The 63,196-nt window shown below is 39.4% G+C and overlaps 3 protein-coding genes across 3 annotated transcripts; 1 reads left to right on the top strand and 2 right to left on the bottom strand.

Moving 5' to 3' along the window:
• Nucleotides 1–1,843: 1,843 nt before the first annotated feature.
• On the bottom strand, nt 1,844–2,828 carry LOC134220486 (probable endochitinase). The gene is made up of 2 exons (XM_062699547.1): nt 2,780–2,828; nt 1,844–2,712 (listed from the first exon to the last, which is right to left on the bottom strand). Exons 1-2 carry the CDS (start codon nt 2,784–2,786, stop codon nt 2,336–2,338), a joined length of 384 nt encoding a protein of 127 aa, XP_062555531.1. The 5' UTR covers nt 2,787–2,828; the 3' UTR covers nt 1,844–2,335.
• A 14,300-nt stretch (nt 2,829–17,128) lies between these two features.
• On the bottom strand, nt 17,129–18,926 carry LOC134220479 (chondroitin proteoglycan 1-like). Its single transcript, XM_062699540.1, has 3 exons — nt 17,643–18,926; nt 17,465–17,576; nt 17,129–17,387 (listed from the first exon to the last, which is right to left on the bottom strand). The coding sequence occupies exons 1-3, from the start codon at nt 18,911–18,913 to the stop codon at nt 17,175–17,177; spliced, it is 1,596 nt and encodes a 531-aa protein (XP_062555524.1). The 5' UTR covers nt 18,914–18,926; the 3' UTR covers nt 17,129–17,174.
• Nucleotides 18,927–39,866: 20,940 nt separating this feature from the next.
• LOC134220481 (peritrophin-44-like) lies at nt 39,867–62,774 on the top strand. Its single transcript, XM_062699542.1, has 2 exons — nt 39,867–40,487; nt 62,452–62,774. The coding sequence occupies exons 1-2, from the start codon at nt 39,882–39,884 to the stop codon at nt 62,692–62,694; spliced, it is 849 nt and encodes a 282-aa protein (XP_062555526.1). The 5' UTR covers nt 39,867–39,881; the 3' UTR covers nt 62,695–62,774.
• The last annotated feature ends 422 nt before the right edge of the window (nt 62,775–63,196 follow it).

Raw genomic sequence — 63,196 nt, 5'->3', positions numbered from 1 at the left:
AATGGGGTCCTGTCCGACCCTATCCGGGTCGTAGCTGGTGTGAGGCAAGGATGTATTCTATCACCGTTACTGTTCCTCATCGTAATCGATGAGATTCTGGTGGATGCGATTGACCATGAACTAAACCGCGGGCTTTTATGGCAGCCTATAACCATGGAGCACCTAAATGACTTCGAATTGGCGGATGATGTTGCACTCCTCGCGCAACGGCGCTCTGATATGCAGAGTAAGCTCAACGACCTTGCCGAGCGCTCCTCTTTGGCAGGTTTAGTCATCAACGTCAACAAAACCAAATCGTTGGATGTAAACACGGTGACTCCTTCCAGTTTCACAGTAGCCGGGCAACCAGTGAAGAATGTTGAAAGCTTCCAATATCTTGGTAGCCAAATGGCGTCAGACGGCGGTACCAAGATCGACATAGGCACACGAATCAAGAAAGCAAGGGCTGCCTTTGCGGGTTTAAGAAATATCTGGAAAAACAGGCAGATAAGTGAACGCACCAAAATACGAATTTTCAACTCTAACGTGAAATTTGTGCTGTTATACGCTAGCGAAACATGGTGTGTATCAGTGGAGAACACTCAACGGCTGCAGGTGTTCATTAACAGATGCCTGTGGTATATAATTCGGGCCTGGTGGCCTCACAACTGGATCTCAAACAACGAGCTCCATCGTCGTTGTCACCAGAGGTCGATAGCAACAGAAATTCGGGATCGGAAGTGGGGCTGGGTCGGCCACACTCTACGTAGGGGCGGAAACGAAATTTGTAAACAAGCATTAGACTGGAACCCAGCGGGACATCGCAGCAGACGCAGACCCAGAGGCTCATGGCGGCGAAGCCTCAATAAAGAAATAAAAGAAGTCGACCGAAATCTAACCTGGCAACAGGTTAAAGCGATAGCCGGGCAACGCTTAGGATGGAGATCTTTCAAGTCGGCCCTTTGCACCACCGGAGGTGTACAGGATCCATAAGTAAGTAAAAAGTATCCAAGCATTCACCGCCGGCATTTACCACGCGGCGAATTTTTATTGGAAAATATCGAAGTAGCTGTTTTTCTGGAGGTATGTTTTTCTTAGTATCTGGAGCGTATTTTTCTTGCGACCAAAAATGAGCGAAAGAGTAAATTTTATTATGAGCAGTACAGTATCAAAACCGGATTAGGAAAAATACGCAATGAATCGCCTGCTTTGAGCGTGCTTACAGCGGCACACTAGGAGTTAACTTTTGGAAATCAGTATGGCGAAAGGCATCTAATGTTTAATATCTCGAAAATTAGCACCTTGATCGAACAAATATTTGGTAGGCGTAGTAGCGGACACCTTCCTACATAACTGGTACCAAATAGCTTTTCGTGAAAAGTTCCAACTGTTGAGAAAATCCGCGTTAGATGTCTTTCGCCATACATACTTCGGATGGTTAACTCATGCTGGTTATTTTCGCATATACGTTAGCGCCTGGTGCTGGCAGCGGCGGGTAGGAAACCAGCCTCTGTATGTGATTCATTACGCAAAAAGTGCTGATTTGAATTTCAACAAAATTTTGCCTATCTTTTACTTTACTTTGGTTTACTTTTTGTCAAATCCCTGTAGAAAACACAGACGTAGTCCCACATCAAAAATACTGAAAAGCAGCTGTCTTTGATGGAAAATGTTAATTAGGAATGAGTGTCTGTTTAATGAAATTAAGGTTGTGAAAATTCATTTTTTTGCAGCAGGGATTAAACATCAATGAATGCAATATTCCTTATTAAAATTTCTTACTTGGCAGCCAACTGCCAGTATAATCTATATCTATATCTATTGTCATCTTTGCTTTGGGCTGAGCACAAATAAAAAAGTATTACTATTCTATTCCTATGCGTTATCTCTTTTTATTGGTTCGGTAGCTACAGTTTTACGATAATCTGTTCATATATTTCCGAAATAGAATCTATTTGAAATGAATCGCCTGCTTTGAGCGTACTTACAGCGGCACAGAAGGAGTTAACTTTCTGAAATCAGTATGGCGAAAGGCATCTACGGTTCGATTACTCGAAATTAAGCACCTTAATCGAAAAAATATTTGGTAGGCGTAGTAGCGGACACCATCCTTCATAACCGGTACCAAATAGTTTTTCATGAATAGTTCCTAGTCTTGAGAAAACCCGCGTTAGATGTCTTTCGCCGTACAAATTTCTGGCGGTTAACTCATGCTGGCTATTTTGCGCATATACTATAGCGCCGGGATGTGATGGCGGCGAGTAGAAAATCAGCCACTGCCAATAATTCATTAAAAACGAAAAAGTGGTAAAACGTGTGTCCACGATATCACCAAACTGAGAATTACACGAGATACTTAACACTTCACATTCCGTTGGAGGTTACACTGTCCATAATCGGAATCGAAGAGTAAACCGGATGGACACTCTCGCTCTTTGGCCACTCCTTGGAAACATTGGATGAACTTGCCGCAAGCCCCGTCCACTGGCAAATTTTTGAAACCGCTAGTCGGACACTTCACACATCCGGCATTGATGGGACGATCACAAACTTTTTGCTGAGCGTTGTAATGCAAACCGGCAGCACAGCTCATTGCAATAGCGTTTCCGTTGCTACATGAATAGTAGCGATTGCATCGGGACAGATCCGGTTGCGTACTGCCGTTGAGCTGACCATTGCAGCTTTGGGCATACGATTGGCTCACTAAAAGCAAACAGGAGGCAACGCATAGTACTGTCGTGGTGGAAGAAAATGGATTACTAAATTTGAATTTTTGGAAAATGTTGTTACCTTAACCCACTTTTCATTTTCGATGCTGTCTACTTCAGATGTGGCCTGGAAGCTATTGGATTCGTTGGACATTGTATCCTTCGTTTTATCTAGCGTGCAAAATATCGTCAGCGGAAATTGTCTCATAGATAAAATGAACTCAATTACATCGCTCGTGACTGGTGTCAACATAACATGCAATTCGTATCGGCGACTAATCAAAGTCCAAGAATCGAAGTGTTATCTCGAAGATACAAAAGACAAAACGTATCAACGCTTACACTACCATGATTAATCATTTGCCCCTACAACGAGCACTAGATACTAATGTCTTATCAGCAACAGAAACGAAATTTCTAACGACGGTTCATATGCTAGGAATTCCCAAGAAGAATACGCAAGGCCGAATCAAGAATAAGACACCAAAGATGGCCCTACGGATATGAGCAATGAGCATATGTAGCGGTGACGTATAGTACCACTCAATAGAAAAGTAAAAAGACACCTTGCTGACATTGCACAGAATTCGGTCAATACTGCATTGTGCTTGATTACTTATATTTGTTTGCAGACAGATTGATTGAATTAGTATTGTTAACGTTTCTGTAAATGTATTGCAAATGATTGTAAATCTGATATAATTTGACTGAACGCCAATAACATCTAACATTTTTCATCGAAACCAGGGGCCTTCGACAGCTCTTTTGTATGATAGTTTGCATGGTTTGGTCGTTGCGAGTCGAGGTGCGCAATGCCACCCCAGACCAAGATTCAGTCGTTAATCATTATTTTCAAAGGAACATATGCGAAAAATGGCACAGCTCAATGTACAACCTCCTGCGGTTGCTTCCTCTTCCCATCCCATGTTTTGCATTCAAATCAAGTTTTGTTTTTTTTATATTTGTTTCCTTCTTCAACATTTTTTTCTTAAATTTTGTTTGTTTATTTTCTGCCTTTCTGTTCCTTAGAGCTCTGGCCATCCGGAAGATGCTCCCAGTCGAACCATTCATCGAGCAAGACGACACGCCATATCGTCCCTGATGCCAAATGGCCGGATGAGAAGGTTAAATATCCTTATACCGAATCATATTGTAAAACATTGTAAACTTAACCTTGAGTTGTAACTTGTCAGCTCACGGAATGGGGAATTAGTACCAATCAGAGGGTCGCAAATGAGCTTGAACCCTCAACGGTTCACCTGTTGTATCCCAGTCTTTGAAAACGAAGCAAAAACGTCAAATATACCTTTCTCAGATCGTACCTGAACCAACACACTCCACAAACCATTGAACTTTGGAAATGGTTTCGATTGAAGGAAATCCGAAAGCACAAATTTATTTGTTCCGTTGAACTCGAAACGAAGGCGAAAACGATAAAGAAGTGGAAAGGCAAATCACCAGGGCTATGCTTCTATGCTGGTGGTGGCTTGCCAGTAATGGAGACTGAGGGCACTTTTTCCGACCAGCTACTGACGGCGAGACGGTGGGATGGTAAACTAGCAGGGGGAATAGCCGCGGCTTTCGACGACGGAATGTGGCTTCTCAACCCCGATTTCACTGCTCTCACTTGGCATTATTGCCATCACCTTCCCCCATTACCACACAAAGTACACCAAAGAACCACCAAATTACCTTTCTTCTGAAGCAAATCAATTCCCACAATTGATATGAATTGGAGAATTAAATCTATTGTATTTTTAACAGCTTATGTCTAAAACAAAGAAACACAAAGGTTATTAACACTTCCACTTCTTCTTTACGAAAATTTACGAGAAACTACTTAAACCAAACGCGCACTACCTTTTACTTTCAAATTACACTTTCAACAGAGATCTGATCCTGGAAAGGATCAGCCTTTTAAAAGTCTCGATGGTTGGTGCAGGAGACGAAACTATCAAAAATCGTTACCGAAGTTTGACAGTTGCTTCTTGCTGACTCGGGTTTCCCCTAGTGGAGGATAATTGAACTACCGCAGGGATATTTCATGTTTAGCCCAGCGATTGTCATTACCTGCATTTTGACCGTGGTTATATAAACAGTGTGAACGCTGAAAGTGGGAAAGAGTTTAGTGGATTTTTTGTATTTGTTTTTCTTTTGTTTTTTTTTATTTTTTTTTTATTTTATTTTTTTTTTTGGGAAAAGAAATTTTATTTGGATTGATGGAGGAGCCAGCAAGGTAAACCTGGAACCCAAAGGTTACAGAGTCACCACGAGTACTTTGAGGCGATTCAAATATGACATCCACTACTTTTTGGGATTTCTAGACCCCACCCCTCTGTCGCGGTATTTAGTATACCTAGTACATGTACTGTCACACAATCTTAGACCCCCTCCCTCCCTAAAACCTGTGACATCATTTTTGAACGACCCCTTTGGCTTCTATCCCTCACTTACTAACTGAATAATTAGATATCCCGGATCCCGGAGCACCGAACAACCAAGACTCGCCTCCGGCATTGCATTATGGTCCAGGATACAGATTTACGCGGAAAGATGCATTTTACGCCAAAACTATGTTTTTTTTAGAAAAAACTGTTGTGCTACAAAATTGTTCGAAATAGTAAGGCCATCATTATGGTTCTACCAAAAAATAGGGTGGCCCATCATATTACAAAAAATTAGAAAATATTTTTTTTATTTCTCGGAATATTGACATGTTATGTTCTACAAAGTTGTAGCGTAGCTTATTCCAATCAATGTTGCTGAAAAAACTTTTTCTATAGCTCTTAAGTTGGCTGATTTAGAACAATTTTACCTAATTGGATTAGGGTGTACCTAAAAAAAACAGTATTTTTTATCTACTTTTTTTGTTTTAGATTTCTCGAAAAGTCGTCTTCAGATGACTTTTAGAGCTCAAAAAAATGCAACTTTTGATGGGTAAATATGTTCAATATCTTTTTCCGATCAAAAGTTATAATCGTTTTTCTGTCAAAATTACATTTTTTTCATAAGTTGATATCTCCGGTTAGGGCAGACTAAAATATATATATTTACACGGCATTTGATAGAGAAATTAATATTCGTTATTATGTCAAAAAATTGGGGACATGTTATTTTTTTATTTCAAGTTTTCTCAATTTTACTAAAATCATGTTTTTTCAAATAAATTAATATAACTCGACAACGGAAGAAGATATAGACGATATTCTTATAGCAAAACACGCGTTTTGAAAAGCCCCAAAAGTCTTCAGAAGATGACATTCGTGAGAAATGAAAAATAAAAAATCTACAGCTTTGACACTTTTTATAAGTTTTATCATTATCATCGTATTGCAAGATTTACCAGAAAAGATGCATTTTCGGTCTGAAGCATACTTTTAAGAAACAAAATTTGTTCTACAAAGTTGTTCTGGACTTGGGCCCTTATTTTAGAGTTACCGAAAAATAAGGTGGGCCATTTTATAAAAATGTGAAATTTTATTTTTTTTATTTTGCGGAATATTGACATAAAATGTTCTACAAAGTTGTAGCGCAGCTTTTTCCAATCAACTTGTATAGAGTAATTTTACTTACCAGGATTAGGGTGTCCCTCAAAAAACAATATTTATGATCTGCTCATTTCATTTTTTATTTTTCACGGATGTCACCTTCTGAAGACTTTTGGGGCTTTTTAAAACGCGTGTTTTTCCATAAGAATATCGTCTGTATCTTCTTCCGTTGTCGAGTTATATTAATTTATTTGAAAAAACATGATTTTAGTAAAATTGATAAAACTTGAAATAAAAAAACAACATGTCCCCAATTTTTTTACATTATAAAGAATATTAATTTCTCTTTCAGATGCCGTGTGAATATATTTTTTTGGTCTGCCCTAACCGGAGATATAAACTTATGAAAAAAATGTAATTTTGTCAGAAAAACGATTATAGCTTTTGATCGGAAAAAGATATTGAACATATTTACCCATCAAAAGTTGCATTTTTTGAGCTCTAAAAGTCATCTGAAGTCGACTTTTTCGAGAAATCTAAAACAAAAAAAGTAGATAAAAAAATACTGTTTTTTTTTAGGTACACCCTAATCCAATTAGGTAAAATTGCTCTAAATCAGCAAACTTAAGAGCTACAGAAAAAGTTTTTTTTTAGCTAAATTGATTGGAATAAGCTGCGCTACAGCTTTGTAGAACATAACATGTATATTCCGAGAAATAAAAAATATTTTCTAATTTTTTTTATATGATGGGCCACCCTATTTTTTGGTAGAACCATAATGATGGCTTTACTTTTTCAAACAATTTTGAAGAACAACAGTTTTTCTGAAAAATATAGTTTTGGCGTAAAATTCATCTTTCCGCGTAAATCTGTATCCTGGACCATAGTGCATTGATTCCGGGAATATGCAGCGCGGTTTTGCCGAATATACAAGATCCTCATCCTCCTACGAACAAATCTTCAACACTCTCGGTTTCTATGCCTCCACTACGACGTCTCTCCACCACATCTCCTCTGACTATTTATTATCGGAATGTTCGTGGGCTAAGGACAAAAACGAATACTTTACTCCTCTCTTTTCTTGCCTGCGATTTTGACGTCGTTGTCCTCACAGAGACTTGGTTACACACTGCAATAGCTTCTTCTGAGTTTTCGCGTAATTACGGCCGTTCTTCGTTCACCAGTAATTTGCGACTAGGCGATTGCGACAGCCTCGAACTGCTGTGCGTATTGTTCTACCGCATTTCTCTTTATTTGTTTGCTGCATCTATATACGTCCGAACAGCTACCCTGAAAATTATTCCAGGCACGTAGAATCCATTACTCAAATTCAAAATCAAGCTAATTGCCGTGACTATCAAATCTAGTGTGGAATTATGTTGAGGATACTACAGGATATCTGCCAATCAACGCCTCAACCGAACAAGAACTTGCCCTGGTAGAACGAATGTTATCAACTGGATTATGCCAAGTAAACGACCTTCTAAATGCGAACGGTAAACTTCTTGACTTGTCCAGACTATTGACAGTCCAGAGCCGACTATGAATGTGGCTGGAAGTGAGCTGACAAGTGAAGAAAGGTGTACTTCACCAAAAATGTTCGATTATTTTACACTCTGCTCTGAAGCCTCTTGAAAAAAGAATTCCGAGCCTCTTAAAGGAAGGCTTCAAGCCTTTTGGAAAAAGGCTTCCGAACCACTCGAAGGGAGGCCAAACATTTTGGAAGAAGCCTTCCGAGCTTTTTAAAGAGAGCATTCCGAGCCATTTAGATGAAAGGATGCGTTCAAACCAAGTTTGTTAACGTTAATCAACGATTAACGACGTTACGTTGGATCGTTGACGTTAACATTAACGTTCAACGGAAACTCCGTTCGTGCGTTGAAGGCCTTGGTTAACGACAACGTAAACGTAACTCGCTAATTGACGTTAACGTCCAGCGTTGATTTTCCCGTTGACCAAAGGGAATCAACCTTTTAGTTGTTTTGCACTACTTCAAATTCATAAATTTCACAACTTTTACCTTGATGATATCTAGCAGCCTATTGTTTACGCTAAAACACTTTCTTGGTAGCGATACTCCCCACAAATTTAGAATAAGTTTAATTTGCCTTATGTGTACCCGTGAAGTTTTCACTTGTTGACAAATCCGTTGGCCATGACAACGCCTCCGATTTTTTTTCACTCCTGAGCGAAAATCAACGATGTGGTCATCGTTGCCGTTGACGTTGATTCAACGCTAGGATAGGATGTGCCAAGTAGTCAGTAAAAATCGTACCGATTTTCTGTCACAATCGTACCGGTTGCTGATTGGTTGAAAATGACAATCGATTACTTCGATTGGTGGCGGCGCGTTTTTCGTAGGGCAGCATGTTGTTAGTTTGGCCGTGTTGCAAGTTTGTAAAGTTGATGTTAAGCAAAATTCGTAAATGTTTGAGTTCCTGTTTTTTGGTAAAAATAAATTTATATTGAACTGCAAACGCCATATAAATTATTATCAAGGGTTGTAAAGGTTTAAAACTGTTCATTTTAAACATTATCATTCTCCTTTCTGTCATTTTCAATCTCAAAATCATATTTTCATTAGCGAAAACTTATCTCTGTTAGTCTTTCACTTCTCTTACATAAACAATGGATGGAACGGAAAGAAAAACATCAAGTTTTGATGCATGATATTTGAAAGATTTTGTACCAAATTACTTTGGCTGCACTGGCGACCACCTCATCAGAGCAATTGACTAAAAAACAACACGGCAGTCTGAATTGAGTTGTCACATCCTATCCTAGATTCAACGATGCTTCGTTTACGTTGACGTTTATTTGCTGAAAATTCAACGCAACGCCGTTGACGTTAGATGCTCATAAAAAACGTTAACGGCGTTAATCGTTGATTAACGTTAACAACCCTGGCCAAACCATTTTAAGGTTTCTGAGCCTCTTTGAAGAAGGCTTTCGAGAGTACGGTTCCAAGCCTCCTGAAAGAAAAATTCCGAGCCTCTTTGAAGAATGGCGTCCAAACCTCTTGAAAGAAGCCTTCCGAGCCTTTTAAAAGAAGGAGAAAATAAAAAAGAAAGTTTTAAGCAAAAAGCTTGGAAGGAAGTTGGCTTCTAAGCCTCTTGAAAGGAGACCCTTTTGAAGGAGGCTTTCGAGCCTCTTGAAAAATGTCTTCGAAGTCCTTTGAAAAGATCCTTCCGACTTTTACAAGAAGCAGAAAAAAAAGTTTATAGAAAAAAGCTTAAAAGAAGGCTTCCGGGGCTCTTGAAAGAAAGTTTCCAAACCTCTTAAAATGAAGCTTACGGGCCTCTTGAAAAAAACACTTCCGAACCTCTTGAAAGGTGTCCTCCAAGCTGTCTGGAAGGAGGCTCCCGAAAAGCGTAGAAAGATGCTTCCAATTACTTTGCAACGAAGCAATTGAGCTTTTCGGGAAAAGGTTTTCATGTCTCTCAAATGGAGGCTTCCGAATCTGTAGACTCTAGATTTTAATCAAGAATCATATTCTTAACACATTATTCAACATTCTGTTTTAATCAGGTAGATTGCACATTTTTTTTTCAAATTTGTTCGTTTGAGGTTTTGTCCTTTTGATCTTTTTTCATGCAGCCCTTCATCCATTGTACTGGTTGTGGAGGGCAGGATTCAATAGGACATGATTTACTATATTATGTACAAGACAAGTTTTGAAATAAAAAAAATACAACATTGTCAAAACTTTAACATTAAGTTTTTATAAAAAATGTAATTCATCCGCCATTACGCAGTTTTGTCCGAGGTACACCTTGGATCTAGTGAAGGTACCGCCAGGGGTACATGTACACCAGGCTGAAAACCGCTGCTCTACACTGCTAAAAAAGTTTACACACAAAAGACTTTGAAGTATGCTTTTTTGACTATAAAGTATTCAATTATGACTTCAAAGTACTCTCTTTCGTGAGAGAATGGGACTACAAATAAAAAGGAATAAATATTATTTACAATTATAACTATCTTTTATTCACAAATGAATAACATTTATGCATAAAACAGGAAAGTGTGTAGAACTTATTCTTTTTATGCGTCAAATTTTACTCCTTTTGTGGGTAGTCCCATTCTCCCGGAAAAGAGTGTATTTCTGCCCAAAAGAGCATACTTTCAGCTGTGCGTGTAGGGCGAACTGTATAAAATGGTTATGGTTATTTTCCGGAAGGTCGTCTGGTGACCATCTGCGTTCGTAGCTTTGTAAGAACATTTCTAATATTTAGAAAAAAAAAATCTGCCCTGCACTTGAAACATTTTTTTCAAAACGACCATTTTTACCGACATTCAAATTTTTTCTTCACTTTATTATAGTGACAGACTGTCAGAAGTCATTTAGAAAAAACGCGTTGCTCTAGGACAGCGGTTCTCAACCTTTTTCACGCGTGGTACCCCTTTAAGCCTTTGCGTTGTTTGAGGTACCCCCAGTTTTTTTTATGGATTTGAAAGCTTCTATGGCTTCTACCAAACCGACCTCCGACGAAACTTCGAAGATTTAATTTATATATCTTCCGCTGAAAGACCACAATGACCGTGTTCGATTCCTGGTCAGGTTTAGAAATATTTCTTACCGTCCCTGTGCAAAAAAGTTTCAACTTGTTAGCCTCAAGATAATATGAATGCAAAAATAAATGTCTTTGAAACATCGCAGTTGATAACATGTTCCTTAGGAACTCTAAGCTGCTACGCGGCAGTGCATCTGTAGAAATGTATGCCAACAAAGAAAAAAAAAACATCCATAATTGAGAGAATATTTCAAAAATCTGATTATGTTTATTAGTTCCAGAAAATATTTTAAGAATCCCGAACGAAACGTTGGAATTCTGAACAGAATTCCAGGTGTACTCAGTGTTCTTTTCTGAAAAGTTGGATTTATTCTTCTCCAAAATATGATAAACGTGTTAAATTTGGATGGACCTATTTAAAATGAAGTATTTTAATTAAGTTTATAACACTGCGATGTTCATCCTAGGCCTTCCACAGCGCAGCGGAAATATGAAATGCTACAAAGCTGATCATGCTGAATGTGACTGGGTTTGAGACGATATCTGTTATTGTCTATTCATGTTTAATGCCTAGTCAATGAAGTCAAGTATGTATAACGATTGTTTATTGTTTTTTTTTTCATTTAAAAAATGGATATGGCTGAAAAGTATATGCCTGATACTGGACTGTAGATAGATTTCTAATCGTTTAAAAATGGCGACACTGGTGTCTGAGTGGTTTGCATGTCTGCTTCTCATTCCAGTGTGGCTGGGCTCAATCTCAGTCGGCACCGTTGATATTTGAAAAGACGGAAAACGTTGGATCATGCCTTCTTTCCAATGATGATGAAGCAACAATAGATCACAACCATATACCATCAGGTGTGGTTCCTTTTTGACCCGGGATTATGTTTCGATGTTTCGATTTTAAAGAAAACTCGCGTTGCACTTCTCTTTAAAGGTTTGGAAAGATTAGCACAAGATTGTCAAAAAAGCACTGTCCAACGTTCACTCCCTTTCCTGAGCAGATCTAATTCACTACAAAGCATAAATTCCGAATGAATAATCAACATGCTTGTTATGTTCAGCAGTTAATTCAAAAGTATGAAATTGCTAGTGTCGCTCCTGTTCGCATGACCAACATGACTTATGCTACCTGTTGATGCTGTTGGTTTGCGTGGGAGTGCTTTCAGATTCGTCAAATCGATGTTTGATACTTTGTTTACAAAAGCAGATAAGTCGCTTTGAAAATTTGGTATTGAATTATTAATAATGACAATTGTGCGTTGCTTCCGTATGAGTGGTGTGCCCTTGAAAACTCGAGTACTTTCTAATTTAGATTGCGTAAGGCTTGTCCGAACGAACACGGATTTCCGGATAAACTGACACGGTTGATCAAAGCGACAATGGATCGGGTGATGTGCGTAGTTCGAGTTTCAGGGGCATTCTCGAGTCCCTTCGAAACGCGCAGAGGGTTACGGCAAGGTGATGGTCTTTCATGTCTGCTATTCAACATCGCTTTGGAAGGGGTAATACGAAGAGCAGGGATTAACACGAGTGGTACAATTTTCAATAAGTCCGTCCAGCTATTTGGCTTCGCCGACGACATAGATATTATGGCACGTAACTTTGAGAAGATGTAGGAAGCCTACATCAGACTGAAGAGGGAAGTCAAGCGAATCGGACTAGTCATTAACACGTCGAAGACAAAGTACATGATAGGAAGAAGTTCAAGAGAAGACAATGTGAGCCACCCACCGCGAGTTTGCATCGGTGGTGACGTAATCGAGATGGTAGAAGAATTTGTGTACTTGGGCTCACTGGTGACTGCCGAAAATGATACCAGCAGAGAAATTCGGAGACGCATAGTGGCTGGAAATCGTACGTACTTTGGACTCCGCAAGACGCTCCGATCGAATAGAGTTCTCCGCCGTACCAAACTGGCAATCTACAAAACGCTCATTAGATCGGTAGTCCTCTACGGGCACGAGACCTGGACGATGCTCGTGGAGGACCAACGCGCACTTGGAGTTTTTGAAAGAAAAGTGCTGCGTACCATCTATGGTGGGATGCAGATGGCGGACGGTACGTGGAGGAGGCGAATGAACCACGAGTAGCATGAGCTGCTGAGAGAACCATCCATCGTTCACTCCACGAAAATCGGACGACTGCGGTGGGCCGGGCTGCCGATCTGCTTAGCTTCCCTCTTTAGTCTGATGTAGACTTCCTCCATCTTCTCAAAGTTACGTGCCATAATGTCTATGTCGTCGGTGAAGCCAAATAGCTGGACGGACTTATTGAAAATTGTACTACTCGTGTTAATCCCTGCTCTTCGTATTACCCCTTCCAAAGCGATGTTGAATAGCAGACACGAAAGACCATCACCTCGCCATAACCCTCTGCGCGTTTCGAAGGGACTCGAGAATGCCCCTGAAACTCGAACTACGCACATCACCCGATCCATCGTCGCCTTAATGAACCGTATCAGTTTATCCGGAAATCCGTGTTTGTGCATTAGCTGCCATAGCTGGTCCCGATCGATTGTATCATATGCGGCTTTAAAGTCGATGAATAGATGATGTGTGGGCACATTGTTTTCGCGGCATTTCTGCAGTACTTGACGAATGGCGAACACCTGGTCCGTGGTGGAGCGTTCGCCCATAAAACCTGCTTGGTACTGCCCCACGAACTCCCTTGCAATTGGTGTCGACGGCATACCATTTGGGAGAGTACCTTGCAGGCGGCGTTCAGAAATGTGATTGCGCGGTAGTTGCTACAATCCAGCTTATCGCCCTTTTTGTAAATGGGACACACGACATCTTCCATCCACTCCTGCGGCAAAACTTTCCCTTTTTGTGGCACAGACCTGTTGGTCCATATATGCGGCAAAACTTCCTCCTCCCAAATCTTGATAATGACAGTACAGCGCTTTAGCCAGTGCCTCACCACCGTGTTTAAATAGCTCTCCTGGTAGTTGGTCAACCCTAGAGGCTTTGTTGTTCTTCATCTAGCCAATCTCCTCCTGGATTTCCTGGAGATACGGGGCCGGTAAAATTATGTCCTGCGCGCGTTCTCCCAGGTCCAGCGCCATACCGCCATCTTCTTCTGCCACATCCTTTGGATCACCTCACGCTCGTTCGTAAGAAGATTCCCGTTTATTTCCTGACACATATCAGGCTGTGGCACGTGGCCCTTACGTGAACGGTTCAACTTCTCATAGAACTTTCGTGTGTTATTGGCGCGGTACAGTTGCTCCGTTTCTTCACGGTCGATCTTCCTGCTGGCGCTTTTTCCTCCGGAAAACCGAGTTTTGTCTGTTCCGCGCCCGTTTATATCGTGCCTCGTTTGCCCTCGTGCGGTGTTGCAGCAATCTCGCCCATGCTGCATTCTTCTCTTCCACTAACTGCTCATATTCGGCGTTATACCAGTCGTTTCTCTGATTCGGGGGCACCGTGAATATGTACATTATGTGGAAGATTATTATTTAAAAAAAATGGTAACTTCTTTCCTTCGATGGGACTCGAACCCACGACCCTCAGTACGCTAGACTAGTGCTTTTAACCAACTTAACTAAGGAGGACCTCGCAACTTAGTTAGTTGGAGAAAAGCACCAGTCTAGCGTACTGAGAGTCGTGGGTTCGAGTCCCATCGAAGGAAAGTGGTTACCTCTAATCTTCTTCTTCTTATTGGCATTACATCCGCACACTGGGACAGAGCCGCCTCGCAGCTTAGTGTTTATTAAGCACTTCCACAGTTATTAACTGCGAGGTTTCTAAGCCAGGTTACCATTTTTGCCTTCGTATATCATGAGGCTAGCACGATGATACTTTTATGCCCAGGGAAGTCGAGACAATTTCCAATCCGAAAATTGCCTAGACCGGCACCGGGAATCGAATCCAGCCACCCTCAGCATTGTCTTGCTTTGTAGTCGCGTGTCTTACCGTACGGCTAATGAGGGCCCACGGTTACCTCTAATACCTTTTTTCAAATCAAAATCTTGTACATATTCACATCTGAGTTTTCAGAACATTGTAAATTAATGTCCAAGTTGGGTGGCAAATAACTTTGATTGAATTGATGTCGTTTTTACCCACCCACGTTGTCCATTTCCGCACACTTTTTTTTCGGGATTTTTTCAGCTTGATTTTCATTATCATAAAAATTAAAATAAAAGATAATTTTCTTGATTGATGACTTGTGAGGGAAGTCAGATTTTTTCTTTTTTTGAAAAAGATGTTTAATTTTGATACACATAGTTAAGTTTGCCATTTTAGGATTTTTAAGGAAAAATTGCGAAAAAAAATTCGGCTGCCGGTGGGACTTGAACCCACACTTTTCCATTTAGTACACGGACGTATTACCAATTATACAACAGCTGGCCTTGCGAGAAGTTGTTCCAGAACCAGCTAATACCGATGGGATATCAGTCAATTCCCCGTATCTATCGAATCTGCTTTGGAAACATTTCACACCCTGTTCTCTCTACCCAACTATGTGTATCAGAATTGAACAACAGTCGGTTGCGTTTGATTCACAAACATGTGCTTCTATTTGTCGTATTGAGACGGGTTTACTTCTGCAACGACAATAGACAATAGGACGCTCGGTGACAATAGAGGCAGCTGGTCGGACGCTGTCAAGTCCCACCGGCAGCCGAATCTTTTTTCGCAATATCTCATAAAAACACCATAAAATGGCAAACTTAACTATGTGTATCAAATTTTCCTCTGAATTGGATTCAAGTCATTGTAGTGCTTGAGTATAAAATTCACGTAAGTGGTTTAAGCCCCTAATATTGAAACATTGTCCATGTCAAAATAACGCGATTCCTTAAGTCATTAGAGACGTATAATAAGTACTAATAATACATTAATAATGAATACAGCATTTCGATGCCGTTTCTCATTCGAATTGGTGTTTGTAATCAATAAATCATCAACGTGGAGACTAGCTGAGCTATATTCCGTCGTGAACACTGAAACATCGAAGCCAACAACAAGTTTGTAAGCGTAAAATATTCATTAACAATTCATCCGCTAAGAAGTCTTATCGTTATATTGGAATGCTGAGACCATATCATTTGTTTTGATAAGTATTAACTCCTTCGAAAGCTCTGGTTGTTGATTTTTTACTGCTGGTTTTTCTTTACCTTTAATTTGTCTGTGCGCATTCCTTAACTCAAATGTATATGACTGTACTGATCCATCAATAAACTATATCAGTCGAAGGAAATTAAATCGCAATCCTCCGTTGATAATATTCATAAACAAGTGACACCATTCGTTTTGATTAGATACAAACGAATTGGAAGCCGCATGGCTCAATTTTATTGCACTTTGTGTAAACATTTGAAATCTCCGGAAGCGATAAATAAATATAGAAGATGACCAAAATACTTTGATTACTTACTTCCTTGAAAAACACATTCAATGAAGAAAGAAGCAGAGTTCAGGGGGAATCTTTATTCGTATTCGGAGTATACTTGATACCTCGATTTACCTTCTACGCAACTTTTCGAGCACATGATATTCAGTGCTATCAATCTATACTTAATATTGTCGGCTTAGCACCAAATTAAAATTCGGAAGTAGGGACTACCGAACCGAACTTTCTTCCGAAGTTTTATCTGTCAAACTAAATGATGCGTTATTTAGCGCATCTTATGGCTTCCATAATGGCTATGGCTTATGGCAATCCAGCCCTCTACTTTGGATAATTTGCCTCTATCTCGAGAAAAATCCATCATCAAAAATCCATTCGTGAAATTAGCATACACCCAGTTCTTGTTTTACACGATTAAGACCTTTAGCCACGATTAGACCTTTACACGATTAAGACCTGAAACTATGAGTTAACCCCACAAAAAATCACAAAAAAATCAAAGGTAATTTAGGTGGTATATAAAAAGCTGTGAAAGATCAGGTTAAGCAAGAAATTAATGAATACCACCCGTGTGAAAAAATATTGAGTGCAAACAATATTTAAGAATTTTCATATCCTGTGCATATATTTTCAAAAAATTCCATCCAAACACCAAGCTCAAAATATGTGCTTAAGATTAGGTGTAAAATTTCAATCGTCTGAGATATTCCTGTTCCGGAAACGATCCAGCTACGCGTTCTCACTAACTACGATGATAACGATGAACCTTCGTGACGTTAGCAGCCAACAATGGCGCGTCATCCCCGTCGCAAAATAATCGAATTGAAGTGGACGTCATTCATTTCCAAAGTTCATGAGCAAAGATGGTGCAAACGGACATTTTCCAAGCAAGATAAAAAGACAAAAGAACCAACAGAGGAACCAAATCAGATAAAGGAACATGATCAGCGGATTATTGAATATTGCTATAGATGATTAGAACGGTCGAGTATTCGAATAATTATTTAAAAAATGAAAATAATAAATAATACTTCTGTATAAAAATATTCGGTGAAGAAATGAATGTATTGTATTGATCTATGGGAAAATAAAGAAAAAAGCTTTATTAATTTAGAGATGTATCCTTATTGAACATCACATTCAACATTTGTTTCTAAATTGCAAGCTCCCAGTGAGGAATCGAACAGCAACCCTTCCAGGCATCTACGAGGCGATAATTTTCCCTTCACACAACGGTAAAATACGTCGCAACGTGTGGGATGCGGAATAAGTTGGTCTGCCACGTATTGCGTGCAGAGAATGTATACTTCTTGGGGAGCGGCAGGAATGTCATCAACCTATTTCGAAAAGTACGATTAGTGTGAAAAAAAAAAATCTTTTAGTTGGAAGAACATTCCAACGTATAGACACTTACCGCACATGTGCCACTGTCATCCGCTGGAACACAAGTCAATGATGTAGCATCGAACATCATGTCAGCTTCACAAGACTGAAGTGTTGCTTCGGAATCCGTGCATCCATAGTAACTAAGAAACGTATTAATAATAAATAAGTTATTATATGTCCTACTAACTTTTATGATAACCACTCACTGTCTACAATTATTCACACTTGGTATCAATGTACCCGCTTGATTGGAGCAAACTTCCAGCAAGCACTCAGCCCGTTCCGGTAAATCACATACCGACCAATGGTGGTTGAAATACAATCCTGAAGGACAAAATAGGGTGGCGCCGGTGCATTTATCTATGCAGCTAATAAATCGGTCACAGTGTTCAGGATCTGCTATTTCACTTTCTTGACCAGCACATAAAGGTTCACAGTATGCTTCCGTAGCCGGAGCAGTAGTATCTGTAGCATCTGTGGATTCCGATTCATTTGTTGGTTGCCCTTCTGTAGAAATTTGTTCTGTTTCAGTTTCAAAGGAGGTTTCTACCGTTGTAGTGGGTACTTCTTCTGTTAAAATTTCGTCTGTTACAGTGGGCTCAGTTACTTCAGAAGAAGCATCTGTTGTTGAACTTTCATTCGTTGTTACTTCAGTAGGAGCATCAGATGTAACAATTTCCTCTGTAGCATCTTCCGTTATAATTTCGTCTGTTACAGTGGACTCAGTTACTTCCGAAGAAGCATCCGATGTTGTACTACCGTTCGTTACAGTGGACTCAGTCCCGTCTGTGGTTTCCTGTTCATTCGTTGTTACTTCAGTAGGAGCATCAGATGTAGCAATTTCTTCTGTTACAGTGGGCTCAGTTACTTCAGAGGAAGCATCTGTTGTTGAACTTTCGTTCGTTACAGTGGTCTCAGTCCCGTCTGTGGTTTCCTGTTCATTCGTTGTTACTTCCGTAGGAGCATCAGATGTAACTATTTCTTCTGTTACAGTGGGCTCAGTTACTTCAGAAGAAACATCTGGAGTTGTACTGCCATCCGTTCCAGTAGAGGCAGTCACTTCTGTGGTTTCCTCTTCACCTGTTGTGGTTGATTCGGTAGAAGTTTCTTCAGTCGTAATCTCTCCCGTTGTAGAATTCTCTTCGCCAGTACTCTCAGTTGTCGACAATTCTGGTTCCGTTGTTGGCGTGATGCTCTCGCAATTGACATTTCCCGGTAAATCACAATGATGCAAATCTGGATCAAAGTAGAAGCCGTCTGGGCATTGCCTTATGATGCCAACGCCATTCATACAGGAAATAAACCACTGGCAGTTGTACTCATGAGGCAGCTGTTCCCAAATGTTTACACCCGAACTAACGCACTCCACAATTTCTACAATATCATAAGTGTTGAATTGGTGCGAATCTATTCTGAATGTTTCTATATTAACGCTAAGGGCACACACTATAAGCCCAACTTTTAGAAAGATGTCCATTTCAGCTAGTAAACTGTTTTCTACTGACGTACTTGTCAGTCAATGAAGAACATCAAATTCATTGGATGTTGGGCTAATCTAATCATTCGATTTATGGTTCTATCCGAGCGAGTAGTGATAGTGATGCAGTTAGCTATTAACTGCCTAATGGCCCCCGTTTACAACACCCACACGGTTCCACCGTGATGCTACAATATAGACCAATCGTATATTTATAATATGAAGCTTCCTTCCTTTATTTTCTTTCAATAGCCTAGCCGCAATTAATCTACCCGAGTAGCACAATTTAGACCGATGTGGTTGCAACAACTCATATATGACCGGATTTTGTCATACATAAGTTACAGCAACTCGTTTATGTCAAGTGTGCTGCTTGGGTAAGTATCTAAGTATCAGATCTAAGGGACAGAGAAATAAAAGTAAGAAAAAATAAACGACATGTAAAATAGTATCTGATGTAAAAATAAACTATATTTTTTATGTAAATTTAAATTTATATTTTTTTAAAATTTCAATTAAATCTGCTTTATATTTTCACACGATTATGCAATTTAAATTGATTTTTATTTAAAATCAACTATATGTACCCGGTTTTGCTCGGAGTTGCAAGTTTGATTCGCAGTTTTTTCACCATCCGAAAATGAATAAACCAATTGGTTAACAAGATAATTGTGTTTTCTTATTGATACTTCATCATTTGATTAAAAGAAATTGTAATACATATCAAGGGCAGAAGCTATGAACAGAATAACAAAACATGATATGGACTTGATTGATATAAGAGATAAAAGAACAGGCCACAATATCAAAAATTTGCACCGACATATCATTTAAATATCAAGATATGCTATGGATAAGAACAAACTAATGGCACTTGATATTGATCACTTATTACAAATAACATATCTTGATATGTTGATATTTCATGATATTTCAGTGCAAAATATTGATATTGTCGCCTGATCTTTTATCTCTTATATCAATCATGTCCATATCTCATTTTGCTATCTTATCAACATTTGATATTATTGAGCTATTTTCGTCTACTCGGGATCACATCAGATTTGATGCACATCATCGCCGACGTAATATGTTCAACGTACAGACAAAAACGACGTAATAACCAGCCAGCAGAAACCTCGCTTTTGGCAGCTGGGTTAGGTGTGTTCGGGAATTTTCTTTCATGCTTCCAAAATACATTTCAAAAAAATGTCAAGCTTCATTTTATTTCTCATAATTTTGTACTTCAATTTACAATATAATAACAAATTATGGTTTTTCGTTTCAATTACTGTGGTATTTGGACACAACGATTTTAGGTAAAAATGTAAAAAATGGCAATACTGTATTTTTAGTCATCGATTTAAGACTTTTATTCTTAATTTATCAGTTTTCAAGCTTAACGGTTAGGTTTGGTATTTTTTTATGGCGATGGAATGGGACGACAAAGCATTATACATTGAACTTTTTGTCAATGTTTGATTCACTGCACTTAATGAAAAAGTCCTGCTTACGTAAATTCTTTCGGCAACTTCTTGCGGAACTAGTTGAGACATTCTTTCAGCAATTTTTCCGGAAACTTATGTATCAGTTCCTCCCGTAATTCCTCCAGGAGTTCCTCTGAAAATTCCTCCAAAAGCTTCTTCGAATATTCTTCCAGGAGTTTCTTCGGAAATTCTTCCAGAAATTCCTCCAGAAATGCATTCAGCAGTTCTTTCGGAAGTTCGTCCTAGAATTCCTCTGGAAAGTTCTCGAAGCGTTCCCACGGGAGCTGTTTCAGAAGTTTCTCACGAAATTTCTCCAAAAATTCCTAAACCGCCAGCATTTCTTTCGGAAACTCCTCCAAAAGTTCTTCAAAATGTATCCAGGAATTTATCCTGAAAATACTCCAAGAGTTCCTACGGATAGTCTGCCAGGATTATCTCCAGAAATTCCTCACAATTTTTTTCCGGAAATTACTACATAAACTGTTTCATAAATACCTCCGCAAATTCCTCAAGGTTTATCCGCCAATTACTCCAAGAGTTCTTCCGAAAATTCATTAAAAAATTCCTTCGGAAATTCATACAACAATTTCTCCGGAAATTCGTACAAGAATTACTCCGGAAAAGCTGCACGGAATTCCTCCGAAAATTCCTCCTGATATTCCTTCAGGAGTTTCTCCTCTCGAAATTCGCTAGGTTTTTTTTCACAAATTCCTCCAGAAGTTCCTTCAGAAGTTACTTCAAAAACTGCTTCCGAAATACCTCCGCAAGTTCCTCCAGAAGTTTCTTCGCAAATTTTTCCAGGATTTCTTCAGGAAAATAGCGTTAGCGTTAGCGTTGTTACGGTATACTTCGTAGATTGGACACTAGTGATACTCATGTTTCTTATGGAATCCTTAACCAGATTGCTATCGGAAATCAAGGTGGGGAATTACCCTTGATTCCAATCTAAGATAAAAATGGCATAAGCATGAGGATTACTACTCCCGGCCACGCCCATCTTTACCGTAACTAGGGATAGGAAAGGAAATGTTGATGTAGAACTTACTTAACGAGAGGCCCCCGACTTGGCGACGCCCTCATAAGTTCTACGGAGTTGGTGGTTGGGTAGGGTAAGGTAGGTCATGGAGGTTTGCCTCAAGCTGGCAATTCGACCCACAGACTATGTTGTTTACCTGTTTTTATTTAAACTCTTGCCAGCCGGCTGTCGAAAGAGTGTGCTAATATCGATTCTATTTACAGTTTATTCTTTAAGTAATTTACAGGCGATTTCTTAACCTCAATCTATCAACAACTATCCGTTGAACGAATTAAAATTTACCAAATTTGTACTTTCTGCTCAGTGAGCAAAACGATTCTTCTAGGTTCATCGAATACAAAAATCAAACCATGCCTTTTAAAGATAATTATAATAAACATTTTACAAAGTTTTATTTGAAGTATTTCTGCGATTTCTGATATAATATTCAACAGCTCTGTGACGTAAACGGCCTAAATGCACCACCACCAGAAAATATTCATCAAGCGCTGATCTACCTAAACACATATCACACATAGTAATAGTATGGTACTTCCTTTTGCGTTGTACAAATATGTTATTTCACAAAAAAGCATGACGCTTCTCTTTTCTCCATTCCATCAAACGTTTCACTCAAATTTCAATGATTCACTTCAATTTCAATAAAACACGTCACCGGATGAATAAAATAAAATAAATAAATAAATGAATAAATCAATAAATAAATAAATAAATACCACAATCACTCGCGAGCGCGTTACTTGTTTGGGATTTGTAAATCACTTGGATAGTGGATCCAAAAGCTCTAGAACTGAACACTCACATTAAAAAAAGCCCAATCAAAAATAAAAGTTGCCAAAACAATACCACGAGCATGGCCCAGAATCAGTGCCAGCTCCAATGTGCGACTTCATTATAAGAAACTTTGGTCCGGAATGCACTGGTTAGTCCATGCAGCATAATATAATTTAGCGGGTACCAGTACAGGTTCATAAGGTACCAGTCATGGTGTATCTGCGAAACAATGTTTCTAGATATTTGGCTTATTTGGTCCCATTTGCTGAGCAGGATTTCGTCGACGTGTATGATCGAGTTTGGAAATATCTGGAGTTGTTGGCCCAAGAAGGGTTTTGGGGCGGTGAAGACTGTATATCCGTTGCGTGTGATCTCTATAATGTTAGCATTACCGTCTGGGATGAACGCACGGCGCGCATTATAGAATATCCCAACAAGTCTCTTTCCGCCAGAAAGATTGCCATGTATTACACCGGTGCACATTACGACAGTGTTTTGTTCTTCGCTCGCATTGATCGTCAAAAGCCTGAAAGATCAGTTGACATTCCGAGAGCAGGGCATGGGCTTAAGGTCGTGCCATTTTATGGACAGCATGCCATATATCAATCATTTCTACATCAAATTGGTGTTCCCCCAGATGACTCAGCGGTTTCCGCCTTAATAGCCGTTATTGGGAAATTCTCCAGTCTCACCTCAGACTCACATTCTGGTGAGTACATGGGTAGTAATCTTGATTATATTAATAATTTTTTATTTTATTGTAGCTCCAGGTATTGTTGGCCGATTTGATTTTGAAGAAGTTGATTCTAAAGTTTTCTTTTCGCTCGCCGAAGTATTCGGCTTAAGTATTATAGTATACATCGGATATACAGATGAGCAACTTATACTACCCCGCACTCCGGGTAACTTATCTCCGATAAAAATTTACGTGGGTAACAGTAACAGCGGTTTCATCAATGGCAGCGTTCTTTCAGTCCAACCTGTTCATGCTTTGTCGCCTCCGGCAAAGAAAACAAGATCAGGCAACCTTTTGGAGGATACATCTTGTGGTGGTGTATGCAACGTGACTGTTACCGAGAATAACATCACTCCTGTCAAATCTCTTTCATCTACGTTACCAACTTCTGCAGTATCTCCTGTACTGACTGGTGTAAACATTCCCACTATCATCTCGCCTGTTCATTCAACTCCGCCTTCCAGTGTCTCGGACGCGCCACATGCATCCCTGCCGTCAATTGGTGTAGTTGTATCCTGCACTCCTTTAGGGCAGCCCGATTCAGTTAATAATACTGATTGCTTTCTCAAGATGGTCTCTTGGAACGTGTCAGGATATCGGACACGCAAGAAGCGGAGTGATATCGACTATTGTCTGCATCAGAATGGAGTTGCAATTGCTTTTCTACAGGAAGCGAACATCGATGCTGCAAGGTCCAATACAAGCAATTTCGTTTGGCATACTGGAAGCACTCGCATAAACCGAAAGCGTAATTTGGCTATTCTCGTTTCCAAATGGCATAATATCCGCGTAAGTGATGTTAATTCCCTAGGATCGTACATCTTGACGGCGAATGTTTGCTACACCATTGGTCTTTCAACCCATCGTGTGATAGTTGTAAACGTCCATGCACCTAACAAGGCCAACTCGACATATTTGGGTCAGCTGGGAGGTTTTTATGAAAGCTGCTCCGACAAAGAACTAGTGATACTGGTTGGGGATTTCAATAGTCATCTTGCGTACAGCGATTCCACAGATCGAGAGAGAAATTGTCTCGGCAGGATCACGTGTCACGATAGAAGCAACGAAACCGGAGTACAGTTGCGTTATTTTTTGTTACAGCATAATATGGTGGTTCGTACCATGAGAGCCAGCAACTCAATGATGTGGACGTGGACCAACGGCTTGACGTGTTCACAGTTGGATCATGTCATCACTCCTCTTCAATCCAAACATTACTTACGTGACCTCTGAGCGAAGATGTCGATTAGTGTTAAAGCGGATCATAAGATGATAATCTGGTCTATTGTGCCAAATAGGAAGTCAACTGCTCTTTCCAGGGTTAAATGTAACCAACAACTGAGGTACTTCAGGTCACCTCACTTTCTACCGTTAGGTGAACCGTCCATCTTACAGCATGCAGAAACCCAAAAGATTTTCCACGAAGAGCTCCAGAAAACTCATTCTGACCAACGGTTGCCTCCTCAAGATGCGTGGAAGGCTTTGATGCAGAGAACAAAATATGCAGCAGAAAAGGCTCTTCAATCTCGAGGTCGCCTACCGTTCGATCGTGACTGTCGAAAATTAGTGGCCTTGGTCTGCAAATATAGGTTCTGGATGTCGTGGAAGCCATCGGTGAAAATTTCTACGAAGCTGTCTGCTGTTATTTCTCGTCTGAGATTGAAGTTACAGCAGTACGACGAAAGGAAGTGTGAAGTATCCGTATGGGGTTCGTATTAACCGTACTCATAAGTACCTGAAGAAGCATCGCAAGTGTAGGGATGTACAGTTCTCGTCCATTCCAATCAGCAGTTGGAGCGCAGCAAGTGATGGGCTAAATATCGGGTTGCCCGGGCATATTCCAGAGACTCAGTGGCGTAGCCACGGGGGTGGTTTTGGGGTTGAAACCCCCCCCAGAGACAAAATTTTTGAAAGAGATTTTTTTTTTCAAAAAAAAAATGTTCAGAAAACCCCCCCCAGACCAATTTTCTGGCTACGCCACTGGAGACTGATGGTCATGAATTACCAGCAGGACCTACCCTTTGCGACGTACGACGAATCTTAGACTCGATGGCAAATGGAAAAGCTACTGGCCAGGATCGCCTACCTGTTGAATACCTGAAGTATGCGGATTCTTCTGTCTTGTTGGAGTTGAAAGACCTATTAGAAGCTGTGTGGGTCAAAAACAAACTTCCAGATGAATGGAAAAACACTATTGTTATTCTGATACCGAAGGTACGGAAACCAACGTCCCCATCGCAATATCGTCGAATTTGTTTAGCAAGCACTGGTTACAAAATATATACGATGTGGGTTTTGGAGACGCTCCGGCGATATGTCGGCAATGTGGGATATCACCAAGCTGCATTTTTAAACGACAGGTCAACCACTGATCACCTTTATGTAGTGCAACGTATTCTCCAAGAACGGTGGAATGGAGGAATTCCCGTGGCTATAATGTCGCTAGATATCGAAAAAGCGTTCGATACGGTCAATCTCACATGTCTTCCGGCCATTCTTAAAGGTACTCACATGTCTAATTACAATATTAAATTATTTCATTTGTGTGCATATTTCACAACAAAGGGAGTGCCATGCTGCATTATTAACCGTGTTGTGGAGTGTTTGGTAGGTGACATAGAGCAAACCCTTTGGCAAGGGGAAGTTTCGCATCCTACTCCGCGTCGCATTGGCATAAAACAAGGTTGTCCGTTAAGCCCCTTTGTTTTTAACTTGGTCATGGAGGCGGTGCTAGAAAGTGCAGAGGAGGATTGCGGCTTGTTTCGATTGAACCAGGAAGGCTCGATTACTCTGCCGATCGTGCTGGCATACGCCGATGATATAATTATCATAGTTGAGAACCCGGATCAACTGGAATTAATTGTGACCACGATCAAAGAGTACCTATCAAGCGTTGGGCTGAAGATAAACGAAGAGAAGTGTCAGCTCCTTGTCCGTGATCCAAATGGTCCTACTAAAGATCGTATGGAGATTCTGGGGAAGAGTTACGAGGTTCTCAGATCTTTGAAATACTTGGGATGCTTCCTAACTCCTAAGTTGGATAGGCCATTAACCACAAGGGTTCGTTGCCGAAATACCATTAAGACATCCAGCGTTGTAATGGAGTTTTTGAAACGTCACAATCCTAGCTGGGATCTAGGTAAGCTGATTTATGATATTGTCCTTGCACCTGCCATGCTTTATGGCACCCAAACTTCCGAGCTTACGAAACATAGTAGAACATCTCTTCGGAATTACGAGCGTCAGATCTTGCGGGAGATGGCAGCGTTATGTCGTCATGATGATCCTGATGCATTGCAACGATCCGTGTATGTTTTACTACGAAAAAGGAGGATTACTCAGAGAGTTAGGGTATATCATTTGCGCTATTGGGGGCACATTCAACGTCGTTCCAATAGGCATCCTACAAAAGCTGCCTCACGATTATATGCTTCCCATCTGCGGCCGTGCAGACCTTCGTATACATGGTGGGACTCCATCTTAGGTTCTATGCGACGGTTTCATGATCTTTCGTATATCGAATGGTAGGAGCTAGCACAAAACAAGGAGCAACTGCACAAGAAAATTGATGAACTGTATGACACTGCAGAGTCGACAGAGGAATCCGATTTAGGCGATTGAATGTTTTCTAGATGATATGTACGTTTTTTGTGTCGTTTGAAAGCTTTATAAGAAAAAAATAAATGAATATCCGTAGCAGTTTCTACTTTTTCATATCACTACTCAGAACGTCTTCAAATGATAAACCGAAAAGATAAATGTATCAGAAACACTAGAAAACTATTTTCTTTGTATTCATTTATCGTGCAACTTGAATTGCACTTGCACCACCATTCACCCTAGTTTTACCCACTATAAATCCATCTATACGTAGCCGATCCCGTTCTCAATAGTGAAGCCATCCTCAGAATCACTCATAATGGCATAATGTTAAAGCTAGTTGAATCCCTAGTTATATTTCATAGAGAATATTGTGATCTTAAGTATTGATAAATTATAGACAGAGATCAAATAAATAATCGTCCGTGTGCCGCTGTTAATGGCCAATTCAAGCGAGCAATGCACCGCCTGACAACACTAGTGCGAAACTATCACAATATGGACCTGTACTGTTTCCGCTTATAAGCCTACACACTGTACCACCCAGCACAATCACCGTCGGACAGTGCAACGTCCGACAGAACCAGCAAATACGTCATCCGGCCCCCAAACAACTCTACTGTAACTTCTTCATGCAGCTAACTTCTCATCGTATTTCAAAGCACCCTCTCTTTTAATTCCATCCATCCAAACCAAAGCACATATAAGAATACATTAAACATATTCGAAATCACATCCTTCTGAATTCTTGAGCTGGCTATGCTGCTGCAATATTTGTTTGTTTTGTTTTCTTATTCATTGACAACTCCAGAACATGGTAATTTTAACTATAGTACACAAATCGACTTCTATAAAAACATTCTTCATGCCTGCCGTATCCTAACGGAACTATCAATTCTATACTTTCGCCTCTAATTCTATCATGAACATGTAGGTCCAAGTTTGGAAGATGATATTAGCATTTCCATATCATTAACTATAGTAGTTTTCATATTTACTAAAATTGTTTTGATTCTACTATAAAATGACAACAATAAAATAGTATTCTCTACGCAAATTTTCCTAGGATTTCTTCAGGAAAATCCTCCAAGAAATCTTCCAGTAAATCCTCCAGCAGTTCATCCGGAAATTCCTCCAGGAATTCCTTTAAAAAATCCTCCCAAAACTCCTCCAGTAGATTTCCAAAAAGTATTACAGGAGTTCCTACGTAAATTACTCTAAAAATCATTTGAAAATACCTCCACAAATTCCTTCAGGAGTTACGAACATTTATTAAGGAGTTCCTCCAGCAATTCCTTCAGATATTCCTCCAAAAATACTTCTAAGGGTTACTCCGAAAATTTCTTCAGAAGCTTCGCCGGAAATTGCTCCAAAAACTAACTCGAAATACCTCCTCAAATTCCTCCAGCAGCTTTTTCAGAAATTATTTCAGGAGTTCCTTTGGAAACTCTGCCAAGAGTTCCATCGGAAATTCCTCCATGACTTTTTCCGGAAATTTTCTCCAAGAGTTCTTTCGAAAACTCCTCCACGACTACCTTCGGAAGTTCATCCAGGACTTTCTGCGGAAATTCCTCCAAGAATTTCTACGGAAAGTTCAAGAGTTCCTTCGGAAATTCCTCCATAACATTTTCCGGAAATTTTCTCCAACAGTTCTTCCTAAAACTCCTTCACGACTATCTCGAAGGTTCATCCAAGCTTTCCAGCAGAAATTCCTCCAAGGAGCTGTTTCATAAATTTCTCACGATATTCCTCCAGGAGTTCCTTAGAAAATTCCGCCGGAAATTCGCACAAGAGTTACTCTGGAAAATTTGTTCGGAGCTCCTCCGAAAATTCCTCTCAATATTGTTGCAAGAGTTCCTCTGGAAAGTTTTCCAGGAGTTCCTTTAAAAAACCCTTCAGGATTTTCAATGGAGAGTCTGCCTGGTTTCTTTCAGAAATTTCTCATAAAATTTCTCCAAGAGTCCCTTTTGAAGTTACTTCAATAACTGCTTCCAAAATACCTCCGCAAGTTCCAACAGGAATTCTACCGGGAGTTTCTTCGGAAATTCCTGCAAGAGTTTTTCAGGAAATTCCTTCAGGAGATCTTTCGAAACGTTCTTCGGGAGTTCCTATGAAAATTACTCCAAACACTCATTCGGAAATTCCTTAAGGAGCTTTTCCATAATTCCTCCAGGAGTTCCATCAGAAATTTCTTCAAAAATACCTCTAAGAGCTACTCCGAAAATTGCTTCATGAGCTTTCCAGACGTTCCTCGAGGACTTTCTCCGAAAATTTCATCAAAAATACCTCCAGATATTCAGAGTTCGTCTTGAAATTCCCCAAAAAGTTCCTCCGGAAATTACTCCGAAAACTACCTCGAAATTCTTCTAAGAGTTCCATCGGAAACTCATACAGGAATTTTTCCGGAAATTCATACAAAAGTTACTCCAAAAAATGTGTCCGGAGTTCTTCTGGAAATTCTTGGAAGAAATCTCCAAATCTCCAATGGAATGTCTGCAAAAGTCAGAAATTCCTACAAAAGTTCTTCCGGGAGTAACTTCAAAAACTGTTTCCGACATACCTCCAGCGATTCCTTCGGTAATTTCTCTGGGAATTCCTTTCAAAATTCCTCAAGGAGTTCCTTCAAAAATTCCTCCGAAATTACCTCTAAGAGACACTCCGAAAATTTCTGCAAAAGCTCATCCGGAAATTTCTCCAGAAGTTCCTTTGGAAATTCTTCGAGGACTTCTTCCGATAATTTTGGAGGAAGCTTCTCTAGAAGTCCCTACGGAAATTTCTCCTAAAATTTCTTCAGAAGTTCCTTCAGGAACTCCTCCAAGAGTTCATCTGGCAATTCCTCCAAGAGTTCGTGAAATGCTTCCGAAAATTCCTCCAGGAGTTCCATCGGAAATCTGTTCAGGAATTTCTCCAGAAATTCGTACAAGAGTTACTCCAGAAAATTCTGTTACTTCGGAGTTCCTCTGGAAAGTTCTCCAGGAGTTTCTTTTAAAAAAAATTCACGTGCTCCAATGAAGGAACCGTTAGTATTTCTTTCAGAAATTCCACCCGAATTTCCTTCAAGAGTTCCTCTGAAAGTTAATAAAAAAAAACTGCTCTTGAAATACCTCCTCAAATTCCTCCAGGAATTTCTCAGCCTAAGGGATTTCAGTTGGAAATTCCTTCAGGAAATTTTCAGAATTTTTTTCCATTAATTCCTTCAGAAGTTCTTTCGGAAATTCCGCCAGGAGTTGATTTGGAAATTTCTCCAGAAGTTCCTTCGAAAATTCATTAATCAGTTCTTTTACAATTCCTCCACGAGTTCCTCCAAAAATACCTCCGAAGACACCTCAAAGAGTTATTCCGAAAACTCCTTCAGAAGATTCTCCGGAAATTCCTTCATGAGTTGATTTTGAAATTTCTCGAGGACTTTCTCCAACAGTAATCGTTGATCATACTCTAACGGTTTTTTTTTTTCATTGTTCGTAATCGTTAATCATTGTCAAAAATGAATAAATCATTAATTTTTATTTTTTTTTTGTTTATTTTTTATTTATTAACAAACTCCATATAGTAACACAAATAATCACCTACTGATTCTCAAAGCTTATGCTACTATGCAGCATCTAATACCAATGACTATACACTAAATAAATTATTCAAATTTCTTTTAAAAGTAGAAAAACTTCTTTCACTCCTTTGATTTCGAGGTAGATCATTCCAAATTTGTATGGCTCGTAAACGATAAGATTGTTTTAAACTATTTGAAAGGCATCTAGGAACGATGAGTAATGAACTTCTTGAAGAGCGCGCATGTCTGAAGAAATCTCGAAGGTAAATTGGAGGGTCGTTCATAATTTTGAATGTTTGGATACAGATTTTAAGCTTTAAATGACTTGTAAAATCACATCCAAGTATTGCCTTTTTATAATTAGATATATGGTCGAACTTTTTCAGATTAAATGCATATCTGGTGACTGCATTGAACACCTGGTTAAGTTTTCTTGAATTTTTCTTAGTTACAAGGCCAAACAAAATATCTCCATAATCAAACAATGGAACTAAGAGAGACCTAACCAATTGAACCCGGATATGTTGGGGAGTACAATGTCTCAGTAAGACAAGCGAATGTAAGGCATTATAAATTTTACTGCAAACGGCATTAACCTGGGATGTCCAGTTTAAGTTAGAATCCATCATTAACCCAAGATTTCTGACTACATTAGAATATTCAATGATATCGTTACCTACTCTTATTGATGGTACATTAACAAGAACGGCACGTTTAGTGTGAAAAATAATCGTTTGAGTCTTTCCTCCGTTGAGTATCAGTCCGTTATTCTCGCACCATAGCAAGATACTCTGAATGTCAGAATTAATTCGATTTACCATTTCAGATATTGTATCAGGCACTCATGATATGTATAATTGACAGTCGTCTGCATATAGATGAAATCTACAATATGACAGATTTAAGGGTAGATCATTGATGTACATCGAGAAAAGTAACGGTCCAAGAATTGAACCTTGTGGCACCCCACGTAGGACAGGAATCAGTTCGGATTGTTGGTTGTTGAAATCAACGTATTGCATTCGGTCGGATAGATACGACTTAATTAATTTTATGGAAAATTGATCTAAGTAGAAATTATACTTCAACTTGTTACACAACTGTCTATGATCAATAGAATCGAATGCTTTACTGAAATCCAGAAGAGCCAATATAGTGACCATTTTGTTGTCTAATGCTTCTCTAATGTCGTTTTCAATTTTAATAAGAGCAGTCACAGTGCTGCATGATTTCCGATATCCAGACTGGAAAGTACATAAAAGATCGTTGTGTGTCAAATACTCATTTAGTTGCTTAGAGAGTAATGATTCGAATATTTTTGAAAGTGCGCAAAGAATACTTATTGGACGATAGTCTTTTTCAGTAACAGGGTGATCAGTCTTACCTATTGGAATTACTTTTGCGATTTTCCAATCAAGGGGGAAATCTGAGGAAGTAATACAATAATTAAAGATGTTTTCAATGTATTTGAGAGTAACACTTAAGGACATTTTTAAAACATTAAGCGGAATTAAATCGTTACCAACAGCATCACACGAAGCAGTAACGAACTCAGAGAGTATTTCATTATTTGTAACACACCTAAATGAGAAATTCGGATGTGTTCCAACATCATCATTTTGATTGAAGCTAAGTGGTGTGTAGTGAGCAACAAATAATGAGTTGAGGGTATCTGCATTAACATCCCCTCCACCCATATTATTATTTGTTTGTTTTAAGCCTAATCGTTTAATGTTTTTCCAAAGTTGCTTAGCAGGAAGGTCAGCGCTTAGTTGGGAAGAGAAATATTCTCGTTTCGTACGTTTGACCTCTCGATTTGTTAAGTTGCGAAGACAGGTGAAATTTCTCCATTTACTCTGACTCTCTCTATCATGTTTTCGTGTATCAACATTCATAAGCTTTGGACCGATTTTTAATCAATCGATGGATACGAGTGTTGATCCAAGGAGTGCTTGGATCTTTGACCGTTTTTTTCCTGAGCGGCGCATGCTTATCAAGAATGGCGAAAAATAGGTCATTGAAGCATTTTAGTTTCACATTAGTCTCTGCATAGTTGAGTACAGCATCAAAATCTACGCAGCGCAAATCTGCCAAGAAAGAGGATTGATCTATTTTGTTATAATCACGTGTCCAGTAAACATCAGCACAAGTTTTAGGAAGCTTAAATTTGTAATCAATGCAAATGAAATCGTGATCACTGATTCCACCCACATACGATTGATAAACGTTGTTTAAGTTCTGAGTGCAATTACCTGTAAATATATCAATGGTTGTTGCAGAACCGGGCCTGTGGCAAGTTGGATGAGTGGGAATTAGCTTGAATGATAATGCACTTAAAGAGTCGATCAGTTTCAATGTATTGTTAGAATTTTCCATCTTCAAATTTATGTTAAAATCGCCTGTCATCAGAATGTTGGGTTTTGAGCTGCAATTTCAGAAACAATGCTAAAAATTGCATCGAGTTTCGTTGTTGCAACGTCTGGGGGTTTATACACGACTCCACAGACTAAGTTAGCCTGTTTTAATTTGTTAAACAAATAGTCAATTTCGCTTTCTTTTTGAGATTTTGTGATTACACAGTATTTGATGTTTTTCCTCAAATAAAAGGCGACTCCACCTCCTCTTGATTTTTTCTTATTTTGACGATTAGATCTGATAATCTTGTAGCCCTCAAGCTCTACTGACATGCTGGTGTTAGAAGGTTTGAGCCACGTTTCCACTACAGATAAAACATCTAGTTTTGAATTTACTACGAATGAGCGATAGTTTTCAATGTTGCTATTTAAACTCCTTGCATTATGGAGTGCTATTTTCATAAAATTATTAGAATGTTTCTCTAGAATAGTTTTCATTTTCAAATAATCGAGTGAATGGAGCTAAATTTTCGATTCGTAAATGGGCGCATCGAACAACAAAGGAGCTAAAGAAGTATTTGAATCAGTTTGTGCATTGGTATTACGAAGTGCATTACTTACGCTAATCATTTCGGAGCTAGCCGGCTTGGTACGCTCACGTTTTTTGGCTGAAACTCGCGAATTTCTACACCTTCTGGCCAATAAAACGGATCGTTAATTACAGCGACAAGGTCTTCAGAAACAGAGAGTTTAAATGATACGAACGATAGTTCGTTAATATCCTTATTTCGTGGCACTAGCTTAACACAATTTAGCGTAGAACGATCGACGTTGATGGTTTCCCGCAGATACTCGATGATATCATCTTCCGTTTGTTCGATGTGAAAAGGAGTGACGTAGAACGATTTCATCATTTCTACGTTTGGTGTCTGACTGGTGGACGCAGTCTATTTACCACTTTCAGTTGGCAATCTTGGTTTGATGGCGGTGCAGTAGAGCGGGTGAGATTCAAGCCTACTGTGTGGTTGATTGAAGACGAATCAGTTGGAACACGATTCGAAGCAGCAGCGTTAGCTCCTGAGGCAACAGTGGCATAGGTGGTAGCAGCGGTGGATGGAGCGATGACAGTAGCGACGGGATTGACGGTAGAAGTGGTGACGGTGGAGGCAGCGACGGAGGAAACGGTGGCAGTATTGATAGTTCTCGTGGTGACTTCAGCATTCGTTCCCGTAGTTGATGCGACAGGCAACATGACGTCGGCAGCATTCGGCGGTACATTCAATTCACGATTGTTACTATCATCATTATCCAGAGTTACATCTAGATCTCCCAAGTCTGCAAGTGTGTTGTTGGCAGCACTAGACCGTAGCGATTGATCGAGGTTGAAACGATAATCATAATCTTTAATCATAAAGTTGAATGATTTAATCTTAACAAATTCAATCATTCCTTGGAAGCTTTATTCATTAACGCTCTGATACAGTGAAACCTCCATGAGTCGATATTGAAGGGACCATCGACTCATGGAAATATCGACATGTGGAATATGAAATCTTTGGAAATCTGTTTGAAGGGACCATCACAGTAACCCTGAAAATATTTTTTAATATGGGATAATTTGCTTCCATGAGTCGATATCGAGTCATAGAACATCGACTCGTGGAGGTTTGACTGTATATAGATTTTTATGTCTCTTGTACCTTTTCAATAAACATCTTTAAAATTAAAGAATATGTGTACAAAATTTGGTTGAAATCGGTCCTGGGGGTTGAGAGTTACACTGAATTGCTCGTTTTCCAAATACAACCCCTCCCCCTATACCCTTCCCTTTGTCCCAATGACTATCGCACCACTTTTGTTATCTTTTCCTCAGGATAGCAAATGTGTGTACCAAATTTTGTTCAAATCGGTCCAGGGGTTCATAGTTTACTCTGAATTGCCCGTTTTTTGAACAATTGCCCGTTTTCTCCTCTCTCCAGACCCCTGCCCCCTTTCACAAATTACCCTCCCATATGATCGTCTCCTCATATGTGCATCAAATAAATGTAAATATGCATAATATTTCTTGCTGTGGAGGGGTGGGTGGTGTAGAGGTGTGGTGGGGCAAAAGGCGGTATTTTTTATGAATAATAAACTTCCATAAAAAGAAATCAGTGAAAATTTTTATTTTTGACATCGGATGTGTTTATAATATCACTTTATATGCGTTACACAGGCATGTTACGTATTAATCTATTAATGAATTTTATTAATTTTGAAATAAAATGTATGGTACATGACACAAATTCACTTCAATATTGAATCGTATTCGGCCACATTGAGAGTTGACGTAAAGTGAATGCCAAGATAGCGAAGCCGGTTGTCTGGAAAATGGAAACGCAGCGGATTGCCTATTCCAGTGGTAAAAGTCCACCATACAAATGACCCCTGAGTGTCACAATTGATGTAACTGGTGGAACTCCCGTCAAAAATATGTCTACTGTCTATATCTCCTACGGATGTTTTCGAACCAGTTGTCAATTATTGCACTTCAAAATGCCTTCCGCTAATTGTAGGCAGTGATGCTAATGCTCATCACATCATCTGGAGTAGCTCGGATATCAATCTAAGAGGCTCCAGCTTGATGGAATTCTTAAGTAGTACACCAAACAGGCGGTTGTTAGATTTTCTAACAATTCTGTATTAGAATCTAACGAAACCTATATAAGAACTGGGCATATGCGAAATTGTTAGATTCTTATACAAAAAATGTAAGCTCTCAAACAAATATTGTTAGAAAAGCTTACAAAATTGTTAGATGCTATAATACTTGTATGAGAATCTATTTTTTTTAAAACTTTATTAGAGTGATTTTTAAGTTTTTGACAAAGTTCATCACTGTATGGGAATCTAACATTTTCGCATACGCCCAGTTCTTATACAGGTTTTGGTAGATTCTTATACAGAATTGTTAGAAAATCTAACATCCGCCGGTTGGGTGTACCGAGCTTGGTTTACTTAACATAGGCAATTGCCCAACCTTTATGGTATCTAATAGAGCAAAGGTGTTAGACATAACCCTTTGCTCCAATAGAATCAGTCACGAGTTGACGAATTGGGACGTGTCAGATGAGGAATCCATATCTGACCATCGCTACATCTACTTTGATCATTTGAATGTTACTTCGCAGACCTTGCGTTCTAGAAATCCTCGTTCAACCAACTGGGATCTCTGTACAGAGTTGCTCTCGACAAAATTTCATGGATATCTACCATCCATTGAAACTTCTACCGACTTGGATGATGCCGTTGATACTACAACGTTGCATATCGTGAAAGCTTTCGAAGAAGCTTGCCCTTTTGCGTTATGTGAAAACCTCAAGAGGAACCCCTTGGTGGAATTTCGAATTGGCTAAACTCAGGAAGTAGTTCAGAAGGAGTTGGATCAGACGTCATTCAGCAGGGACGGAGTCTTTCAAGTTGGCTCGGAAAGCCTACAAGAAGGCTTTTCGATCTGCTGAGTGGTTCGGCTGGAAAAACCTTCGTGCAAATGTTTCCAATTTGAGTGAAGCCAGTTGATTAAATAAAATTATAGCGAGATCCAAGGATTTCCAAGTTGGAGAAATTTGCACTTATTTGATACTCACTTCCCTGGATGTGTCGATATAAGATCTTCGGATGTTCCTGCAGTCTTTTCATGTAGTTATGGGTTTTGGGGTCAGGCTCGTAGAATCATAACTATTGAATCGATTCAATGGGCACTGAACAGTTTTGCTCCTTACAAATCTTCTGGGGAAGATAGATCTATCCCGTTATTCTTCAGAGAAGTTTTGAGCATATCAAACATGTTTTGAAAATGAGCTACTTAGTTAGAAAAGAATAGTTAGAAAAAATCATTTAACAGCATATATTTCTTTCGAAATCCAATAGAATATGCTCCGGTTCAAGTCCGCATTAGTATTTCTCCGCAATTTCTTCCAGCGCACTGAAAGCTGAGTTATAGGTTCCCTCATTTGCCCTCGGTAACATCATATAAACCAAAGGAACAAAACGGCTATCACCTACACTTCCATGTATCGTGAAAATTTGAGAAAAGTGTTGTGGAGCCGTGTTAAAAGTTCCGTCCATAATCCAAATTGCCGATTTCGATAGCACTTTGATGTGTTGTGCCGAAACAAACAAGGGAGCATCCATAAATTACGCAACACGAAGTGCGAAGAAATGTTTCCAGAGCTTTGACCATCGCCGATGTTCTCCAAGGTAGAACAGATTGTGAGACCATTCTCCAACTCATCGATCTGAATGTCAGGCCACGGATGCTGCGAAATAATGTTTTGTTACGACCACCGTATCGTAGGACAAATTATGGACTGGCAAGCGCAATAATTGGCTTGCAACGAAATTTCAATCGTGTGGCATCAGTTTTTGACTTTCATCTCTCACGTGAAATTTTAAAAAGAAGATTCGCTTCTGTTTTTAACGCCCAGAACTAGTGATAGCTTTTTTTATTTTTTATTTTTGTTTTGTATTGTTCACGTTAATCACTTGACTATGAGAGATTTGTTTGTGTCCTTGAATTACTTGTTTTTGTGTTTAAATCAAATATCATTGGGGCAGTAACAAGCCTGTTGATGTATACTATAATAATAACAATAATAATAAATAAAACACTTAGAGTGGTGAAGGGGAGGTGTTGCCGAAGTGTGGCAATCCATTTAAATTTTTTGTATGATTCATACAAAAAGTGTGACATAGGGGGAGGAGGGTTGAAAATGGCCAATTTTTGCGTTACGTAATTAATGGATCTTCCCCAAGATGATCTTACCATCATCGCAATCAACGCAAACCCCATCCAAATTAACTTTATAGTGTTCGTCGATATGATCGAAATAATCAACGACTGACCTATCCCATGGCAAATATTCAACGCATTGAATCATCTGTTTGTGATAGTTGTGAATCCGATTGTGAAACTCATTATCATCTGATATGTAACTGCCCAGTCCATGCGCAATTTCGTTTCCGATTATTTGGTAAACACTTCAGAAATTGACTTCAGAAACCTGAACCTTCAGAGTATTCTGTTGTTCACGACTCGTTGTGGTAAGGAGCTATGCCCTCTCCAAGGGTCCCTTTTCTGAACTTCCCATTTTTCTCCCATCCATATACCTTTCCTTTTTGTTCACTTCCTTTTCCTGCAGATGTGTGATGAAAAAGGCTGTGGGAGCGATGGCACAAATTTCCCAAATTGAGGTGAACGTGCCCCTGGAACCGACGTTCTGATACCTGATACGGCCGCGAACTTTACTCGATCGGAGCATCTTGCGGATTCCAAAGTATGTACGGTTTCCAGCCAAGATGCGTCTCCGAATTTCTCTGGTGGTATCGTTTTCGGCAGTCGCCAGTGAGCCCAAGTACACGGATTCTTCGGCCACCTCGATTTCGTCACCATCGATCCTATCATGTACTTCGTCTTCGACGTGTTGATGACTAGTCTGATCCGCTTAGCTTCCCTCTTCAGTCTGATGTAGGCTTCCTCTATATTCTCAAAGTTATGTGTCATAATATCTATGTCGTCGGTGAAACCAAATAACTGGACGGACTTCAAATCGTACCACTCGTGTCGATCCCAGACCTTCGTTTTTCACCTTCGAAAGCGATGTTGAATAGCAGACACGAAAATCCATCACCTTGCCGTAATCCTCTGGGCGTTTCAAAGGAACTCGAGAATGTCCCTGATTCTCGAAATACGCAAATCACCCTATCCTTCGTCGCCTTGATCAACCGTATCAGTTTATTCGGAAATCTGTGTTTGTGCATTAGCTCCCATAGCTGGTCCCGAACGATTGTATCATATGCGGTCAGCTATTGCTTACCATCGCCAAACTCACAACTAACTAGAGTTAATATCTTTATGAATCGTTATTGCTCTAATAGTATGGAAGAATACGAAACTGGAAATGATTTTCTAGGATTTCTTGACATTGCAGCCTGTACTAGTGTACCATGTATACCAGCGCCGTAATACAATGGAAAATAAACTGTCATATTTGTTATTATATGTATAATGTATACGTCTGTGAATACCCTAGCATATTGTCGTAGATTATCCTGTCACAACCTGCCAAACCGAGCATCTTGCATCTCCAATCGCCATGTTCTGTGACTAACGAATTATTTCAACATCGGCATCAAAATAAAAAGAAGTAAACGATTGCAATCAATGTCTAATAGTGGGAAACCACTTTATTCATATCCGCTTTTCGATAAATGGAATTCCCATATTAACAAATAAGCATGACTATTCGATTGCTATTATTCAACGTCAACGTTCTTATATATAGGAAAGTCTTACTCAGCCTAGCGGTAAGATGCGCGACTCTACGGCAAGACCACGTTGAAGGTGACTGGGTTCGATTTTGTGTCCAGTCCAGGAAATTGACAGCTTCTAAATTGTCTCGACTTCCCTGGACATAGAATAATCATCGTAAGATGATATACATAGGTATATCATACGAATACAAAAAAAGCAACCTGCCATAGAAACTTCGCCGTTAATAACTGTGGAGTGCTTAATGTTCCAATGAGGGGTGTAATGTCCCAATAAAAAGAAGCTTAAGAAAAACACATATCTGGTTTATTTATTTTCGACAACACCCGGGTTTATTTTTATGCGGTTTGATTTTGGTCAATTTTGAACTCAAGCCGCTATAAAACATTGAGTAGACACCACGAAAGAATCACAAAATTAAAAGAGAATTTAAGCATTGTTTAAAAGTGTACAACGTACAGATCAACCGCGTAAAAAAAAGACCTGGTAACTACACTGGATACTGCTTTTTCACGATTTACATTTTCTAATTTTACACTCATCCTAAATGTTTAACGCATATTAATTACCATGTGATTTTCTTTTAATTATTTAGGATTTTATGAAACGTGTTGCAAAGACACACGATCAAAATTACTAGCGAAAAAAAATCGTGTTAAAACAGATTCGTGTGTATACATATCTGTTGATTGGTATACGATTCCTTGTAAGTTTACATGAGATTAGTTATCGTTATCAATTACAAGTCAAAATGACCGGCTTTAACAATGGAAACGCATTTCATTGATTGCTTATCAGATAATCCAGCCGGAAGTCGTCAATCAACCTTAGCCAAAATCGCCAAAGTACATTCGTATATCACACGCTGAGAGATATCTGCGAATCTTTTTTGCAGGAATTTTCGATTTGCCCTTTTTTCGGTCACGGTGACTGCTAAGTTATCAAACAAATAATCCCTGTGTCTTATCACATTGCTAGAGATTATCACTTTTTATCTGATTTGTTTAAAAGCTTATATGGCTTCGCTGGATAATAAGCCCCCTGGAATTAATTTAGAGAAGTGCGTCGTCGGTAGGTGACCATTTACGATAGAGTCGGCCTAGCAGAAGCGTCTTCGTAGCACAATGTGTAGGTTAACTGTACTAACCTTCCTTGCGGTGGCAGTTTTAATACCTTTCTCGGAGGCCAACCGCTGTATCGGTAGGCCAGACGGTGCGTTCATCGCCGATTTCACGGATTGTTCTGCATTTTTCACGTGCATACGACAAACACCAGTGCCTGGACGCTGTCCAGAGGGGTTCCACTTCAACGATCAAGGTCAGCTTTGCGATAATCCGTGGAATGTGATCTGCCTGCTTTGCGTTGGTGGGGAAACCGAGGATGTGGAAGCATCCAACGCCGTAACGGAGTTTTTCCCGATCGAGAATGAATGTCGCAAATATACGCTTTGTGTCAACGGGGTCGGATTCCTGAGAGAGTGTTCGGTGGGGCTAATGTTCGATGCTGCAGCACAACGATGTGATCTAGAGGCAAATGTGGACTGTGAAGAAAGTGTTTGCCCGAATAGTGTTAATCCGAGTGTTGCCTCTATGGTGCCAGATCCTAGGGACTGCTCCCAATACTACATTTGCTTCAACAGAGTGGCGAATGGACCACATTCGTGCAACCCTGGGCTACTATTCGATCCAGTGAACAGGCGGTGTGATTTAGAGGCCAATGTGGAGTGTGAGGTATGTATGTTACAAGTTGAATGGGGTGGGGATGTGTTTCGAAGCGTAAAAGTGGAAGAAAATGGGAATTGGTTGCAGGAATGGGATGTAACAATTATTGCTAGATAGAGGTGTGTGCCGCCGCACCACGCAGCCATCGCCGACTGTTTTTGGCACGCCGCCGCCGCCGACATTTTTGCACCGGCGCGCCGCCATTTAAAATTTGAAGAAGTCCGCAGAATTTTCAGTGGAAATTCCGCAGATTCAGTGAAATTTCCGTAGAATTTCCTGATTGATCTCTACAACATCACGTTGACACTAGAGAGAATTTAATTTTTCGTGAAGATACCAATGATTTTCTTGAAAAAACAATGAAATTTTTTTTTATTAAATTTTGAAAACTTTGAAAAATCCGTGAAAACTGAGAAAAGATCGTGTGGAAATTGTGAAGGATTTCCCGTTGAAATCAAAAAAAATCTTGTTGAACTTGAATTTTTGAACGGAAAAGGTCGTTCGGCAGAAAGCCATTTGGCTGACGACCACAAGGCTGAAAGTTGTTTGGCCGAATATTTCGTTTGGCTGAAAAAAACATTTGGAAAAATACTATCTAGCCTAAAGTTGTTTTGCCAAAAAAAATTATTTGGTCAAACAGTTTTTTTGACTGAAACAATCCGGTTACCAGATTGCTCAATTAGAATTTGCAATTTGGCCGAATGGTCGTTTTTCAGAAAGCGTCATTTGGTCAGAAAGTTTCGTTCGGCTGATTTGGTTATTTGGGATATTTGCACTACATTAATGGAAGAATCTTTTGAATTTTACCTAAAAAAACTGACCAACTTCCTCAGGAAATACTTTAAGCACAGAGAAACAGACGTCTCACTTAGAACAAAATGCAATCAAAATCATCGTCACGAAAACATTGTCCCCCAATGCTAAAATCCCGGTGAGTGGCCAAGCGGCAACCAGATGGCGGTAGTGTGCAAACGTCAAACACAAGCAAAATCGATGAAAGCGCCATCGGTGACCGATTGACCACCTACAAAAAATTAAATAAACCGTTAAAAAGGTGTACGATGAAACATATGTTGAATGTGACGTCTGTTTCTCTGTGCTTTAAGTTTTTCCAGTTACTTTGAAATTTCGAGAATTCTTTGGAATTACCAAGAAGAGCTCAATGGATTCCCCTAAGAAAGTAGTTTTGTATTTCAACGTAAAATTCGTCGGATTTTACATGAGAATCTCTTCAGAATTTTCACGAGAAGTTGTTTTAAATTTCTACAAGAAAAGATTCGGAATGAACGCTGAAAGTTCCTGTTGGGTTTCTGTTTTGAGTATTCTTCGGAATTAACACGAAATTTTCAATCTAGATTAATTAGGTCCTAAAATGAAGAATAGATATTCGATATTCTTTCAGAATACGATGAAGCTAATCATTTAAAACGCGTCAGGTTTTTTTCCGATTCATAAATCAAAAGGGACATTGTTTAATTTGAAATTTAAAAGCAGATGGAAAATGCTTCCACGACATTTTCGGTCTTGTTTGACGTACAGAATAAAGTGGTATAATATGGTTTCAAACTCACTAGCAAAACACCGAAGGGTACTTCATTCCAACTTTTGACAGTTAATATATAAGGCTGACGTTTTGGATTGATTCCTTCTGAAATGTTGCATTTTCAGTAAAAGGGGTTGCTTAGCCTAAAATTTTTCTTAAAGTGTTTTAAACACAAAAATATATCTTTTTACGGACTTAGACTATTTACAGAATTTTCATGAGATCAGTGCATGAATTTTTGGGAGGAGATATCAATTTCCAACCCAAAGGGAAATAACTCGTAACTTTCGGACACGGTAGAGATTCGCTCTGGTTGATGGTCAGTTAATTACTAAATATATTTACAATATTTCGGGTGTGCATAGGTGCTGTGATAATGTGGATAGGTATAGTGTAATGCTGTTCATTATAAAGTGTGAGTACACGAAGTGTTGGTTGCAGTAGTGGTAGACCGATGGTCGAGTCCACCACAGTACTTCCCCCTTAGACTTTCCAATATTGGCGGGGAATATGAACACGACGGCCCGATCTAGTTGCATACACTGGGGAATCGGGAACAGTCGGAGTAGTTCTGCTGATATCGGTTGATTGTGTGGTGTTTTCATCTTCGTTGCAGTGTACGAATGCGGCTTTGAGACGATCGATGGATATAGGTGATGGCTTACCGTTGATGTCCACTACAAAAACCTTTTTTCGACGGCGCAATACACGGTATGGTCCATCGAACGGGTGCGAAAGTGGTGGTTTAATTGCGTCGATTCGCACGAAGACGTGGGTACACATAGCTAGGTCTTTTTGCACGAATGTAGAAGGCCTAGCGTGGTTGCTTGTTGGTGTGGGACGAATTTGAGCCATTACTTTCCGCAGATCACTGATGAATTCGTGTGATGGTTTCGAGCTTTTGGACTCGACGAAGAATTCTCCCGGCAGCCGGAGAGTTGCTCCGTAAACCAATTCAGCTACAGACGATTGGAGGTCTTCTTTAACTGCCGTACGCATACCAAGCAAGACGAGAGGAATAGTTTCCGTCCACTTAATGGTGTCATAACATTTGATTGCCGCTTTGAGCTGACGATGAGTACGCTCTATCTGCCCGTTGGCCTGTGGGTGGTAGGGCGTCGTTCGTAGATGTTGGATGCCGAATGTTTTCGCAAGTGTGCGAAACAGATCCGACTCGAATTGTCTACCCAAATCGGTGGTGACTTTCTCGGGTACGCCGAATCGAGATATCCATCCACCGACGAATGCTTTGGCGACTGTGGCGGCTGTAATATTGGAGATAGGGATCACTTCGGGCCACCGGGTGAACTTATCTATCATCGTGAGACAATATGCGTTCCCATCTGATATGATGGTGGTAGCGGCCCGATGATGTCCATGTGCACATGCGAAAATCTGCTGCTTGGGATGGTGATCGGGGTAATCGGTGTCTTGTTGTGTTTATGTGTCTTAGACTTCTGACACGGTATGCAATATTTCACGAAGTCTCTGCAATCTCGTCGAACGGAGGGCCACACATACCGATCGATTACCAGACGAGTCGTCGCGCGCACACCGGGATGGGATGCGCTGTGTAATGTTTTGATAATTTGCTTTCGGAAAGCTACAGGTACGAATGGACGAATTGCGTTGGTGGAAGTGTCGCACATCACGGGGGTATTTGAAAGTGGAGAACTAAAAGATTTCAACTTCAACGTAGTGTTCGCAGGAGGATCTTCTAGATAGGCTTGTAATTCTGGATCGTTCTTCTGTTGCTCAGCTAAGGCGGAGAAATCGATGGCTTCGTTGGTAGATGTAATCGATTCCAATCTGCTCAGCATGTCTGCAACCTTGTTGTCTGATCCGGGTACATGTCGAATATCAGTGGTGAACTCGCTTATGTAGGCTAGTCTTCGCAGCTGTGTTGGGCTTGCTTTCTCGGGTCGTTGAAGAAACGCAGAGACGAGGGGCTTATGGTCCGTATATATACAGAAGACTCGGGCATCCAATACATCTCGAAAGTGTTTGACTGCTGCATACATACCATATAGTTCGCGATCATATGTGCTTGCCTTGAGAAGACTGCCGTTGAGCTTTCGGGAAAAAAATCCGAGTGGTTGGCGGCCAGTTTCGTTGATTTGATGTAGAACGGCGCCTATAGCAGTACCGGAGGCATCGACTTCAAGAGCGAGCGAGGCAACCACCGACGGGTGAGCGAGTAGTGCGGCATCGGAGAGATCTTTTTTACACTTCTCGAACGCGTTTGTTGTAATAGTATTCCACACGAGTGGAGTTTTATCATTCTTTACGTTGCCAGTTATCATCGCTTGCAGTATATGTTGAACTTCGGCGGCACGAGGTATGAAGCGACGATAAAAATTGATTGCACCCAGGAACCTTTTCAGCTGTCGTGCAGTAGTGGGCTTTGGAAATTCCATGATTGCTGCCACTTTTGCCGGTTTTGGTTTAATTCCATCGGCGGTGATCTGATGTCCCAGAAAATCGACTTCGGGAAGCCCGATTTGACATTTTCCTGGATTGATAATGAGACCATTTTTGCGTAGTCGCTCGAACACGATTCTCAAGTGTTGTTCGTGCTCAGCCATGGTTTCCGAAGCGATGCAAAGATCGTCTACGTAGGGGAAGACGAAATCCAAATCACCGAGAATCTCGTGTAGATGTCGTTGTAGGGTCTGACCGGCGTTACGAAGTCCGAATGTCATGTATTTGAATTCGAACAGGCCGAATGGTGTGGTTATCGCAGTTTTGGGAATATCTTCTGGTGCGACGGGGATTTGGTGGTACGCACGCTGAAGGTCTATACACGAAAAAATGTGTTTGCCATGCAAGATATTAGAAAAATCTTGTATGTGTGGGACCGGGTAGCGATCGGGGACGGTAATAGCATTCAAATTGCGATAGTCGCCGCACGGTCTCCACTTGCCGTTTGCTTTTCGCACCATATGAAGCGGACTTGCCCAACAGCTTTTCGAGGGCTGGCAGATCCCCTGTTCTACGAGGAATCTGAACTCGGCTTTTGCTTCGTTGAGCTTGTCGATCGGAAGCCGACGGGGCTTGCAGAATACTGGGGGTCCAGTGGTGATAATTTGATGCACTGTTTTAGTTTGGCTTGGCAGATGGTTCATGTTGAACACGGTGATATCGTTGAACTCTTTCATCAGGTCGGCGAAAGGCATGTTCACGTCGTACGTTGAAATTAGGGGCTCGGTTGCAGCGTTGACATTGTTGACTTCCAAGCGTGTGGTGTTGTCGATGAGTTTGTTCCGTCGAAGGTCCACAAGTAAATCGTAATGCTTAAGAAAGTCGGCACCGATTATCGGAGATTTTACTTCGGCGATTGTGAACACCCAAACGAATGATCGGCGGAGGCCAATATCAATTGTTAAACGCTTCGTACCGTAGGTTTTGATTGGACTACCGTTGGCGGCAAACAGTTGATTTGCGCTGGTGGGCTGGAGCTGTTCTCGGGGCGAGGGAGGTAACACTGAAATGTCAGCGCCGGTGTCTATCAGGAACTGCTTGGAGGTTTTCTCATCGCGGACGTGAATTCGTTGAATTTTCGAAGACTGGTACACACTAACACTGGATGTTGGGTTTGGCGATGGCGCGATGATGGGAGAACACTTAGCTAATTGTTCCGTGGACGGGAGTACACGGGTAGTTTTCCGTCGAAAAAAATGCACGGAACGTTTTCATTGTCACCTTTTTGCTTCTCACACTTTTGAGCTCTAATGCCATGCCGGTAGTGGAACCAACATATCCACCGATTGTTAGCTCTCGATTGCGATGGCGTTCTTTGTCGTGAATGAAAAGGACGATTGCGCGAACGATTTCGTTTAGAATCACGACTTCTGAAATTTCCCGCCAACGCTTCATCCAGACGACGGGTTAGAGCGTCGATTCTTTGTTCGAGAGTGGGCGTAGCCGGCGGTTCAGGACACTTCACTACGGACACTTCGCTGCACGGGGCTTCCATTATTTTGTCAGCAACTGTAGCTTGTTCATCGAGACTTGCCTTTGGCATGGCGGCAATTATCGAACGCACTGTATTCGGTAGAGCACGAAGCCACAGATTCGAAAGGACACTGTCGGTACAGCCTTGACCCCCCAAACGACGCATATCACTAAGAAGCACACTGGGTTTCTGATCGCCAAGTACCATGCCGGATAACAAGCTGGTTAGGCGTTGCATTTCCGACGGCTGGAAATGTTCTAGCACGGCTGCTTTGAGCTTTTCGTAACGGTCATTCTCGGTGGATTCGTTGCACTTAATCAGAGTGGAGTGGAAGAATTTCGCGCGCGAACCGAGTGCAACGATGACGGCATTGTACTTTGTTCTATCGTGCCTCACTTGATTCACTGTGAATGCAGCTTCGACACAAAGAAACCACGTTTCGATGTCCTCGGCGTCGAATGGCGGATAGTCGATTTTTGCAATCACTTGTTGGCTTGTGCTAGGCTTAACATCATCATCGCCTGCCATTTTTCGAATCACTCGCGGCGACTTTTTGTACGAGAAGTTCTGTTTCGCGTTTCGCGGATAGAATTATTCGAAACTGTTCGGTCGGGGTCACCAAATTTGGGAGGAGATATCAATTTCCAACCCAAAGGGAAATAACTCGTAACTTTCGGACACGGTAGAGATTCGCTCTGGTTGATGGTCAGTTAATTACTAAATATATTTACAATATTTCGGGTGTGCATAGGTGCTGTGATAATGTGGATAGGTATAGTGTAATGCTGTTCATTATAAAGTGTGAGTACACAAAGTGTTGGTTGCAGTAGTGGTAGACCGATGGTCGAGTCCACCACAAATTTCTTCAAAGCTTTCGCGGAAGATTGCCAAAAATGTAGATTTCAACATAAAAATCTTTAGTTTCTTATAGCCAAATTCCATTTAGTCGAGCTAAAATGAACGTTTATCTTAAACTATCATTAAGTCGAAAATGGTGTGACCGAAAATGTAATTTGGTCGAAAGGAACATTCGGCCGTACTGGTAATTTGACTGAAACAACTGTTTGCCCTTACAGGTCATTTGGCTGAAAATGCCGTTTGGCCGAAAAAGTCGTTAGACCGCATAGATTATTGGACCAAAACTGCACTTTGGTAATAATGGTCATTTCGCATGGGGCCTTCCTTAGCCGTGCGGTAAGATGCGCGGCTACAAAGCAAGACCATTATTCTTAGGGTGGCTGGGTTCGATTCCCGGTGCCGGTCTAGACAGTTTTCGGATTGGAAATTGTCTCGACTTCCCTGGGCATAAAAGTAATCATCGTGTTAGCCTCATGATATACTTAGCTTAACTTGGCTTAGAAACCTCGTAGTAAATAACTGTGGAAGTGCGTAATGAGCACTAAGCTGCGAGGCGGCAATGCCCCAGTGGGGGATGTAATGCCAATTAACAAGACGAAGGTCATTTGGCATAAAGATTAAATGTCCATGGGTGTTTTGAATCATTTTAGAAAATGGCGTTTTCTGCGAAAAGTATATTTGATTTTTAAGATTTTTTTTGCCAAAAAGTCGTTTAGCCGAATAGGTCATTTGGCAGAAAATGTCGTTTGGCCGAAAGGATTGTTTTGCAGAAAAAACATTTTCGGGCCAAATGGCTCTTTCTGCCAAATGACCATTCCTACCAAACGGTCAAATGATCTATTCGGTCTAACATTTTTTTCGGCCAAATTACCAGTTCAGCCGAATGTCCCTTTTCGGCTATATGTCTCTTTCGGCCAAAATACATTTTCGGACAAACCATTATTGACCTGATAACAGTTTCGGATATACGTTTAATACGGCTTAATAAGATTTGGTTAGATGAATTTTGGCTTTAAGTGAACTTCCCACAAAGCTGCTGCATAAATTGTAATAAAAAAAATAAAAAAGGCTACGTGGACTTTTTGTTTACCCCCCCGTCTCCCTTCGTAGACTAACGTAGACTTTTTCGGAACCCCTTCCCCCCCTCTCAAGAGTCTACGTGGTTTATGGACAGCCCCTTTCGGCCAAATGGCATTTTCGGGCTGATGAACAATTCGGCCAAACGACCTGTTAGGGAAAATGACTTTTTCGGCCAAATTACCATTCTGGCCGTATTTTGATTTCAGTAAATGTAATTTCCCAAGAATTTTTTTATGGACTATGCACTCATTGTTAGATATCTGCAACATGTTTAAGTTTCATTTAGCGAATGTCTTTCTAGACATCAAACGGTTGTCATGTGCAGCGTAATGCAGCTATCATCGATTTTTACATCGTTTTGAAGTTCAGCGGTCCGATAACTGCAAAACTGTTGCAACTATCGAATTGCAATTTAAAAGCATTGCAGTTAAATTACTCGTAGTTATCGAACGTCTACTATACAAAGAATTTCTCGTAGACATCCAAAGATTTTCCTACTGAGATCTATATTTTGAACAATTATCCGCGGATTCTAATGAACTTTCCGTTGAAAACTCCTTAGAGTCTCCCGCGGATATTCTGAAGAACTTTCTGTTTTACCGTTGGCCATGCTAAACTATCCGTCCTAATTATTTTAGACTGAGCAAGCAAACGTTAAAACACTTATTCTACCAGCCGCATTCTTCTACAATTATGAAGAATTTTCTGTGTGCATTTCAAAAAATACGCAACATTAACGGATTTCCTGCTGAATCTCCAAACATTTTTTTTTGGGGAATTCCAGAGAGCTTCTGTTGGCATTTCCAAAGAATTCTTGGAAAACCCGAAGAATTCCCTTGGAAAATCCGAAAATTATTTCCAAACGAATATTTTGAAAAAACGTAAAGAATTTCTGGAGAAGTTCATCAGATTTTTTATTCGAAATTCGAAAGATTATTCCGTTAATATTTTGGAAACAACCCAAAAAAGGCAAAAAAATCTTAAACAAACGTAATAAACATCGCCACGCCGATTCACGCCGCCGCCGCCGGCTAAAATATCTTTCGGCGTAACGCTGAAAACGCCACCGACCAAAACTCTGACAAACGGACCGGCGCACAGTGATGCTGCGGGAAGGTGAGAAGAATATGTCCCATGCGTGAAAATACCAGCTAGTGCAATGCCCAGCATGTTGTAAAGTTACTTTTCATACAAATAATAGTATATTTCACATATTACGCACTTCGCTCTGGTTCTGGAAAATGACACAACCTGGCCAAATTGTGTTTATTATAGTACAGTCGAATTTCGTTTGTTGGGCTATCTATAAGTGGGCTTCGTTAAAACTGGGCTCCCGTTAGTTGGGCTACAGCCCACTTACATCGAAGTCAAACGTCTTTTCTGACAGTGTCAAATTTCTGTCGAGGGGTTCGGGGCTGTACAACTTGAATAGCCAATTAAAACAATTTAAAAGCAAGTTTATTTCAAATTCATAATTAAAATAAAACAGCGGAAATTTCAATCCAATATCAAAATTCTTCAACACGTTCGTTTTAGTCATTCCGCTTCAATAAGTTTGTGCGTAGAGCGTCCAAACGACAAACTTCTGCTGCATCGTGCTTTACAAAACGAATTACGCAATCAAGTGACTTACTTGCGTCTGCAAATTCTGGATCTGCGGTATTTATAGCCGAAGTATCAAGAGAGTTGTTACTGTTCTCTGTCGATTCTTCCCACCACTCCTCGTGCATTTTTGGTTGACCTATATGAAGGACGGATGACAAAATCTCCTCGTCTGAAAACACTTCACTGGTGACCCAATCTGGATTATGTTCAGCGTCATATACTTCATCCTTCATCCACAGATCGATATCTTCGTCAGATGTGGTCATCCCTGAAAGATTGTCGATACTCGCAATGAGTGTTTTGAATTCCGCATCGTCTGCGTTCGTCCCTTCGTCGGCAGTATCGTTTGGTAAACCATCGATTAATTCGCGGAAGAATTCCGGATGGTTTTCGCGGAAATTTCATCCCAAGAAGAGGCCAACCATGTGATGCACTGCTGAAGGGTGATCTTTTTCAAGCGATCTACAAATGTCAGATGCTCGTTTTCCAAGATCAGCTTCAACATCAGTTTTCTTTTGTTCTTCCGCTTCACTTCATTGATAACCGATTGGTCCATTGGCTGACACTCAGAGGTGACATTTGGAGGAAGGTAAATAACCTGAATCAGCCGGTCATCACTGTGCAGAGGATCGTCTAGATCGTAATGACTGGTACAATTGTCAAGCACGAGCAATGCCTTTGGTTCTAAGGGGTCCCACATACGCTCCGACATGTTGTACAACTTTGACTTCGCCCCTAGCAAATTTGGTTCGGTCGGAGTAAAGTCGGACCGTCTGTGGGTAAGTTGTACGACTGTTGAACAGTACAACTTGCCCACAGACGGTCCGACTTTACTCCGACCGAGCCAAATTTTCTGGGGGCGTGTATGGGGCCCCTAAGACAAATTCCTCATAGAACCAATGACGAAAAAACAGTTTGGTCATCCAAGCTTTTTTGGAATGACAATACAATACGGGTAGTGTTGCTGTGTTCAGTCCCCGTGGCTTTGCAGCTGTTCCAATAAACAGCAATTGAAGCTTAAGCGATCAGTTTATATTTGAACATGGCATGAACGTATACCTGGTTTTATTCTGCTTCCGACCACTCGCCATGGTTTCAGTGTGCGTAATGACGGAACGGGTAGCCAAGAGCTTGATAAAAAGTGCAGATTCGTCTGCATTAAAAACCTGAGAGTTCGATAGCTGCATATCATGAATTTTCTTTTGTAGAATCGTTTTAAAGTTCAGGTACGCTCCAACGTCTGCAGAAGCCTTTTCACCGTCTACGGTTTAAACCCGCAATCCAAACCGCTGCTTGAAGCGATGCATCCAACCGTCTGAAGCTGAAAATTTGTGCACGACGTAGCGCCCTTTATCCTGCAACAGCATGAACAAAAGTTCCGCTTTAGTTTTCAGGATTTCCACCGTTAACAGTCTGTCGCTGCTGGAGAATCCAGACATAGAGAGCTTCTTCCATCAAAGGGAACCTCTGCTCCCTCAAAGTCTTTCGGTTTTTCACCCCATATTCGGTAAATTTCTCCGTTGCTGCCCGAATCGTTTCCTTTTTCAGAATAATCCTGGTTACAGTAGAAGAACCTATACCGTATTTTTTCCCTAGCGTATCGTGCGTTCCACCTCCAGACTTAAAATCTTCTATTATGCGCACCTTTTCCACTAATGTCGACACGGTATTTTTTTCGTTTTTTGCTCATTTTTGCTTGGGTGTTATCCATTTTTCAGCTTAAGCTACACTCAATAAATCCTCAGCTACACTCAATAAATCCTTGCAAATAAAACTTACTATGTAAATAAATACTTACCCAAGAACAAATCGAAAACAAGTTCAACAATCAAAATAATAAATTTAACTTTTTATGAATCGAAAAAACTTATGAACGTTTCTGCAATGATCGCGATAATAACAAACGATCGATGCGCTCATCAATACGTTTTCAGCTTTGACATCTTAGCCCAACTAATGAAAGCCTTTCACTAAGTGGGCTACGGGTTTAGCCCAACGAACGAAAGTTGACTGTATATTCCTGGACGGACGATTTGATTCTGCCTCGAAGAAGGTGAAATGAACACAAGCATTAACGCAGCAGCTTTTATTACACACACGAAGAAAAATATGTGGTAGAATCAACCTGATTCTGCTTCCAATCAACAATATTTTTGCATTGATTTATGAATAGCAATATTTTTGGTTGATACAACCACAAATAGGGTTGAATCAACCATACGCGATATTGTTACGAAAATTATTTTGAGCGTATCGTACGTATCTGTCAAGATACAATTAAGTGGTGGAATCCAATGGGTATGTAGAAACTCGTCTTATGGCATACGCGATAATTGATTCAACTATCGGATATATTTGTTTCAACCATTCTTTTCAGCTGTCACTGTCAAATATTACATCAGAAAACAACTATTTTTATGGTTGTTTTCACTTTCGAAAATGCTACGAAACTACTTTATCGACACTACGATGATATCAACAAAATAAGAAAATGTGACAAAAGCAGAATCGAACTAGTTACAAGGGGAGTAAGAGTCATCCACCTTACCTCTGCTCCATACTTGCTTCTTGTAGACAGAATGATTTATGTTGATCAGTTTCTACAGGTTTTTCATATTACGAAATAGTTGTCAGAACAACGATATTATTATTATTTCAATCATGCGATGCACGATTGAAACAACAATAATATTCAATTCGTTGAAACAACAATGTTGAAGATTGAAACAACAATATGCACGTAGTTTGGTGCAACAATCGAAATAGTTGTTTCAATCTTGCAAGATTCTTCTGCGTGCAGAAAAAAATAATGAAAATTAAACGATATGTAAAAAAATTCTAATGTTTAAGTAAACTACACAATAGAAAAATCCACTGAAATTTAAGCGAAAAATCATGCACATAAATGGAACGCCATTATTAGCGTAATCCCATACAGGATACAGTCTACTATTGTATACATAATATTTGACGTGAATCGTCAATATTGCAGACAAGTTGTAAGCAATCTTGTTATGAAGAGGAGCATTTCAGCGTAGAATAGCGTAAATTTCCGCATGTCAAGTTTTACGCGCTGTTTATTTTTCAATATTTTTTTCTGTGTATATGTGATGTAGTCACAACCATCATGTAAATTAAAATTTATTTTTATTCAAATTTCAACGAAATTTGCCTAATTTTTACACGATTGTGTAATTTTAAATTGATTATGATTTGAAATTACAGTGCGTTCGTTTGTTTTTGCGTTTATATTTATGCTCCTAATATGTGCATCAAAATAAATATAAATTTACATCAATTTCTGGCTGTATTGACTGAAAGAGCGGACTTTTTCGACTTACTTGCGTTCTTTTGTCTAATTTGTCTAGTTTTCCGCAATTGCATCTTCAACTTCAATTTTAACTCGCTGCAACTGGAGTTTTGACAAAAATTGGACCCTGCTTGGAATACCATCCGTAACCCTATGTTTAATTTCCAAAAAATGTATTTCATGTGTCGTGAATCAACATACAAGGGTTATACAAAAAGGTTGACATAGGCAAAATTTGGCCAAATTTTAGTCTTCTGAAATTAATACCGATTGCTTGTGGCGTTTATTAAAATTCTTATATCTAATTGCCGCGGTGTAATACAATGCAGAAACAGACTTTTGTTATGCCAACGAATGCAGCGGTGCAGACGCATGCAGACGGTGACTAATTTGTGAATTTCAAACCCACAACGGAGGAGCCTTCCCTAGCCTCGCCCCAACAACCAACAAGAGGAGTGGGGCAGTCGTCAACTACAATCTTCAGAACCTGTCGTCTAGTCAAAACAAATGGGCGAACCGAATTTTAGCTCCTGAAGTCAACAACAGTTTCTACCTTCACATTTCAGTTCGTGGAACGATTTCTCCGAACCAACGCGCTGCATGCAGCTCGGGGGTAATTGGAAATCCTGCAATAGTCATCAGCAGTTGTTGACAGGTCGCGACAGGTTGTTAGCAGCCTCAGCAACATTTGCACAATTCAATAAACACTTTTATGAGATCAATTATATATTTTTTTGAATTCCCAATTCCGTCTAATTGCAGTTCACTGTTTTTGGATGTTTCTACATACTTCTTCTTCTTATTGGCATTACATCCCCACACTGGGACAGAGCCACCTCGCAGCTTAGTGTTCATTAAGCACTTCCACAGTTATTAACTGCGAGGTTTCTAAGCCAAGTTACCATTTTTGCATTCGTATATCATGAGGCTAACACGATGATACTTTTATGCCCAGGGAAGTCGAGTCAATTTCCAATCCGAAAATTGCCTAGACCGGCACCGGGAATCGAACCCAGCCACCCTCAGCATGGTCTTGCTTTGTAGCCGCGCATCTTACCGCACGGCTAAGGAGGGCTCTACATGGTTTCTACATACATTTTTGCATATAAACTTCCAATGAGTTTAGCACCGCCCAAACGTTAACCGATTTGGCTGAAATTTTGTCCAGAGCATCAGGGCATCAGATAGAACCGAATAAGAGGGCGGCCCATCAAAAAATTTGAAAAAAGTTTTTTCCATACTAATTTGAGCCACCCTATTGCACATTCACTATTGTTCGATCAAACGACATTGTTGGGCATATGACCAGTTCAGCACACGACATTTACAATTGCATGATCCGTTCGGACAAATGACATATTTTTTTGTCAAACGACTATTTCAGCCGAATCACCCATTCGACCATATGTTCTCTTCAGCGGTATGCCACTTTCGCCCAAACCGTTTTCAGCCTAATAACCGTTTCAACTAAATATCCAATTCGGCAAAATGGAATTCGGGTAGATGAGTTTCGACATAACGTGTTTTTTGGTTGCGCGTCAGTATTTTATTAGCATTTCCTCAATTGTTAACTGAAAGATTTCCTATGCTCGCCATTGCATGAATATGAACATACAGGGGATGTCCAAAATAATTGGGATAGGCAAATTTTGGGCATAATTAGATGTGTTGTAACTATGTCAATTATTATCCGATTTTGACAATTCAGGGATGCCTGAACTAGAAATTTAATGTAGGTTCACCATATGTCTATGGAACCGACCATGGTTATCGGATACCGGAGATATTCCGGGTTTTTCGATGGTAGGTTCAGAACCGTGAATTTATGGTGGGTATTAGGATAAGTTGTGGTTAAAAACAGAATAATATTTGTAACCACAAATAAAGTAGGGCTCTTTCTGATTGGAACCATATGTTGAAATTCGAAATCGGACCGGATCAAGTGAGATATGGCCATTGGTTTAAAATCGGTGCCGATCGGGAGTTTTAAAAGGGACCAGGCCATAAATTCATTTGAATCAAGCTTTTTGACCAATCTTCCATTATGATAACATTCTAAAAGTCTTTTGATACGTCAATTATGTAAAACCAATTAAAAAGACGGATCCTAAAGTCGCTGGGGTGCCCCCGGGGAACCTGTAGAAGGGGACATTTCAGTTTTAGCGCCAAAACTGGTCATTTGACGGTTCGTTTTTCATGGTTTTCTTTCAGGAAGCGAGGTATGAATATAAAATGGACCACTGACGGCATTGACCGCTACCGGGACCTACGGATTGTTCCCGGGAAACCTGTAGAAGGGAACATTTCAGTTTTAGCGCCAAAAATGGTCATTCGACGGTTCATTTTCCATGGTTTTCTATCAGGAAGCGAGGTACGAATATAAAATGGACCAATGACGGATTTGACCGATTCCGGGACCTACGGATTGTCCCCGGGGAACCTGTAGAAGAGGACATTTCAGTTTTAGCGCCAAAACTGGTCATTCGACGGTTCGTTTTTCATGGTTTTCTATCAGGAAGTGAGGTATGAATATAAAATGGACCACTGACGGCTTTGACCTTTGGTTTCTAGTTCAGGCATCCCTGAATTGTCAAAATCGGATAATAATTGACATAGTTACAACACATCTAATTATGCAAAAAATTTGCCTATCCCAGTTATTTTGGACATCCCCTGTATCTTGTGTTGCAAGAGAGCGATTCCAAGCAACAGCATCAAAATTAAGGAATTTTTTTAATTCATGGTTTTCTATTGAGTTGAAACTTTGGCCAGTTTTGACGTAGAACTACGTCTGTCTTTTCTATATTGGGGTAGATTTTACGATTGCAAAAAATCGAAAAACGTCACGAAAATATGATAGACTTTAATCGTTTATATCTCAGCCGTTTCTCGATGGATTTTTAATTTTCTTGTACTATTCGATCAAGGAGAGACAACGCTTCATATCCGATGTACACTGAAGTCGTTTTTCTCCGCTGTTTTTTTTTTTTTACAAAATTCGCTTTTTATGCGATTTTTTCACTCGAGTTTCGGGATTTCCGTTGTCCATACAGACATATTTTGGGATTTACGCGGTTTTTTTAAGTTGTTTCATTTTACGCGGCCCATACCCTCCGTGTGAAAAAACCGACTACAGTGTGCTACAATATTTATGTATGATAAATATTTACTATTGAAAACTTTGCTAACAGTTTAGCAATCGGTTTCGGCGAATCAGTCATTCTTGTAAGTGCATCGCAAGCTTCTTCTTCCATAGCACAACATTCCAGCTGGAACTTGGCCTGCTTTTCAATTTAGTAATCCATTAGCATTTATTTAGTTACATTAGTATTTATTAAAAGCTTCCTATGACCGCCATTGCATTAGTATGTACCTTGTCTGGCAAATACAATGGATACACTATGCCCAGCGTACTACTTTGTGGCGTCTACTCTGACTTCCTCCACAGGATGACTACCAAACACCGCTGACTGCCTAGCTTTCACGATTTAGTGAGCCACCGGGGGTTTAGTCTGACTTAGTGACGGGTGCTCAGTCTATGTTTCAGTTTGCGTCGGTGATGGTTGCAGCAGTGCTGAATCATTCTCATACGATAATTATTGGAATTATCATTTGATAACTTCTCAGGTATGAAAAGTAGGCGAATTGTCATCGGCGAAAACTTCTCAAATTTTGGAATCGATTGATAGTACCTACCTAAATACAAAATTATAATTTAAATGTAAACTTAACTTATAAAAATTTAATGTCAATAATGAAGTTCAGTCGGATGTTTGGCCTTGTGTTTTGGTGTTATGTTGGAAAATAAGTTCAATAGTAGCATTTACCAATGCTTCAAATCGAGATACAATTATCAAACGATTATTACTCTCTAGCGAGTTTTTATCAATTGATGATTTGGATATGTGATTGCTTGAGGGTGTTCCCAAGAAACAATTGTTGTTTGAAGAAACGTCTTACAGCTACGCTATTCAGCTGTATGTTTAATTATAATTGATTTATTGCATTTGATACTACTATACCAACCTTGTTCGCCCAAAAATGGAGAATCTATTCAACAACAGTAGTTCTATAAGCATGTTGAAATAAATATTTAAGCTATCACCTTGCCTCGATTGTTCAACTGCAAAAACAAGAAAAGAGCAACATCAACATTATTTCAACGCATGTTACTACAAAGCTTATTACCCGAACTAATAAAGCTTTTGTTCAATGTTTTACAAATAAGGCTGTTTGATATACTGTTGTTTATGTAACATAGAAGATTGGAGGAAACTATTATTCAACATTAGTTTAAGAAAAGTCCCGAATACAAGTTGAATAACGTTGATTTTGGTGGCTATAATACATCTCAATTGTTGTAAGGAATATCTCGAATAAAGCTAATTGCATGTTTCCACAACAAGCTTTTTTTATAAAAAAAATAAAAGAGGACTAATTCTTACAGATAATTTTTATCTTGATATTAGTTTATGGCTTGCATGAACTATCGATTTTTCAACTAATTAATCTCCAACGATGCGATGCTCGAACCCAACTCCCTACGATTAAAATCCGCCTGCTCTTCCGCTGCTCCATGCAAGGTCATATAAATCGACCATGTTAAATATAGTTATAAATTATTCAACATCAAATAGAACAATTTATTGCACAAATATTGTGCAAACAACATTTGAGCCTCCAAAGCAAGCGAATGTGCTCCGGAAAGACGCCGGATCAAGTCCAATGCCTTATTATTATAATTTTATAATATTAATCAAAAACAAGCTTTATACCAGTCGTAGGGTGTGGTACAGCTTTGAGTGCCGCCTTTTCCACTATTTTGTGTTGTACTCCTTGCGTCCTATACAACAACCGGTATTTTTCACTAACTCACTTTAATTTTCGGTGATATGTACCACTCTTTTTGAAAGATTTATCCATTATAACAAAAAATCAATGCACAGTGACATCCGCACAGCCAGATACGACATAATTGATTTTGTCAACAATGATGAATCAACAGCGATTATGTTGTGTTGAACAACATTTGAAAGAACAAAAAACATCACTATAAATAAATAAGTACACAGATAGAAAAATCCACTGAAATTTACTGTTTACTTATCATTATTTTTTTCTGTGTAAGTTATTTTAACAGTTATCATACAGTAAACTTATTTAAACTTATTTCACAACTAATAACTTCGGCAGCGCTCTTGAATAACAAATTCTAACAAATGTTATTAAGCATCACATAAACATGTTATTCAATATCAACTTGATTACACAAAATAGGATTTATTTTTGTGGAATAAAGTACAATAATCCAACTGTACTTCATTCTACTAGGGAAGTTTCAGGGCAACATTTGTTAAACTTTTATACGATGCTTTATTCAAATAACAACAAAACAGGGAACTAATGCGGTGATTTCAATCAGTATAACATTTATTAAACAACTTCTTAAACATGCTTTATTGTTCAACTACCATCGCTTCTATACAACAATTGTTCATCCTCTATTATTTGAACATGAACAATATACATCACCAGGGTTTGTAATGTTCACTCAATTCCAGGAGCACAGGATAAAGAACGAAAATAGATTCACCCTGGACTTGAAAAACGCTTGCTTTGGTCTCATTGAACAGAAAAGTCGAAAACCTGTACGTTACATACAGCTACGTAGTTCAACGTCATCTTTGTGTACAACCCGATTGGGCTGCACCTTTGAGTTTTTCAATTTCATCTAAATCGTCATTTTTCGATATCAAATCTTCATATTGAGTCACGACTAACTTTTCAAAAGGGTGTACGTGAAAATGGTTCAACATTATTCAAAAAGCTGCATGAGGTGTTATGATTTTTTTCAGCAAAGTTAGACAACTAAATGATGATTCTTAAGAAAATGTACACCGTTTTTTTGTGTTAAAAAATATCATTTTTGTCAAAAAAACTCAAATATCTCAAAGCCCTATCTTTTTACGAACGTAATTTTTTTAGGGACGTTGTATTAACTATCTACGATAAAAATTTGGTGATAGTAAAATAATGAACAAAAAAGTTATGACATTTCAAACATTTCACAATTTTCACATATTTTCCATAATTATGTATTCATCGATATTATGTATATTATATGTATAAACATTATATGTATAAATAAATAAAAATGAATTAACAGATCCCAAATATAATCATAGATTTGACATTTAATATGAGCACCAGAATATTTGTTTTGCAGAGAATGATCGATGAGTCTCTTTACTCGATTTTTTAGTTAAACAAAAATAAGATTTCTTATATGTTTCATATTATCAACAGGTTTTCAAAACTAGTGTTATTAGTTACTAAGGACTGTTCAGTTTATTGAGAGGACACTTTTTCATAACGATAGTATGCAGATAGATTGGTCAATTTCGATGGAGTTTGCTTTATCGTATATTATAATACACTGTCAATCAACTGTAATTTTTGAAAAGAGATAAAACAGTTTAAATCCAACAAAATGGCGCCAATTGTCAAAGCTTCTCGAATTTCGCGTAAACATAAGCTTCTCAACAGATTTTTTTTATAAGCGAACTTGACAGTTTGTATGGAAATTGTAAATCGGTAAATGTCAACAAAATCATCAAGAAGATCGGAAAGAAACACACTGTCAATGATTTGTCGATATCTAGAAACAGCTGTTGAAAATCCAACAAATTTAGATTGTTATGAATATCCCAATTTTCTGAGTTAGAAATGTTTCGTTGATAATTGTATTTCATTTCTAGAAGATATTCAACGAAAAGAAAACAGATTGCTAAAAAGATTGATGGTTTAAAAGCATCGACAATACAAAGTGTCCTCTTTATAAACTGAACAGTCTTTAGTTATTAAGAGAATTTTTCGCCAGTCACATACAATAGAAAATATGACACTATCAATACTTTTGATCACAACACTGGATCGCGTCTAAGTTTCTAATAGATAATTAAATCAAAATATCATGGAAACAACTTGTTTAAATCACGCAAAGCCCTTAACAATAAAATCAGCATCAAACTGCAATTCTCGAAATAATTTACGCGGAATTTTTTTTTTACTAAACGTGAAAATTATGAAATGTTTGAAATGTCATTACTTTTTTTGGTATCAACACAAATAAGTATTTCATCCACCACTTGTGGACATCTTCAGTGTGTTGTTTATCGACTTTAACACACTGAAGATGTCCACAAGTGGTGGATGAAATACGTATTTGTGTAGATGTAGATACCAAAAAACGAATTAGTGGAAGTAAAAGGAAGACAATTTTTATTTTAAAACCGTTTAACATTACTTTTTTAATTAATTGAAATTTGCGAAAAAGAATCCACGTGTCTTGGAGGGACTCGAACCCTCAACCTCCTACTCTCTAGATAGGCGTGATAACCCCTACACAACAAGACTACTTAAAGATCACGTTTGCGGAAAAGCCATCAGGGGGGGGCATGGAGTGCGATCCTCTCGTTTAATAAACAATGTGCACTCGCTTGGCTGTGGATATACAATAGTAAAGCACATGTGGAGATTGGACAAATCAAGCATCCGAAAGATATTCAATTTGCAAAAAAGAGCTAACCGCGGCGGAGGTTGGTACTCGGATTCTGATGGCTTTTCCGCAAACGTGACCTTTAAGTGGTCTTGTTGTGTAGGGGTTATCACGCCTATCTAGAGAGTAGGAGGTTGAGGGTTCGAGTCCCTCCAAGACACGTGGATTCTTTTTCGCAAATTTCATATCAATTTGTCCATTTCGAAACATATGCTGTGCATATGCACAGCCAAGATATTTAACAAAAAAATTACTTTTTTGTTTATTAGTTTACCATTACCAAATTTTTATGGTAGGGTGTCGAGAAAGTTTTCAACCAATCAACTAACATAATATGATCCAATTTGCTCAATTATCTCAATTCGTCCGATCAATAACAGTCATTTTTAATAACCCCTGTTTTTGTCCACACCACGACATCGAAAACAGATGTGCAATCGGAAATAATTATAACGTCAATGTTAATTTTCATTCAAAACAATAATGTTTGAGAATTTAAATCTTTATTCCTAGAGGTGTTATTGAGTACATACATATTTTTTCTACCTACAGTTCAACTTATTTGTATGTATGTATGAAAACCGTTTTAGTTGGAAATAATTACAAGCCACTTGTATAAGTGATAAATACGTTGTGATTCAGATTTCTTAGCAGTGTTGATAAAACAATAAATAAAACAATTATGCTGCTATTAAGTAACGCGTAGCCTTTAGCAAAAATAACATATTCATACACCAAAACATTTAAAACATATTTGAATCTCGTGCTCCATGGTTCTGGTTCTAATCTATAGAAAATAGAACTCAGGGGTATTACAGTTTTAATCTTTGAAAATCAACTGCTTTTAAGTCTAATACGGCCTTCTGAAAAAATGCATGTTTAAGATCGATATTGAAAATGAATGTTCATAAACGATTTGACTGAGAAAAATCCTGAAGTCCCATATCTAAGAGAGAGGGGGTCCTTATAATTATTTAATTACTAGTTTATTTGTGGACGCAGTAGCGCCCATGGCAAGTGTTTTTTGCAATATAAACGGTTAATTAATTCATGCATTAAAAAAATCTAAATTATCAACGTCTGTTGTCTGTGATTTTTTTCATAAAATGCTGTGTCTGGTTGTCTAAGATTGTCACTGGTTTTGTTTTTTGCATCTGAATTGAATTGAATTGAAGAATTGAAGTGTCAAATATTTTATTTTTTGTACGAATTTCACTGCGTGCTGCATCTGGTTGGCTAGTCACCGGACAGACAAACAGGGCTATTATATATATGATGATATGATATATGACTTTCATTGATCGAAAATTCAGGTCTTCTGAGCTGGGAGGCGAAATATATTCTCAATCTGACGTCTTGACATTTATGTAGAAAAATCAGTGCTGGCGTTAAAATTATTTTCGAGGAAGCCTCTAACAATGTTGTTCCATTTCGCGAAAGTCTCATCATTTTTCGTTTATTTTTCCAAAATTTCATAATACAACAGCGAGTTTCAGCATACAACACTTTAACAGTACTTAGCTGCAAGGTTTCTATGCCATGATACCATTTTTGCATTCTCAAAACATGAAATTATCACCCTAATGGCCAGGAAAGTCGAGAAGCCACTTCCAGCATGGTATTACCATGGTAATTTATCAGCAGGCTTGGAAGAATACTAGGCGACTATTTTTTTGGTTCATGAACTTTGGTAGGAATACCTCGGAGAAATCACTCGGAGTTTTCACAAGAATGAATTGCTATTTCCAATTGTAATTTTTCAAAATTTGAACTAAATGTTTTTGAGTTTCCATGAGGATCTCTTCGGAATTTCAGCAGAAAAGTTTCCAAACATCAAAAGCACGAAACGATTTGAGTAAATTGGCTCTCAAAATTGAAAAAACAAGATGGTTTACATTATACTGGGTATTAAAATTGTCACCTGTTGCAAGAATTATTATCCTAATTACTTTACTAATTATTTCTAAAATAACTCTAATCATGATTTTCTAACAAACTTTCTAACTATGATTTCCTAACACCCCGAAATAATGATTTCCTAACATCAAACTAACTTCATTACAGGTTATCACAGAAAGCCCGCCACTCACGGACTGCCCGGCGTCCGGATTGCACTACATACCCGTGGCAGGGGAATGTTATAGCTTTTCAATTTGCCTCGACGGTGGCATCATTGGCGAAGAAGTGTGCGCTGACGGTCTTATCTTCGATATCAACCAACAGAACTGCCGACCACGGGCTGATGAAGGTGCTCAGTGTATCACCGATCCGCCGTCTGAAGCAGCATTCTTTTTGAATTATAAGTGAGGACGTCTCGGTGACGAAACGCAAGTGAATCGAATACAATTGTACCAAAATCGCTTTTTTTACTGTGAAGAGTAGTCAGTTTAATTTAATTATATATACTAACTATGATAGAAAAACATATTCCTGAGCTTAAGCTTTTGCTTGATGTGTAAACATTGTTTGTCATATACATTCCGAACATCCGACTTCTGAAGCATATGTCTATGTCGAGTGTTGAACAATAAATTCGAAAGTGCTTTAATCCGTCTAAGGTCACAAACGAGGTTGACACTTCTTCTGCAATCCGAATACTTGATTTCGAGCCATCAAACGTTGCACGTATCAGTATGATCAGTTTTGCCGGAAAACCATGTTCGTACATTATCTGCCACAGCTAATTTCTTTTAAATTAAACTACACTGCTTCGAAATCAATTAACAGATGGTGAGTTTGCAAGTTGTACTCCCGGAATTTAACAAAGATCATCCGCAGGCTAAACATCCGATCCATCGTTGATCAACCC

This window comes from Armigeres subalbatus, chromosome 3 (assembly GCF_024139115.2).
Source record: "Armigeres subalbatus isolate Guangzhou_Male chromosome 3, GZ_Asu_2, whole genome shotgun sequence".
NCBI lineage: Eukaryota > Metazoa > Arthropoda > Insecta > Diptera > Culicidae > Armigeres > Armigeres subalbatus.
This window is presented reverse-complemented; position numbering and strand designations above follow the sequence as displayed.

Coding starts and splice junctions, on each gene's coding strand:
- LOC134220479 (XM_062699540.1), bottom strand. CDS start 18,913: ATGGACATCTTTCTAAAAGTTGGGCTTATAGTGTGTGCCCTTAGCGTT. Junction 17,577..17,642: donor AGTGTGAATAATTGTAGACA/GTGAGTGGTTAT, acceptor TACGTTTCTTAG/TTACTATGGATGCACGGATT. Junction 17,388..17,464: donor ATGACAGTGGCACATGTGCG/GTAAGTGTCTAT, acceptor TTTTCGAAATAG/GTTGATGACATTCCTGCCGC.
- LOC134220481 (XM_062699542.1), top strand. CDS start 39,882: ATGTGTAGGTTAACTGTACTAACCTTCCTTGCGGTGGCAGTTTTAATA. Junction 40,488..62,451: donor AGGCCAATGTGGAGTGTGAG/GTATGTATGTTA, acceptor ACTTCATTACAG/GTTATCACAGAAAGCCCGCC.